A 72,089-nucleotide genomic window follows, 5' to 3' on the forward strand; every position below is an offset into this window, starting at 1 on the left:
TATATTTTCTATTCTTTATTTTTAGAAGCTTATAATAAATACGCGTAATAGCCTCTTTAGTAAGAGTAAATTCTAGCTCTATACGCTTCTACTTAATCTAGATTTCTTCCTACTCTTTCTTAGAAATAAATAAACTATACTTAGTGTTAACTAAGATATACTTAGTATAATAGCTAGAGAACGTTTTAATAAAGTAATATATCTTTTTCTTCTTATAGCGCTTATAATAAAAATTTATTTTAATACCTTTCTCTTTAGCTTATAAAGCATAAGCACGCTTCTATTTAGTTAAAGTTTAAGAATAAAAAGTATATTATTTTTAGACTTTAGGTATAGTTAAGAAGGCTAGAGTTAGAAAAAGAATAGATATAATAGCTTAGAGCCTACTAACTTTATATATAGCTAATAATTTAATATATAGTATAGTAAAATAATAATTTAAGATATTAAGATAATACGCCTAAGAGAGGAGATAATATTATAAGTAATAAGAAGGATTCTCTTCTTAATAAGGGGATAGAAGGTAAGAAGCCTATAGAATATCTATATTAGAAGGTAATAATTAATATAAGGTATAGATTACGTAACTTAGCATTTTACTAAGATAGAATATCTAAAGATACTAGGTCCTCTAGAGATACTAGGATATCTAAAAATACTAATAATATCTAAAATACTAGTAGCTTAGCTAGATACTAGAACTAAAGTAATAAAGATATAAGAATAGATATATTTTATTATTTACTCTTATAATAGTTAACTTAAATTATACTTTCTTACTAGTATCTTTACTTAATAAGATTATTACCTATTAGTCTATAGTAATATAGATTAAGTTATCTAACCTTTTATTACCTTTCTATCTAAGTATACTACTTTACTATTTTACTAGATAAACTTTATAGAATACTAATATAAGGCTTACTAGTTATAGTAGCGGACTTAACTAGAGTAGTATAGACCTAAACTCTATATAACACTCTACTAGTATTAGAGGCTTACTACTATTACTAGTAGCTCTTAGTTATAAGTATTATAGTTATACTTAGTAGTAATTAACTTATAAAAGTAGAAGTCTACTAGTCTTTAATAATTATTTAAGTATTAGTTAAGAATTTCTACTATTACTTCTCCTAAAGCGTCTACTTATACTTAGGTCTTCTAATTTAGATTAAAGTAGATAAGAATTAGAATATTTATAAAGGTATTCTTTAGTATAATAAAGGCTTCTTTACTCTTATCTTCTATATCTATAGGTACGCTTTCCTCTTTTTACTAAGCGTAACCTCCTTTAGCTAAACTAAAATTCTTTCTCTATTAATTCTATTAGTAGAAGTATAATTTTAGAGAATTTAAGTATAAAACGTCTATAGTAGTTTATAAAATCTAGGAATACTCTAATATTATAGATAGTATATAGTTCTAGCTATTCCTAGGCTGTTTTAGCCTAATTTAAGTTAATACTAATCTCTTTAAGAGAAATAATATAACCTAAGAACTTAGTGCGCTATATATACTATTTATATTTTAAAATCTATAAATATAACTTAGCTTTAAGTAACTTTACTAAAACTTTCTTTATATAGCGTATATATTTCTCTTTTATATTTAAAAAGATTAAGATATTATCTAAATATATAATATATGTTATATCTACTAATTTTATAAAAATATAGTAAATATATACTTAAAATTATACTAAAGTGTTTATTAAGCTAAAAGGTATTATAGTATACTTAAAATAGCTGTATCTTATATAGAATATAGTCTTCTACTCTTCTCTCTTTCTAATTTACACCTAATAATAGACTTCTTATATATTAAGCTTTATATAGTACTTAGCTTAGGCTAACCTATCTAGAGACTTAGTAATTAATAACAAAGAATAGTAGTTTTTAATAGTTATTTTATTAAGACCTCTATAGTCTATATATAACTTTATACTTCTATTTTTTTTTCTTAGTAAAGAGAATTAGTACGCCTACTAGCGACTTTAAGTATCTAATTTCTCTCTTTATAAGATATTCTTCTAAATACTCTTATAATAGTCTTAATTCTATCTTTAAAAGACTATATAGTAAACTATAGAGTAGTATAGTACCTTCTTATAAGGTTATTACTAAATTATATAAACTATATTTAGTAAAAAAGTATAACTCTACTTTTAAGTATAGCTCTATAAACTTAGTATACTATAGAGGTAACTAAAGTAGTATAGCCCTCTCTAGGCTAAACTAGGCTTTATTAGCCCCTTCTAAGTTAGCCTTATTCTTATTATTCTTACTAAAGTTAAATTTAGCTATAGTAGCTACTAAGAGTACGTAGATATTTATAGAGAGTATTCTAAGCGTCTTATTAAATTTCTTAGTATCTTTAATACTAATCTTCTAAAATTTTAGCCTTAATATATCTTTCTTACCTTTAAAGAGTACTTACCTTATTATATAGATAATCTTTAGCTAGTATATATTAATCTAAGAAAGACGTAAATAAATCTTAAAATATTTAATCTTTCTAATAATAAAAAGAACTACTTATAATCTAGTACGTTCTTATAAGTCTATTATCTTTATAGTAACTATTATTATATTATATAACTAAATCTCTAAGCCTTCTAAATATTCTACTAAAAAATCTAATATAAAAGTAATATATAAGTTCTATTTCTTTACTAAGAGAGCTAATAAGAAGTTTAACTACAATTATTTATTTATAATAACTTCTATTAGATTTAATAATCTAATTTAGGCTATTAATATTAATAGTAGAGAAGGTTCTCTCTATAGTAATTCTCTTAGAGACTTAGTATCTCTTATTTTAACTAGTTACTAGATATAAGTAGAAAGTGTAGCTATCATACTTTCTACCTTTTACCTTTCTTTACTTTATTCTCTATTATATTAGAGAGGTTCTTATTATTTTATTTATAGTTCTTCTACTTAGATTTAGGTTTCTTATACTTAAAATAAGTAAAAGTAAAATATTTACTCTTATTTTAGGCTAACTTAGGCTAATTTATACTCTTTTATTTTATTATACTTTACTTAAGCTTTTTCTAAGTTTTTTAAGTTTTCTCTTCTTCTTCTATAAAGAATTTCTCTTAGTTCTACTTCTTTTTAGACTATTTTATAAATATTAGTTTATCTTTATAGTTTTTATTCTAAATAAGACTAGTATAGCTATTAAAGTTACTTACTATACTATATAGGCTTAGATTAATAAGTAATAACTTCTTTTAGACTATAAGGACTAATACTTTTATAAAGTCTATAATTCTTTATTCTTCTAAGTTAGAAGGTCTTAGTTCTATTTATAGAGTATCTAACCTTAATAAAAAGTTATTTAGATTCTAAGTCTACTTTTACTTTATACTTTTTAAGTCTCTATAGGCTATAAGCTTATATTATTCTATAAGGCTAAGGGCCTTTAGTATATTTACTTTTAATTATAGCTAGAAGGGCTACTAATATAAGTTCTTTCTTTAGTAATTATAAATATATATATTCTAAGTTATCTTAAGAGAGTTTAAGATAAATTATAGTTTAAAATTAACTTTAATTATTTTTATTATAAAGATTTAAGAGTTTTCTCTAAAAGCTACTTTATATTCTCTTTCTTATTAGTTAAATTTAGCTTAATTATAGTTTATAAACTATATTAGCTTATTTAGTACTAGTATACTTATATTTAAGATAATATAATATTTAATAGATTAAAGAGGGGCTTAGAGGTCTTCTTATAGAGTAGTAAGGTCTCTTTATTCTATTCTTTACTTTAACTTCTAAAGACAAGCTAGTTCTTACTCTTTTAGTATTTTTTAGCGCTATTTATATAGTTCTAGAAATTAAAAGTATATTTCTACCTAAGAGGTCTTAAACTAAGCTTCTTTAGTATAACTTAGGCTAGATTAGGTTCTTCTAAGATTATTTAGTTCTTCTATAGCTACTTAAGTAGGTTCTATTATAGAAGGTTATAATTATACCTCTAAAGATCTAGTTATTACTAGTCTACTATAGTAGCGTATACTTCTATTATTAGTAGTACTTATTACTCCTCTTAGTTATACTTTAGAGGGAGCTATTTAAATATAAGACTATTAGGTTAGAATAGGTATAAGTAGAGAGTAGTATAAGTAGTTAAAGAGTAAATAGTCTATATTTACTTAGATAAATAGCTACTAAGCTAAGATAGTGTTGAGAGAGCTTATATAGGTAGCTCTAGATTAGAGCTTACTAAAAGAGGCTAGAGTAGACTAGCTTAAACTAAGATAGTAAAGAGGTCTATAAAATAGAACAGTTCCTAATAGTAATTATATATAATTAATAAAGTAATTATTAATAATCGCGCCTTAATTAGCTAGATATATCTAATTATATATAATTAGTTATATAACTATAGCGTAGTAAAAGAATTATAGCGTAGCCTTATTCTTTAGATCTTCTAAACTAGTTACTTATAAGTAGCTTACCTTAGCTTATAATATATACCTTTACTTTAATTTTCTAAAGAAAAATAGTTTTTAAAGTATTTAATAGTATATACGTGTAATAAAGCTTAACTTATATTACTTCTACCTATTATAAGCTAAATTAGCCTAAATAAGCCTTTATTAGCTTACTAAGAAGTACTCTTATTTCTAATTTTAAACTTAGAAAATTTTAAAAAATTATAAAGTTAAAAAAAAGAAAAAGGAAAGAGAACTAAGAACTCTATTTACTACTATTAGAGGGTATTAAAATAAATAAAATCTCCTTTAACTTAGAGAGGCTTAATCTAGCCTACTTTAAACTTAATTACTATAGAATAAACCTTTAATAAACTACTAGACTATAAACTAACTAAGAACTACTACTAATATTTTAAAAGTACTTATTAAGGCGTACCTAGAAACTATTTTACTCCTTCTACTTAGTATTTACTAACTTAGTAGTAGTACTCTTTATCTTACTACTAAGAGTAGTAGTATTAGTATAAATCTACGTAATCTCTATATTAAGGTTCTAAATCTTAGTATAGTACTTATTTCTAATAGTATTAATATTAACCTTCTATAATTAAGTTAGTAAGGTTTAATAAAGCTTAATTTAAGCTAATCTAGGCTATTAAAGGCTATAATATATTAAAAAAAAGAAAGAATCTACTTATATACTTATAAGGAGTGCTATTACTATTAAAGAATTACTTAAGAATCTTCTTAGTCTTAGTTTTTATAAGCTTAGCTTTAGTAGCTCTTTTAGCTATATAGTTACTATAACTACGTCTAAAAGCCTTCTTAAAGATACTAGTAGTAAGTTTCTTATTAGCTATAAGAGTACTAGTAAATAAGATTAACTTCTTATAATAGAGGGCGTATCTAAGTTAAATTAGCTAATAGGGCTCTAATCTAGACTAAAATAGTATACTTACGCCTTAAGTAATCTAATATATAGCTTAATAAGCTTCTAAAGTCTAAAATAAGTAGTATTAATTTAATCTTAGTTAGGTATAAGAGCCTTGCGAAGATCTATAATCTTTTAGAGCTACTTATTAATCTTCTTCTAATTAATATTTATATCTTATAAAAGCTACTTAAATTAGCTTAAAGTACTCTAATTTAAGCTAAATTAAGCTAACTTACTATATATATTATAAGTAATAAGAAGGATTCTCTCCTTAACGAAGAGATAAGAGGTAAGAAGCCTATAGTACGTCTACGTTAGAAGGTAATAATTAACGTAGGGCGTAGATTACGTAACTTAGTATCTTACTAAGATAAGATATCTAGAGATGCTAGGTCCTCTAGAGATACTAGAATATCTAGAGATACTAATAATATCTAAGATACTAGTAGCTTAGCTAGATACTAGGACTAAAGTAATAAGAATATAAGAATAGATAGATTTTATTATTTACTCTTATTATAGTTAACTTAAATTATACTTTCTTACTAGTATTTTTTACTTAATAAGATTATTACCTATTAGTCTATAGTAATATAGATTAAGTTATCTAACCTTTTATTATCTTTCTATCTAAGTATACTACTCTACTATCTTACTAGATAAACTTCATAGAACACTAACGTAAGGCTTATTAGCTATAGTAGCGGACCTAACTAGAGTAGTATAGACCTAAACCCTATATAATAATATAATAGTTATAACTAATAAATATATATATAGTATAAATACTTAAAAGTCTATATAGTAGTACTATTATTAGTAAGTTTAATCTTATATAAGGCGAAGATATAAGTAATATACTTCATTGTATAGTTAAGTAATATATAGCCTATCTTACTAAATATAATAAGCTCTCTATATAAATATACTATTAGATAGCATATATATAATTAAAATAATACCTTACTCTTCTTAGTAAAGAGGTTAGAAGCTATAATCTTATTAATTTTATTTAAATTATTTAATATTATAGTAAATTAGTTTAAATTAGCCTTATTTAGTTAATAATAATATAAGTATAGCTTATATATTCTTAAACGTATTAATTAAGGCCTCTATAGCTTAAAGTAGAGTAGCTTAAGTAGACTAGTATTTAAAGAAGTTAGCCTATACTTATACAGCTAGAATAGAGAAGAGGTAGACTAAAAGGAGCTAAACTAGTCTAAATAGGCCTAATCTAGGCCCCTCTAGCTTACTAGAGGGAAGAAGAAGAAAGAAAAAAGTAAAGATATAAAGAATAGTACTACTTATAATATTTAAAAATAGAAATATATATAGAGAAAATAAAAAACTTAGTAGAGCTAACTTAATATATAGCTATAGAGAGCTTATATAGCTAAGCTAGGCTAATCTAGGCTAATTAGCTATAGCGTAGCCCTAGTATAAGCTAGAATCTTCTAGCTAGCGCTAGCGTAGGTAGTAGTAAAAGTGAAGGTAAACGTAATATAGGTAAGAATACCCTAATCTAAGCTAGGTTACTTTAATCTAAGGCACTATAGCTAGGAAAAATACTTAACTTTACTTATAAAATTACCTAAGGTAAGAGAAACTTTACCTTAAGTAAGAAAATATTTACTATAACGCTAGATAGCTCTAATCTTACCTACTTTTAGCTAAATAACTCTATTAAACTATATTCTAATATCCTCTATATCTAGTTATACTAGCCTAACTTATTTTAATATAAATATCTCTATAGCGCTTTCTTTTAGCTCTCTTAAGACCTTTAAGCCTTAAGAAGAGGGATATTATTAGGAACTATTCTATTTCGTAGACCTCTTCACTACCTTAGTTTAGGCTAGTTAACTCTAGCCCCTCTTAGTAAGGTCTAATCTAAGGCTATCTATATAAGCTCTCTAAATACTATCTTAGCTTAGTAGCTGTTTGTCTAAGTGAATATAGACTATTTACTCTCTAACTACTTGTACTACTCTCTACCTGTGCCTATTCCAACCTAATAGTCTCACATTAACATCCCCTAAGAGAACTTACTAAAAGGAAGCCTAGCTACCCTATATCTCTCCCTATTACTAAACTGCTCTTAAGCACCAGGCGTCTAGAAAGCTAGTAATAGCTTAGCTAGATATAGGCTGAAGCACTACAGTTACGCAATACAGCACAAAGTATTAAAATGTAACTAGCTAGATAGAACGGCCTTCCGCTAAAGTCCTACATAGTTAACGGCTGATACAGGGCTATAATGGAATAATAATAATAATAATAATAATACAGCACAATCTTGGATATATTTTCGGTAACAATGGCTTAGCATGAGTTCGTTTTTTCTCTTTGAGAGTTCAATTTGTTTCAATTTGTAGGCAAAATAAAGAAAAAAAGAGTTCGCCGTTGCAAGGAAAGAAGGATGATGATCGGAGGTGGTCTGGACCTAGAATCACAATCTTGAACGTTGTGCCAAAGCAACAAAAGTCTTTATTCAACCGTCAATGCTAACCCTTACATGTTGTACGCATATGCATATTTTTATTTGAACTCTAGCGTAAGACTACTTTCTAATACATTTTACCTAATTAGAGATATTGTACTAGACTTAGGGAACGTAGTGCCTAATACGAGGGCAAATAGCGATTATGTGTTTACAAAGGCCATACTTGTCAAACACAGAAATACAATTTAACCCTAATGCGACATTGAATATTCTTAAGCGAATAGAAGCAATATTCAGTATATGTTTGTTGTAAAATGTACAGAAAGAATGAGAGGGTTAGTCAACCCTTTCTTCTATCAATAACACGGAAGATTAGTTCCAGCAAGACAGGAGTTGCAGGTCAAGAATGACTACTATATGCATTCCGAACCCAGATATATCCATGGTGTTGTCTAGTAAGTAGGAACGAAGCATACCTACTAGTACCTCACAACTATTCATTTTGCAAGCGGCATGTCTGCGGATACCATCATGTCATTTCCAACGGAGATAACTAAACACCGACTTAAAGAACGACCATTACCCCTCCCAATACACTACTACCCCTGCACATCAGTTCCTTATATCTTTCCCCTCTATTCTTTCCCGAAAATCCCAATTCCCCTCCAAAAAAAACATGTCCGTTTTTCGCCCCTCCGCCCATGCCCTCATAACCGGCGGCGCCTCCGGCATCGGCTATGCCGTCGCGCGCCTCTGCCTCTCGCACTCCATGCGCGTTACCATAACCGACACCAACCAAACCCTACTCGACCAAGCCTCCAAATCCCTCTCCGGAAACCTAACTTCCATAAAAGCAGACGTAACCTCTCGCTCCGACTGGACTTCCCTCAAACAACGCATCGGGTCCGACATCGATTTCCTCATGCTGAACGCTGGCATTGGGGGAAAAGGAACGTGGGGCGACGCCGAGTACTTTGACAGCATCCTCGGGACGAATCTGGGGGGCGTGGTGAATGGGCTGAATGCGTTTGTGCCGGTGATGCTGGAGAAAGAGAAGGAGGCGGAGAAGAAGGCGATTGTGATTACGGGGAGCAAACAAGGGATTACGAATCCGCCAGGGAACGCGGCATACAATGCTAGCAAAGCGGCAGTTAAGACTCTAGCAGAGCATTTGAATTTTGATCTTAAGGACACGAATGTTGGGGTACATTTATTGGTTCCTGGGTGGACGTTCACCGGGTTGGTAAGTTTTGCATTGAATTTCCTTGTGTGGGCGGAGGGGTCTTGTTTGGATGTGTTTGCTGATAGTTTGGTTATAGGCTGGAAAAGTGCCTGGCAGCGACACAGAAACGCCAGAGGGTGCGTGGTCTGCGGACCAAGTGGCAGAGTACATGTTTGAGAAGATGAAAGATGACAAGTTCTATATCATTGGTCCCGATGGCCAGGTCACTGAAGAGACGGATAAGAAGTGTATGTTGTGGATTGTGGGCGATATTATCAATGGACGGTCGCCGTTGACAAGACGGCGTCCAGAGTACAAGGAGGAAGCGGAAAAGTGGATGGCGGAGCAGAAAGTCTAAAAAAACTAGAAGCGTTCAGAAATTTGAAAATCTACTCGAGTGGTACAGAAAGTTGAACATTAGTATCGTCTTATGTATCAGCATTATGAATATCTCGCGATGGGGTATCTACATGTTACACTCTTAACCTTTTTACTCCAACCAACTTCGTTTACTACCTGCCATTACGGCTTCGTATCGCCTGCAGCAAGAGCACTGAGATCTTCTTTTGCGGTCTCAAACCTCTCTACAGGCGGGCGCTCTATCTTCTTCTCCTCGTCGGACTCTGGTTCATCAACTCCATTGCTAAATAGCCCTGCCCCCTTTCCGGTGCTTGAACTGTGCTTGCTTTCTTTTCCCTGCTCCTTCTGCACTTGATCGCTAATGGTTTCAGAAATTGACATAGAATTTCCAAGCTGTTTCTCAAACTCATTTGAATCGACGGCTGGGGGTGTAGTAATGTTTACACTGGCAAGTGTAACTGTGCTAGCGTTGACATCTCTTCCTTCTGCTCCATCGACTTTGAGGCGGAATGGATATGCAATGCCACCTGCTGTAGGGCGTGTTGTCAGGGTATCAGTACTGGGAATGATAGTACTGGGTAATGCGGGGTTGTCTGAGGCTATGACATTAGGCGTGGAGGTCTGATTGTCTTGTTCAACAGTGAGCGATGGCAAGCCCGAAGTAGCACGCTCAGGTGCTAGTCTTGTTGCGTCAGCAAGCCCGGGTTTTGGCAGGTCCATCTGGGACAAATCGTCCATAGCCAAATCAGCCTGGCCTCGATCAATAACAGCCGAAACGCGGGAGCGTGACCTTGCGCGTTTGAAATTCGGCATAGATAGTCCAGTTGCACGGCTTCGCTTGGACTTGCTTTCCGTTGCACCATCTGTATCTGAGGGCTGTGGAGCTTCCACAGTGTTTGTTGGCTCGGTAGCACCCTGCTCTGCCTTTCCTTCTCGTACAATCTGTATTCGTCAGCTAAGGGGACAGATCACGCCATTAAGTGATACACGGACTTACGGTAGCTTGGTCATGCGAACTGCCCCAGATAGACCACATCGACATACCCCAACTCTTCTTCTTAGTCTTTTCATTCTTCATACCCTTGACCCTTCTTCCAGCGAGGGCTGTAGGGGGTGGCGTTTCCCCATCAAAGCCCTCGAAACCTCTTCGCATGTCCTCAATTCTCTGCTTCTGGATCTTGATCTTTTGCTTTGCAAACTTTGAGTTCCACTGCGACTGTGCCTTCATCCACTTGCTCACAGGGCCCGTTTTTGGCACGCCAACATTAATGCTGGGAATATTGAGAGCAGGGAGGTCTTCCTTGGCGGCGAGTGGATGGATTCGCCCATGTCGGTCGACGCGTTGACGAATCATATGATTTTCGAAAGGCGGAATCGGGTCTCCAGCTCTGCCGATGCGAGGTTCTGCCTGTCCTTTCTTTTCAGTCGTCGAATCATTCTGTAGAAAATTCGCATTCGATGCATTTGCACTGTTGGATGAAACATTGGGGCCAGCTCTTTCTGATTCTGATGAAGAGCTCGAATCACTGCTCAGATAGGAAATCTCATCGTCGTCAAGGATATCAATAGACTTCTTTTGAGCACGCGCAAGTGCCCAAGCACCGAACTGAGCAATGCTGCGGTACATATGTTTGGCTGGCCGGGTAAAGCTGAGAGTAGGACACACATGGCACAAGTCATCCCAGACCTGGAGTAGGACATTGGTTGGTTTGTAGTTGGCTACTTGAGCCTGTATCTCCTGGGCAGTTTGGTTATTGGACGGCGGTGGTATATAGGCAAGCGGTTGTGCAGCTTTGTGGGCAAGGTAGATTTGCTCGTCTCTAAGCAATTCGCCACCTCCTGTCTGAATCAATAAAGGTGGTAAGCCCCCAAGCGTTGGCTGTAAAGCTGGTGAAACCAGAGGGTGTGTCAGCATGTGGTTGGGAGTGTATAACTGGATTTGATCCTTGATCTCAACTCGCACGTCTTCGAGTTGCACCGAGAGCTGACTCTTTGGCCCTACGCTGTATTTACCGTCGGGCGAGATCCAAATGTCGGCATCATGACCTGTACCAGAAGGCTTTGAGCCGTCATCGAAGACAGGACGATCATTGGAGGTGACGGAAAATCCGCGTACGCGGTCTGCTTTTTGCTCTTTGGTTTCTTCGTGGCTTTTTGCCTTCTGTTTCTCGTCGTCCTTCTCGGTTCCTGCTTTTGCCGATGTTTCGATTTCAAGCATGTCGTCTGCATTTGGAGGTGCTAGTACAGGGTCAGCCGCTCGATGTATATAGCTGAAGAAGGCGGCCTACGCCAACTAATGCTGGGTTTATGTAAGAACCCGTGAGGCGGGATATAATCCATTTTGCCATCACCACCTAGACTTGGAAAGCTATGAGTCAGATCCACCCAAGGGCTGATCAAGATCGCTCCCGCGGGTGGAGGTATGCCTTGGTCGCGAAGCGTTACCAGCATGCTCAAGACCATCCCTCCGCCCGCAGAGTCACCGGCAAGAATAATGGTAGTCGGATCATGCTTCTCTTCGAGGAGGTAGAGGTATACAGCCAAACCTACGATTGTCAACATGGCGCGCAGATGGCCGATTAATTACTCACAGTCATGCAAACCGCATGGAAACGGAAATTGTGGCGCAAGTCTGTATTTGGGAGCCAAAACCCTGGCTTTGAGCTTGCGCGCATGTCTCTGCATTTGATAGCGGTGCTCATCTACACTGCCAAAGAAGTAGGCGCCGCCATGGACGTAGAGCATGATGCGGTCGCCCTTGTGAATCGCCAATTGTTTTCTCGCCTCGTAGTCCTTGCGCATCTCAATCCATTCTGCTTTTAGTGTGGTTCCCTCGCGCCGCCACTGCCACCATTGTTCTCCTCCGACGGCCCTGATGCCCTTGGGGCCCAATTGCGCGGAAACGAGCTCAGCAGAGCGCTGTAACAGACGGCTTGAGATTTCCACCTCGTTCACATGTACCCAGCGTGGGACCGGAACCCATTGCGAGGTAAATGCCTGTAATTCATCGACAGTATGCAGTGAGGCGTAGTGGAGGAAACGGCGAATGAGCTCGAGGCCTTCGTGGTAGGATATGTGCGCTGTCGGCTTCTGCGAAAGGGGCCGGCGGTTGAGGTAATGTGAGAGATATGTCTGGATAATTGTGGGCGTAACAGCAGCGCCCACCGAAATGGTATTGACAGGCATCGCGGGTTTGATTCAGGGGTGCGGAGCTGGCGGGACAGGCCAGCAAGACGTTTCCAGGAACACGTCGAGTCACAACTGCGGACGAAAAAAGAAATACGCAACGCGTGACAAACAAAAGGAAAAGGAACAAGCAAAAGGGTGCACCAAGAATTATCTTGTGAAGATTAGGGGGCTATGGGAGCTTGGGGGCTAGAGGCTGGTGGAGATGGTCCCCGGATTTGCGATACATGCAGGTCCACTCCGCTACGTCATACAGACCCTTTTTTCCCTTTGTGCTGCCAAGCCTGTTATTCAACCCGCACAATCCTAATTGTGCCTGTCATTTCCCCCCTGCCAACTATTGGCCTTTCATTGCCCTTTTTCTGGGCAAATGAGCGAGTAGCTCCGAATCTTGTCGAGAATAATAAATACCTATCTTATCCTAGGACCATGGATTAAGGACGCTTCAAGTAATTTCAGTGTTCATATACTTATCTAGAACTTGCACATACCCCGTCATTGAAAAAAGTAACAGTGCTTAGCGCATGCTCGCTAACTCCCTAAGCACTGCCCACGCTAAGTACTGCTACTATTTTAATGAGGTTATGCGCACGTCGCTTGCGTAACACCTTTATCAAAAAAGAGAAATGTTCTGCAAAAACATACGGCAGCAGGGATTCGCTAGTAGTCACTAGTTTGCATTCTCGCGGCGCTTAGCTTCAGCATCAGTGATAATCTCGCCACAATACGTACTATTAATAAACTAGCCCTTACTATCGCTAATTTATACCTAAACTCGTATTCTTATACCTCTAAGTTTATACCTACCCCTAACTTATACCTAGACTTATACCTACTTGAAACTTATACTCTTATACCTCTAAGTTTATATCTATTTTTAACTTATATCTAGACTTATTTAGCTCCGGCCTTTCAGGAACGTTTTTGTGAAATAAAATTTTAGGATTTATTAGAAATAGTCATACAGGTATTCGAATCAGCAGCCGCGCGTAGGCGCCCATTCTCAGCTCTACCCATCGAAACCGTCACGCCCGCCCATCGATATCGTCACGCGTGTTACAAGTAACAAGAAGGATTCTCTCCTTAACAAAGGGACGGAGGCAAGGAGCCTATAGACGTCCACGTTAGAAGGTAATAATCAACGCAGGGCGTAGATTACGTGACTTAGCATCTCGCTAAGAGGTAATATCTCGCTAAGAGAGCAGATACTACAACATTAGAAGATACTAGTGACATCTTAAACATCTTAAGATGCTAGGGCATTTAAGAGATGCTATAGATATTAGGACTAGAAGCAATAAGAATATAAGAATAAATAGATTTTATTATCTACTCTTATTATAGTTAACTTAAATTATACTTTCTATTACACGGGGTCTGGGTCTATACTTCTCTTGCTAGGTCCCACACTAAGGCCGGTAAGCTTTATGCTAGTGTTCCGTGAGGTTGTCTAGCAAGATAGTAGATTAGGGTGCTTTAGCAGAAGGTAATAAAGGTTTAATAACTACTAATCTATATTAAATAGACTAATAGGTAACAATCTTATTAAGTAAAGTAACTAGTAAGAAAGTATAATTTAAGTTAACAATAATAAGAGTAATAATAAAATCTATTTATCCTTATATCCTTATTACCTCTAGTTCTACTATCCTATCTATCCTATCTTTCTATATCTTAGCGGGATGTCTAGGATAGTATACTATCCTAAAACCCTCTACTATCCTATTCTTAGCGGGATATTTAGTCTTAGCAGAATAGCATATTATATAACTCTAAGCCCTGTGATAGTTATTCTATTTATTAGAATTCTAAGTAGCTTCTTAACTACTCTTTATTAGACTGTTACGAACCTAAGGAAGGGACAGCTAGAAGATAAAGGAAGAATAAAGGAAGAAGCCTATATTAAGGCCTCACGAAGTAATAAGAATATATAGACTAATAACGCATAAGTGCCCCGCGTCCTATAGTCTTAGCAAAACGCTACTATAAGATAAGTTACGTATATTCTATAAATCCTATAATATCCTATAAAGTACTACGTATAGGACAATATAATATATATAGAATAATATAGAATATAAGATATTCTCTTAGTATATAGTATAGATATTAAGCTCTTATAGCTTAATATATTTAATTTAAGTTTTAAGTATAAGTATAATATAGAGAGTTATTCTACTTACACGTTACTATCTACTATATTACACTCTACTACTCTATCTATAAAAACTAACTAATAAGAAGCTTAATACTAGAAGTCTTATATTACTTCTACTTAAGCTATACTCTTAACACTTTAAACACCTTTATAATAAGCAATATTATAATAGATACCCTAGCTACTTTCTAAACTAGAGGAACTATAGCTAATACTTATAAGTTTAACCTTTACTATAGTAACTATAATAAACTTAAAGCCTAGCTCCTCTAGGTTAAATATTACTTCTACTTAGCTAGCGATAAGATTAATAAAAAAGATAAAGTTGTCTTAGCTACTAGTTACTACTAAGGTAATATAGAGAAATAATATAACTCTATTATTAGATAATATGTATATAGACGACTCTATCAATAATAATAAAATTACTAACTTAGTTAAGAACTAACATGCTTTTAAAGCTAAGATATAATAAAACTTTTTACCTTTTAAAGAATCCCTAATTATAAAATAAAAGATTTAGACTCTATACTAGACTAGGTTTACTACTAATTATATAATCTAATTCTAGTAATACGTAATAAATATTAAATAAGATAATAAAGCTCTTATATATATATACTAATAAGGCCTTAAGCTAATAGTGCGTAAAGAACTTATAAGAAGTAGAGCTAACGTTATTACTCTTAATACACTTATAGTAGAAGCTATTTAACCTAATAATAAGCTATATAAGCTTATATTAAAAGAATAACTATTAAACTAGAGAACGCGTAACTATAATAATAAGAATAAGTAGCTCTAATAATAGTATTACTAATATTTATAGCGTAAGTAAGGATAATAAAGAAGCTATTAGCTTAGAATACCTAATATATATATAACTAATAGATATAAACCTATATACCTTAATAATATAAATAAAGAAAAGAGACCTAGTAAGCCTTACTATAAGAAGAATAAGAATAATAAGAAAAGGATTAACTACTATATATATAGTAAGGAAGGCTATATAGTATATAACTATCTAAGTAAGAATAAGGTTAAATAATACCTTAACGTTCTACACTATGGATTAGAGCTAGATAATAATAAATTATAGAATATTATTACCTAACTAAAGATTATATACTACTTAGATAATATAAAAGTTATTAGTAAATTAGATAACCTAACTTTAACTATATCTAAGAATATATTTAAAGCTAAACTAGCTAGTAATAAGAAATATAAGATACTAAATAAAGAAAAATAACCTCTTTTATTTAAATATAAAAAGATAGTATAATTATAAGAAGAAAATAGACTAATAAGACTCTATATAAAGATGTAATATAGTATAATACTAAACTTACTTAAAACCTATTTAAAAAATAACTTAGTAGAAGTAAATAAATAGATTAATATACTATCTACACTACTTAGATAATCTAATAAGATCTATAATAATAATAAGATACTACTTAATAAATATAATACACTATAGTACCTATAATTAAATATTAACTTCTACTAGATTAAGATAACTTAAAAACTACTAATATATATATATATATATTATAGCTCATATTATAAGATTAAAATAGAGACTTATACTCTAAAAGATAATATATATATAGAAGATATAAAAATAGAATAACTTCTATAAACTTATATAGTACTAGTATAATATAAAAAATAGAAACTATATAAGTATATTATAGACTACGTATATATATAACTACTATCTAACTTACTACTTAAATAAGAGAGGAGCTAAATAAAGTCTATAGTATATTAAAGATATACTTAAGTATAAATAGCTATAGTATAAATATAAAAATAATAGCTACCTAAAGTACTTATAGAATAAGTAGGAAAAAATATACTTTTTAGAATAAGAAGACCTCTAAGATATTATATAAATATAGATAGTATATAAAGTATAGTACTTAAATAGCCTCTTAATAGAATATAGAGAAAACTAATAGTATATATACTTTAGTAATAAATATAAGAAGTATATAGTAGTAAAAAACTACTATAAATATTAATAAGAAGAGTTATTTTTAAGCTAATAATAGAGTAATAAGGCTACTCTAAAGAAATTAATATACTAAAACTTTTAAAATTAATAAAGCTTAAGATGAAACCTAATAAAATATAGATATAGATACTAGTAAATTTAAGATTATAAGTAAACTATATTTTAGCGTATATAGTAGCCTAAGCTAGACTTAAAGTATAATAAAAATAATAGTCTTACCTACTATATATAGCTAAGAGTAAGCTAATACTAAATAAAAATAAAATTATATATAAGGTTAGAAAAGTAATACTTTATATCTAAGAGTATATAGAGGAGATTAACCTAGATATTATTAGACTAGCTACTTATAATATTATTTTAAGACTTTTATAGCTTAAGAAATATAACTTATAAATTAACTAAAAGTTAAAAGTATTTTAATTTAAGTAATATAGAATAGATATAACTATAAGCTAGACTATATACTAATAGAGTTTAATAGTAAATAAGAGTAATATTACTAAGTAGTATAATTATGCTAAGAGAAAAGTGTACTTAAAAAGTAGTTTTTAAAATAGAAAGCTATACTCTATAGATACTAAAACTAGGCTAATAAATTATAAAGTAAAAGAAAGAGAAAATAGTATAACTCTAGAGTTCTCTAAATAATATAAGAAATATTAATATCTATTTTAGAAAGTAGTAGATAAAATAGTATTACTAGAGTATAAACTCTAAGACTATAAGATAGTTTTATAAGAAGAAAAGATACTAAATTTTTAACTAATATATTAACTATTAAAAAGAGAGCTTAAGGTACTAAGAGAGTATATTAATAAGAGTGTAGCTAAGAGATATATATAACTATTAAAGTTACTAGTAGAATATCTAATTATATTTATACTAAAGAAGAATAGTATAGATTAACTATATATTAATTATTAGTAACTTAATAATATTATAGTAAAGAATTAATACCTACTACTAAATATTATAGAGATTAAAGATTAATTATCTTATATAAAGATCTTTATAGCGCTAGATCTTTAAAATAAATACTACCTTATTAGAATAAAGAAAGGTAAAAAATAGAAAATAGTATTTAGAACTTAATATAGATATTATAAGTATTTAGTTATACTATTTAAGCTTCTAAACGCCTTAGTAACGTTTTAGAAACTTATTAATAATATACCTAGGCTATATCTATATACATTTATTATTACCTACCTAAATAATATTCTTATCTATTTAGAAGATAAGAAAAATTATAATAAGTATATAAAGATAGTACTTAAGGCGCTAAGTAAATATAGCCTTAAACTTAAGCTAAAGAAGTATAAATTTAATAAGACTAAGGTTAACTTTTTAGGCTATATAGTAGAAGTTAATAATATATAAATAAGTAAAGAGAAGATTTAAGTTATTAAGAACTAGCTAATACTAACTATAGTTATTAAGATCTAATTATTCTTAGAATTTATAAATTTTAACTAGTAATTTATTTTAAACTTCTTAAAAATTAGAATATTAATAATATAACTTACGCGTAAGAATATACTATTTATATATAGTAAAGAAGTAAATAAAGCCTTTAATAAGCTTAAGATAGTATATACTATACTACTATACTTTAGAATATTTACTCTAGGCGTACTAATAAAGATTAAAATAGATATATTAGACTTATCTCTAAGAGGCTATATATTATAAGTAATAAGTAGAAGGATTTACTTCTTAGGTATAATAACGGCTAGTTAAGAAACTACTTAAGATCTTAATAGGAAGGATAGATATTACAGAGCTAAGTTACGTAATATACTATTATACTAAGATAGTACTATTAGTAATAGTAGAACCTATATATAATGGCAGCTATTAGAAGTAGAGATAACTATTAGTGATAGTAGGTTAGTATTTTAATAGTAGAACTAGAAGTAATAAGGATATAAGAATAAATAGGTTTTATTATTAACTCTTATTATAGTTAACTTAAATTATACTTTCTTACTAGTTACTAAACTTTATAAGATTAATACTTATTAGTCTATTTAATATAGATTAGAAATTATTAAACTATTATTATTTTCTATCTAAGTACGCCTACACTACTATATTACTAGATAACTACCTTATAGCGCTCTTTATACTATCTTACTTACTCTAATCTAAATTAAGCTTAAAGAAGTATTCGTACTAAACTCTATATAATACTTTAACTACTTATAAATTTAGTAGACTTAGAAAGATTAATATTAAGACGCCTAATTAAGATTTAAAAATATCTTATAATTACTCTAAGTTATAAGCTAGCGCTAGTAGACTAGTTTAGAGTTCTAGATAAGAGCCTAATCTAATACTTATTAGTAAAATACTAACTCTAACTAATAATAAAGTAGATAATAATATATATAATTTATAAGAGTTATAGAATCTTAAGTACTAAGCTATAATTTATATATAGTAGATAGCTAAAATATAAGTAATAATTAATTAGCTTATAAGCTAGCTAATAGCTATACTAAATAAAAAGCCTATTAAGAAACTTAAAATAGCGACCCTAAATAAATATAATAGTAACTAAGAAGAGTTATAATCGTTTCTTACTTATATTAAGTTATACTATAGTTAAAATAATATACTAAATAATAAAGAAAAGATACTTAAAGCTAATATTTATATAAAGAAAAAAGTAGTAAGTAAGATATAACTTTATATAGAGAACTTTCTAATAAATATTAATAATAAAGAAATAGAGAATAAGATATATATCTTATTTAATAGTTAGGCTAACTTTAAAGAGGAATTAAGATATATTTTTAGAGAGGTAGACGTAGAAAGCTAGGTAGAGAAAGTAATATCTTACTTAAAGTAGACTAAAGCTATATTAGCTTATATAGTAAAGTTTAAGTAACTATAAATATAAATTAATTAAGATAATTTAGCACTTTAAATAGTATATAAAGTAAGTCTAAAGAAAAATATTAAGAATAAACTTATATATTATAATAAGCTAAAGAATTTATACTTATTAATTAAGTAAGTAATAGAAATTAATATATAATTATAGGAATAAAAAGAAGCCTAGAAAGGATATAGACTAGAACTACTCTTTACTAATATCTAAAGATATTAGAATAATAAGAATTATAATAAAGATATATATATAATTAGTAAAGTATAAGATAAGTTTAAGAATAAGAATAAAGTTTAAGAAAAGTTTAATAATAGTCTTTCTAAGAAAGAACGCTAGAAGCGTTATAATAGTAAGGTATACCTCTACTATAGTAAAGTAGGACACTTCTATAAGAGCTTTCTAAAAAATAAAGTTAAATAAGAAGTAGTTAAGATTAAGATACTATAGATAGTAATACTTTACCTAACTAAGAAGTTAAATAAAACTCTTAGTAACTTAAACTTATATAATAAGGTAAGATAGGCTAATTATAAGACTTTCCTTAATAAGATATATAAAGAAGTTATAGAGAAAGAATTTAAAATAGTAAAAGAGGTACTTAGACTTAAAGACTTTAAGTAAAATAAACTACTACTAATAGATTAGTAAGTTAAAGGGGTAAAGGTACTACGCTATCTAAGAAACTAATAGTACTAGATTTATAGAAATACTAAGCACTAAGCTAATAACTATAATATTTAAGAATAAATTATAGTTATAAAACTCTATATAGTGGAAATTACTTATAGAGCTACCTAAAAATAACCTATATTTAAAAAATTTAATAATAAGAAAACGCCTTAGGTATTTAAGAAATAAATAAAGTAATATAAGCACCTATATTAAGTTAACTACTTAAAATAGTATAATTATTACTTAAAGAAGTAAGAAAAACTAGAAATAATAAGGGTAATTACTACTATATTAACTTATAGTATAATAAGTATTAAGTATAGTATTATTAAATATACTAGCTAAGAGAAAAGAAAGCTTATAAGAAGCTATACTAGACTAATTATATAACTAATTACTAGTTTTATAAGGAATAATAATAGAAGACTTAAAATTTAAATAACTAAAACTATAGTATAATATCTACTAAGAAATATATAATAAAGAACTATAAGATATATAGAGCTATAAGACTAAAAGTTATAATAATTAGAGTACTTAAGTAAAGTTAAAAAAAGTTTAATAAAGAAAAGAGCTATAAATAACTCTTATAGACGTATTATAGAAAAAGATATACTTTTTATTAATAATAGTTTAAAAATACTTAAAGAGTAAATAATTATCTATATAGTACTTTAATAGTAAATATTTATAAAGTAGATAGATACCTAATTTATAAAATAATAAAGCTAAGTCTAAGAAGAGAGGTTATAAAGGAAGATATACTATATTAGAATATCTATTTAAGCTTTTATTATAATAACTAGTATATAATATACTATCTTACTAAGGAAGGTAAAGACTACTTTTCTAAAAAGGGGAAAAGTAAGTAAATAAAAAACTAAGATACTACTAAAGATAGAGTTACGCTAGTAAAGGTAGTTTTATAATAACCTTTAAAGAAGTATATAAACTAAGAGTATAGAATTTATAGCTATAAGCTATAGTACTTATAAATAGATATAAGATAATAGCGCCTATAGATAGTAAGACTATATAAACTATTATCTTACTATAAGTAGTAGAGAAGAATAATATACTCTATTAAACTAAGAAGGTATAAATAGAAGTATTATTAGCTAATAATAGTCTTATAATATATAAGAATAGCTAGATTTAACTTAAGACTAAAATAGTATTATTATACCTAGCTAGTTAAGAAAGCTAAATAAAGATTAATATTATACATCTTAGTAAGACTAAGATAATAATTAGTTATAACTAGTTATTAGAGTATAACTCTACTATTAACTAGTTAAAGAAATTAATATATAGCTAAGAACTTATATATAAAGTTACTATTATATAATAAGAAATATACTTAATAGATTAATATATTAACCTAAATAAGATATTTAGTATAAGTTTACTATATAAGATTATAAGAATTTATATAAAAGACTCTTAAAGAGTAGAAGTTATTTAAATATAGTAGATTATAACTATAAAGAAAGAACTAGTACTATAAGTTACGTCTATAAATAATAAACTATTACTAGTAGTTTTAGTAAAATACTAAATATTAGAGTTTAAGAAACTATTTAATAAAAATAAAGTAATAGACTTAGTAGAATACTAGAATTAGAATTATAAAATTATCTTAGAGAAAGGAGTAAAGTTAGACTAGTAAATGAGTTAGAGGTAGGTTATAGTTAGGTTACTAAGAGTTTAGGTTAAGGTTAGGTTAGAGTCTTATATAATTGTAACCTAAACCTAACCTTAACTTAAACTCTTAGTAACCTAACTACAACCTAACCTAAACTTTTAGTAACCTAACTATAACCTAACCTAAACTCTTAGCAACCTAACTATAACTTAACCTAACTCTTAGTAAAATTATTAAGTAGAGGTTATAGTTAGGTTACTTAGAGTTTAAGTTAAGCTATAGTTAGGTTACTAAAAGTTTAGATTAAGGTATAGTTAGGTTACTAAGAGTTTAGGTTAGATTATAGTTAGGTTATTAAGAGTAGTAGAGTTATTTATTATAGATACTTATTATAAAGCAGAGTCTATATATTATTATTAGAGCTATTTAAGTTACTAACTACTTTATAGCTAGTATATTACTATTTAAGTTACTAACTACTCTATAGCTAATATATTACTATTAAACCCTATTACTAGTAAACTTCTTTAGATAGTGCTTAGTAAGAATAGAGTCTTTTACTTAAATAGTAACTCTCTTAGTATAAATAGCGTTTAAGTTATAGTCTATTAAGGTTAGATTCTATAATAATATAATAAATATTTATAATAAATACTTTTAGAGTAACTAATAAGAAATACTTTACTTATTTCTTAAAGTATATTAAGAGTCTACTATTAAAAACGTAGTTCTAGTTTAAAGTTTTTAGTAATCTCTTATATAAGGGGTAAAAATAGTAGCTTTAGTAATAATAGGTTACCTCTTATCTACTACGTTTTAATTTTACGTAGTATAATAGCTACTATCTATTAGTTAAGTACTATAATAAGATACTATAATAACTTACTACTAGGTTTCTAGCGTCGCTTCTTACGCGCGGGTTCTACTAAATCTTTACTAGCTTTTATTAAGCGCTGCGCTGACGATATATACTATCCTGTGCAGAGTATTAGTAGAACGCTAATTATTCGTACCTTTTTAGTTGTAGTAGCGCAGTGGCACAGGGCTAGCTATCTAATAGCTTTTTTATTACTTAGTACTATCTTCCTTGTAGTACCTTTTATAGGTTAATATTTAGCTTATTTTTTAGTACGCGCTATAATATAATATAATAAAGTAGAGTAGTAGTAGTTAGCTAAGTTATTAGTTAGATAGATAGATAGTTAGTTAGGTTATTTATATATTTTAAAAAGGTTAAAGCTCTAGGCTATAGTATAGTAAAAATTAGAGTCTAGTAAGACCCTACTAATAAACACCTTAATAGCTAGCCTAATTTATAATAAAAAACTATAATACTCTATAGTTAAGTACTACTTAAATCGCTAATTTAAATAGTACTAGTCACTTCTATACCCTCTTAATAGAATAATAATTAAACTTAACTTTAAGTTTCTACGCTAGCCTTAGCGCTAGTAGCTTAGTAGGGTCTAGAGTTTAAAGCGAACTATAGAGATTTCTCTAATTACACTCCTAGTCTACTATAATAAAGCTATAATAAAAAGCTATAATAATCTACCTTAAGTTAGCCTTTAATAAGCGCTATTAGCTAATACTAAAATTATAAATTTTAGACTTTTTTTAAGACTAAAAATAAGAGTATAAGCTAATACGCTAGCTAGACGCTAGCTACTATACTAGTACACACTAAGTATAGAAAAATATTATAAAGTATCTAACTATAACCTACTCTATCTAACTATAGTACTAGTTTTAAATACTTCTTATAGACTATTATTATAGTAAGCTATAAAGTAGATTAAGCTAGAGCCTAATAATAATAAAATACTAGAAGAGTTAGTTACACTCTACTTTATTAAACTACCTAATAGCTTTACGTAAGAAGAGTAGAAGGTTCTTACTAAAGTATTTACTATATTCTATTATTATAGTAGCTACTAACTAGTATAGGGTTTTAACTATAAGTAAAATAAGATTAATAATATTATTATAAAACGCGGCTCTAGTAGCTTATAAAAAGAATACCTTACTAGTTTTAGCGCTCTATATAAGGGCTAGCTAAGTAGTAGTTTACGCGCTACTATATAAAGAGATTATATTACTATAAGAACTTAAGAGAAGATAGCTCTTAAGAAAGCTAAAGATTTAGACTATAGTATAAAATACTATTTATATAAGAAGGTTAAGGCGTCTAAAGACTATAATAAGCTCCTAGAAATAGCTAAAGCTTAGTATCTAGTTAATAAAGAAGAGTTTCTTTTTTAATAGCGCTTTAGTAATAAGTATAGTAGTTAATTATTATAAGAATTTATTATAAGTTTATACTAATAATACTTAGCTAAGTAGCTTAAATAAGCTCTTTAAGTAGTTTATAAGAAGTAGTCTAAGATTAAAAATAAGATTAATAAAAGATAGTATAAAGATATTCTTAGCTACGCTTAAGAGGCTAGTAAGAGCTCTTTAGCTAAACTATCTTAGTCTTATTTTTCTACTTACCTATTCTTATTAGGTAGTATTTTAGAGAAGCTTCTTTATAATAAATACTAGAGTAGGTTAAAAAAGTTTAAAAATAACTTATTTAAAAGTAAATAAGAGAAAGATAAGTAATATAAGTTTATTAAAGGTCTATCTCTAAATAAGCTAGCTCTTATTACTAATACTAAATAGAAGTAAGTTATAATAGATAATTATTATATTTTATTACTAATAGCGCTAGAAAACGCGAGCCTATACTAATGTATAACTAGTTTAACCTAGATATAATACTAAATAATAATAAGCCTTATATTAAGAGCTAGAATAGCAATAAGTATAAGAAGAAAGTAGATATTAAAGATAATAAGAATATTAATAATACTAGCAATTATATTACTAATAAGTAGTAAGAGGCTTCTAAAGTTTAAGAACTTAATAGAGAGGGTAGTAAAGATAATAATAATAGGTTTTAGGATTAAGACGACCTTAAGTCTAAGTTTAAGAGATTTACTAATAATAATAAGGTATAAGCTATAGTATAACTAGCTAATAAAGGATTAGTAGTTTATTAAGTTCTTATTATAGCTAATTATTATATAAAAGGCCTGTCTAGTCTATTTTATAATCTACTTAGTATACTAATCTAATCTTATTATAATAAAACTTTAAACTACTCTATCTAATAATATTAACTTAATTCTTTAAAGTATCTAGTTCTTTACTACTCTTTCTATTAATTATAGATATTTTAAGTTAATAAATATTAATAAAATAAGAATACTTTATTTAAAATAAATTCTATATTTTTTTTATATTTTAGATTTACTATAAATCTTTATTATATCTTATAATTTCTATATATATTATAATAGTTAAATAATAACCTAGTATCTTAGATATTATTTAGCTATTTTAGATAATTACTCTCTAAATAGTTAAAGATAGTAGCTATATAATAATAATACTTCTAAAGTATTTAGTTTTTACTAAGAGACTAAGTAACTAAGAGAAAGAGATTATCTTAGTATAGGAAGACTAGTAGAGGGGAATAGCCTAGGCTAAGTCTTTAGTAAGTAAATAGCTATAGTAGAGATCTACTTATTATACTAGCTAAATTTAGAATAGTTTTAGTAAGGCAGTAGTTATATCTAGTAGAGACCTAGATATTTTCTACCTTAACTATAGTCTAGTCCTCTAGTATCTAATATAAGATAATATTAGTACTACTTATCTCTATAACTATCTCTAAGCCTAGACTTATTAATCTATAATATCTCTATTATATAAATAAGACTCTTCTATACTAACTATACTACTCTAGTGTTAACTCTAAGCTTTAGATAGCTTAGTCTAATAGTACTTTACTTAGGCCTTTAAAGAGGAACTTATATATATAGTAATTAATAATAACTAGTTATTTTAAGTAATTAAGTAGCTATTATTTTAGTAATTTATATACTTTCTCTAGCCTAATACTATAATAACTAGCTATTATAAATTTAGGAAATTATTCTAAAAGTAATACTTTAAGGCTATAGAGAATCTATTATTAGATTTAGATAATAATACTAAGCTATCTATTACTCTTAATATATAGTTAGTAACTAACTACTTTTTCTTCCTTGCGATTAATAAATACTATATTAATACTTAATAGAAGCTCTAAGAGAAACTTCTAGATTTTATCTCTATTTATAGTAGCTATACTAGAAAATCTATAGTAAAAAAAGTACTTAGAGTTCTTTCTAAGACTAATACTATATAAAGGTTACTATATATTACTTATAATAATATAAGTAATAATAGTACTCTTACTTAGTTAATTAAAATAGAGCTACGCTAGAGATAGACTAGGTAGAGCTAAAATAAGAACTTAATCCCTTATTTAGCTTATATTATTAACCTTATTATCTAAGATATTATTTAATACCTTAAACTATAAAGTCTAGATAATAATAGTAATAAGAGGGTATTATAATAATACTATATCTAAGATATTACTTAGTAGACCTCTATGCTAAATTTACTATAAAAGTTATTATTAATTATTATAGATATTTATTACGTACTTACTCTATACTAGTTATAAGCTATTTATATTTCTTTTAATATATTACTATAGTGTTTTAAGTTATTTCTTACTATTTAATAATACTTTTTACTAGAGGAATGTCTATCTATAATCTAGAATATTAAAACTTAATAGAACTCTACCTTTAATATATATAAGCGTGCGATTAAGCTTTAATTATATATTAATAATTAGCTAAAATAAGAGATTACGCTCTAAGTACTAGTTAACTAAGAAAGTATCTTAAATAAGATAGAAGTATTATTTTAAGATTTTAAATAACTCTAACTTAGTTTAGCTAAATAGTATTATCTTAAGATACTTATATAAATATTATATTATTTTAAAACTACTATAAACTATCTAAGTAAAAAAAAGCTATAGATCTAATATATCTAGTTAATATATAATAGACTTTTTAATTTTCTAGATTAAATAACTAATAACTTTAGTAAGAATATAAATAATTAAGAGAATATTAACTAGCTAGTAATTATAAGAGATATAGTAAAGAAAGGTTAAGTAAAGTTAAATAAATACTACTCTAAGACTAATTATAAAAGAGAGTATATTTTTAACTATATAAGTATACTTAATCTTATATAAAAACTTATAGTCTATAAGGTACTTTTATTATAGTTATTTATTATAGTAAGATATTAACTAAATAACTAGGATAATATATAAGATTAGAATAATAAGTATATTTACTAAGAATAGTTTCTTAACTATATTAGCTACTATAATAGCTAAGAGTACTAATAGTTAAGTATAAGCTTCTATACCTAGAGGTTATAAGGCTCTAAGTAGTTTTATAAACTCTTTATACTTTAACTTTAATCTAGTAGCTTATTTAGCTCTAGTTAAAACTCTATTACTTAGGAAATAAATAAAGAGAAAGGTCTAACCTACAAAGAGAGTAAACTATACCTTAGTACTCTTTATATTAAAGAAGATAAAGGTTTTAATCGTTTAGACTAGTAGAGGGTAAACTTATTAACTTATTCTAATCTTACTAAGGTTACTTATAATATTCTTACTATATCTATTACTTAAGTTAGTATAGAGTAAGTTTTTAATATTATAAAGGATATTATTAAGGATTAAAAATATTATCTTAGTACTTAAATAATTTAGTAAATAATAGTTTTAAAGCTAGCTATTACTAAAGAACCTAATTAGTCTCTTAATATATCTAATTAGGATAAGGTACTACTAGATAAGGTTAGTAATCTTTTTACTCTTTTAGCTAATATAGAAGAGGTAGAAGGTAAGAATAAAGTAGTTATAAGTAATATTATAGAGGATTATATAGAGGATTCTAAGATAGTATAGCTAGCTTAGAAGTGTCTTCGCTTAGCGCGTAACTATAATTAATAAATATAATAAACTTTACCTCTTAGTATATTAAAATAACTATAATCTAGCTCTAACTCTAAGCCTATATAACTTAACTCTAACCTATACTTATAGCCTATATAACTTAACTCTAACCTATACTTATAGCCTATATAATTTAACTCTAACTTACACCTATAGCCTATATAATCTAACTCTAACTTATACTTATAATCTATACAACCTAACTCTAACCTATATCTATAGCCTATATAATCTAACTTTAATCTATACCTATAGCCTATACAACTATAACTTAACCTCTATCTAATACTATAGTAGAGTATACCTATTTACTAGTCTAAGTAAAGTTAAGCCTAAGAGGAATATACTTTATAGCACCTAAGTATAATACTAAGCTATAGGATTACCTCTAGAAGAACTTAAAAAAGAGATTTATTTAACTAAGATTAGGTTTAATAGTCTTACTTATATTATTTATAAAGAAGCTTAATAGAAAGTAGTAACTATATATTAACTTTAGAAGGTTAAATAGCATTACTTAAAAGAATTAATATTTCTTACTATTAATTATAGAGCTTAAAAATTAACTTTAATAAGCTAAGTAGTTTATAAAGTTTAATATTTAAAAAGAACTTTACTAAATTAGAATTTAAGAAAGTTATAAGTAGATAATAGATTTTAAAACGAAGTATATACTATTTAAGTATATAGTTATACTATTTAGATTAATAAATACGCTAGTAATCTTTTAATAAGTTATTAATAACGCGCTTTATAAATACCTTAGAATCTTTATTACTATGTATCTAGATATTATACTAGTATACTCTAGTAGTATATATAAAGAATATATTAAGTATATTAAGAAGGTTTTATAAAAGCTTAAGAAATATAAGCTATAGTTTTAACTAAAAAAGTACAAGTTTTATATATAAGAAATAGAATTCCTTAAATTTATTATTTTAACTAAAAGAGTAAAAATAAACTCTAAAAAGATATAGACTATATAAGAATAGCTAAAACCTAATATAGTTAAAAATATTTAATCTTTTTTAGAATTTATAAACTATTATTAAAAGTTTATTAAAGATTACTTAAAGATTATAGTACCTCTTATAGAGATAATAAAATAGAAATAGATTTTAAATAAGAATAGAAATGTTAGGAGGCTTTGAAATAAATTAAATAAATATTCTAAGAGGCGCTAGTATATAAGATATATAGCTCTTAGTAACCTACTAGAGTTAAGACTAACGCATTTAACTACGCACTTAGAGCTATATTATTATAGTAGTATATAGATAAGAAATAGAGACTAGTATTCTACTATTTATAAAAGTTCTTAAGAGTAGAACTTAACTATAATATTTATAATAAGAAACTACTTAGAGTAGTTAATACGTTAAAATAATAAGAGATATACTTATTAGGACTCCTAAATATAATTAAGGTTTATACTAATTACTAGAATCTAATAGGTTTTATAATAATAAAAAAACTTAATTAATAATAAGTATAATAAATAGAGATACTAGCCTAGTTTAACTTTAAGATTACCTATAAGGCTAGAACACTTAATAAAGTAGTAGATACTCTTAGTTAATAAAGTAACTTATTAGAAGAAGGTTATAAGAAATTCTATAAAGTAATATTAAAGTAGTTCTCTAATAGTAGCTTAAAATATAATTAGCTAGAACTAGCTAAAATAGTAACTATAGTAGTTTGTTAGGTTATAACGCTTTAATACTAGTAGTAAGAAAAAGCTAATAGCTAGTAGTTTAAGCCTAAGAGCTCTAATAGACTATTATAAGATAAATAAGAGTACTAATATATAGTTTTAAAGAATTAAATATATATACTTCTATATATAAGACTAGACTTTATTAAGAAACTATATAAGTTTTTTAAGTATAAATATATAGAAATTAAAGAGATAGTTAAATAATTATTAAAAGTATTTACTATACTATATATACGTATTAAGGTGTAAAAAATACTAAATAACTATTTAGTATATTACTAGAATAAGCTTAAGAGATATAAGCTCTATAGCCTATTATAACCTTTATAGCTACTATCTAAACTATAAATAAGTATAATAATAGACTTTATAGTAAAGCTTCTTAGATTATTAGAACTAAGATTAGCTTAATTTTATAATATAATACTAGTAATTATAGACTAATTAACTAAAGTAGTAAAGTTTATACTAATTAAAGAGACTATTATAGTAGAGGAATACGCGTATAAAGTCTAAAAGGTACTAATATTAAAGTATATAATACCTAAAGAATTTATTATAAATAGAGATAAGCTATTTATATTCTTATACTAGATAATATTCTTAGTAAAATTAAGTATAAAAAAGAAGCTTTTAATAAGCTTTTACTTAGAAATAGATAGTTAGATAGAATAAATAAATTAAATATTAGAGTAGTATCTATAGATATATATTAATAAGTTTTAAAATAACTAGGTTAAGTAGTTACTAGCAGTGTAACTAGCTTATAATAGTATAAAATCCGCAACGATAAGGTAGTTACTATACTATATTAACTATAGATATAAGCTAGTAGCTTATTAAAAACGAAAAAATATTAAAAGTATTACTAATAGTATAAATAAGAAAGCACGCCATTTATAAGAATTATATAAAGAACTAAGTAAATATATTACTTAGAGGAACCTTATAATATCTAAAGTACTAAATAAACTAGAAATTAAGAGACTAACCTTTAAGAAAGAGAATAAAGTTTTTCTATTAAAATAGAACTTAAAAACTAAAAGACTATATAATAAACTATATAATCTCTAAGTAAAACTATTTAAGATTTTAAAGAAAATAAAGCTAGTAAACTATAAACTATAGCTACTACTAAGTATAAAAGTATACTTTATATTTTATAAGAAGCTTTTAGAACTAGTACTCTAGAATACTAAACTAGTAAAAGATATTAAACTTAAGAATAATAAGTATATAGTGTTATATAGGGTTTAGGTCTATACTACTCTAGTTAGGTCCGCTACTATAGCTAATAAGCCTTACATTAGTATTTTATAAAGTTTATCTAGTAAGATAGTAAAGTAGTATACTTAAATTAAAAGGTAATAAAAGGTTAGATAACTTAATCTATATTTCTATAGACTAATAGGTAATAATCTTATTAAGTAAAAGATACTAGTAATAAAGTATAATTTAAGTTAACTATAATAAGAGTAAAAAATAAAATCTATTTATCCTTATATCTTTATTACTTTAGTCCTAGTATCTAGCTAAGCCACTAGTATCTTAGATATTATTAGTATCTCTAGATATCTTAGTATCTCTAGAGGACTTAGTATCTCTAGATATTCTATCTTAGTAAGATATTAAGTTACGTAATCTACGCCTTACGTTAATTATTACCTTCTAACGTAGACATTCTATAGGCTTCTTACCTCCTATCCCCTTATTAATAAGAGAATCCTTCTTATTACTTATAATACCTAATTAGTTAAAAACGATACTAAATAATTAAAATAATTAAAACTATTAAATTAATTAAATTAATTAAATTAATTAAATTAATTAAATAGAAAAAAACGATTAAATTAATTTATAATATTAACGTTTTAGCTATATTAGTAAAATAAGCTTAAATAAGCTTTATAATAACACTAATACTATAAAAATAAATATTGAAATAAGTAACTTATTTAGTAACTATAAGATCTACTTAAAAACTAAATTTATAAGTAAAATAATATTATAACTCGCCTTAGAATATAGAGAGTATCTTACTATTATATTTATTTTATAAGTAAACTATAAGAGAATAAGAATACTATATAAAAAGAAATTATATAATAAGTCTTATAAATCTTACTTAGGCTTAGCGTACTTTATACACTAGAACTTACTAGAACTATATAACTAGTTCTACTAATCTCTATAGTCCTCTAACTCTTTAATATTACTAGGACTACTAAGATACTAGGACTATATAAGTATATAGTATTAAGTATTAAGCCCTTATAGCTTAATATATTTAACTTAAGTTTTAAGTATAAGTATAATATAGAGAGTTATTCTACTTATACGTTATATTTAATATTATACCCTACTACTCTATTTATAAAAACTAACTAATAAGAAGCTTAATACTAGAAGTCTTATATTACTTCTACTTAAGCTATACTCTTAATACTTTAAATACTCTTATAATAAGCGATATTATAATAGATACTCTAGCTACTTCTTAGACTAGAGGAACTATAGTTAACGCCTATAAACCTAACTTTTACTATAGTAACTATAATAAACTTAAAGCCTAGCTCCTCTAAGTTAATTATTACTTCTACTTAGCTAGTAATAAGATTAATAAAAAAGATAAAGTCGTCTTAGCTACTAGTTACTATAGATATAATATAGAGAAATAATCTAACTTTATTATTAAATAATATATAGACGACTTTATTAACTATAATAAGAATACTAATCTAGTTAAAAACTAAGATACTTTTAAAACTAAGATATAATAAAACTTTTTACTCTTTAAGAAATCTTTAATTCTAAAATAAAAAACTTAAACCTTATGCTAAACTTAGTCTACTACTAATTATATAACTTAATTTTAGTAGTATATAATAAATATTAAATAGAATAATAACGCTTTTATACGTATATACTAATAAGGCTTTAAGCTAATAGTACGTAGAGAACTTATAAGAAGTAGAGCTAATATTACTAACCTTAATAAACTTATAGTAGAAGCTATTTAACTTAATAATAAGCTATATAAGGTTTTATTAGAAGAATAACTATTTAACTAGAGAATACGTAACTATAATAATAGAAATAATTAGCTAAAATAATAGCACTACTAATATTTATAGCCTAACTAGAGATAATAAAAGAGCTATTAGCCTAAGATACCTAGTATATACGCGACTAATAGATATAAACTTATATACTTTAATAATATAAATTAAGGAAAGGAACCTAGTAAGCCTTACTATAAGAAGAATAAAGATAATAAGAAAAAGATTAACTACTATATATATAGTAAGAAAGGCTATATAGTATATAACTACTTAAGTAAGAATAAGGTTAAATAATACTTTAACGTTCTATACTATAAATTAGAGCTAGATAATAATAAATTATAGAATATTATTACTTAACTAGAGATTATATACTATCTATATAATATAGAAGTTATTAATAAATTAAATAACCTAACTCTAACTATATCTAAAGATATAATTAAAGCTAAACTAGCTAGTAATAAGAAATATAAAACGCTAAATAAGAAAGAATAACTCTTTATATCTAAATATAAGAAGATAGTATAATTCTAAGAAGAGAATAGACTATTAACGCTTTATATAAAAAGGTAAGATAGTATAATACTAGACTTACTTAAGACTTATATAAGAGATAACTTAGTAGAAGTAGATAAATAGATTAATATACTATCTATACTACTTAGATAACCTAATAAGGCTTATAATAATAATAAAATACTACTTAATAAATATAACACGCTATAGTACCTATAATTAGATATTAACTTCTACTAGATTAAGATAACTTAATAACTACTAATATATATATATATTATAGCTAATATTATAAGGTTAGAATAGAGACTTACGCTTTAAAAGGTAATATAAGTATAAAAGATATAAAGATAAAATAACTTCTATAAACTTATATAGTACTAGTATAATATAAAGAATAGAAATTATATAAGTATATTATAGACTATATATATATATATAACTACTACCTAACTTACTACTTAGATAAGAGAGGAGCTAAATAGAGCCTATAGTAAGCTAAAGGTATACTTAAGTATAAATAGCTATAGTGTAAATATAAAGATAATAGCTACTTATTATATTTATAGGATAAGCGTAAGAAAATATACTTTTTTAGTAGAATAAACTACTAAAATATTATTTAGATATAAATAATATATAAAGTATAGTACTTAGATAGTCTTTTAATGGAATATAGAGAAGACTAATAGTATATATATCTTAGTAGCAAATATAAGAAGTATATAGTAGTAAAAGACTACTATAGATATTAATAAGAAGAGTCTTTATTAAGCTAATAATAGAGTAATAAGGCCTCTTTAAGGAAATTAATGTACTAGAACCTCTAGAATTAATAAAGCTTAAGACAAAGCTTAATAGAATATAAATATAAGTACTAGTAGATTTAAGATTATAAGTAAACTATATTTTAGCGTATGTAGTGGCCTAAGCTAGACTTAAGGTATAATAAAAATAATAGCTTTACCTACTATATGTAGCTAATAGTAAACTAATACTAAATAAAAATAAAATTATATATAAAGTTAGATAAGTAACACTTAGTATCTAAAAGTATATAGAAGAGATTAACTTAGATATTATTAAACTAGCTATATATAATATTATTTTAAAACTTTTATAGCTTAGAAAATATAACTTATAAATTAACTAGAAGTTAAAGATATTTTAATTTAAGTACTATAGAATAGACGTAACTATAAGCTAGCCTATATATTAGTAAAGTTTAATAGTAAATAAGAGTAATATTACTAAGTAGTATAATAACGCTAAAAAGAAAGTATATTTAAAAGGTAGTTTTTAAAATAAGAAGCTATACTTTATAAATACTAAAACTAAGCTAATAGATTATAAAGTAAGAGAAAGAGAGAATAGTATAACTTTAGAGTTCCTTAAATAATATAAGAAATATAAATATTTATTTTAGAAATTAGTAGATAATATAATATTACTAAAGTATAAACTTTAGAACTATAAAATAGTTCTATAAGAAGGAAAGATACTAACTTTTAAGCCTATATATTAACTATTAAAAAGAGAGCTTAAGATACTAAGAGAGTATATTAATAAGAGTCTAGCTAAGGGATATATACAACTATTAAAGTTACTAGTAGAATATCTAATTATATTTATATTAAAGAAGGATAGTATAAATTAACTATATATTAATTATTAGTAACTTAATAATATTATAGTAAAAAATTAATACTTACTACTAACTATTATAAATCTTAGAGATTAATTATCTTATATAAAGATCTTTATAGCGCTAAATCTTTAAAATAAATACTACCTTATTAGAATAAAGAAAGGTAAAGAATAGAAAATAGTATTTAGAAATTAATATAGATATTATAAGTATTTAATTATACTATTTAGGCTTATAAATACTCTAGTAACGTTCTAAGAACATATTAATAATATACTTAAGCTATACCTAGATATATTTACTATTACTTACTTAGATAATATCCTTATTTATTTAAAAGATAAAAAGAATTATATTAAATATATAAAAATAGTACTTAAGGCGCTAAGTAAATATAGTCTTAGACTTAAGCTAAAAAAGTATAAATTCTATAAAACTAAGATTAACTTCTTAAGCTATATAGTAAGAGTTAATAAAGTATAGATAAGTAAAAAAAAGATTTAAGTTATTAAGGACTAGCTATTACTAACTATAGTTATAAAAATCTAATTATTCTTAGAATTTATAAACTTTAACTAGTAATTTATTTAAAACTTCTTAAAGATTATAATACTAATAATATAACTTATATATAAAAATATACTATTTATATAAAGTAAAGAAGTAAACGAAGCCTTTAATAAGCTTAAGATAGTATATATTATACTACTATACTTTAGAATATTTACTCTAAGCGTACTAATAAAGATTAAAATAGACGTATTAGACCTAGCCTTAAAAGGCTATACTAGTATACTTATTAATAATAAATAGTACCTAGTCGTATACTATATAAGAAAGTTCTTAAGACTAGAAAAATAATATAACGTATATAATAAAGAACTACTAGCTATTATAGTATATTTATAGTACTAAAGAGTATATATAAAAAGCTACTTAGAATTTATAATCTATATAGATTATAAGAACCTAGTATACTTTATAATAATAAAAGTACTTAATTAAAAATAGACTAGATAGGCTAAATTACTAAGATAATATAAGTTTAAGATTATCTATATACTAGAAAAAGAAAATAAAAGAGTAAATACTCTTAGCTAATAATATAATATTATAAGAACTAAAATAATAGTTAATAAACTTATACTTAAGATTAATAAAGATAGAATATTAGAACTTATATAAGAACTTAATATTATTATAAAAATTAGGAATAATATACCTAAAGAAATATAGTAAACTATTATTAGAGAATATTATAATAATCCTATATATAAATATCTAAGAATTACTAGAATAATAAAACTTATTTAATAGAATTATTAATTTAAGACTATAAAAGATAAGGTTATAATATATATTACTAAATATATAGAATACTAAAGAAATAAGTATAGTATATATATACTATATAGAGAGATATAAGCTTTAGAACTACTATAAGAACTATAGGTAGATATCTTTATAAACTTTATTATAAGATTACTAACTTTAAAGAATCTAATAACTAAGGTTACCTATAATATAATACTTATTATAGTAGATTACTTTATAAAGTAAGTAGAGTATATACTATTTAAGAATAACTATATAGTAGTAGACCTAGTATATATTATCTATAACTAAACTATTTAATATTATAAAATACTAAAATTAATTATTAGTAATAGAGATAAACTATTTATATTTAACTTTTAGATAACGCTACTTATAGTAATTAGAACTAAGAGAAAGCTATTAATAGCCTACTACTTATAAACTAATAGATAAATAGAGTAAATAAATTAAATAATAAAGATATATCTTAGAATCTATGCTAATTATTAGTAAAATAATTAAGTATAACTATTACTTATAGTATAAATAGTATATAATAATAAAATATTAGAAGTAATAGGTAAAATACTATTTTTTACTAACTATAGATAATATTTAAATCTTTTTACTAAAATATATTTAAGTTTAAAGATAGAAGTAGCTATTATAATAGCTAAATAACTTAAGAAAATTTATAAACAACTATAAGAGTTACTTAAATAGGCTTAACGCTAACGTATTTCCTACTAGAATAAGAAAAGAAAAATAGTACCTTAGCTAAAAAAAGGGGATAAAATATACCTACTTATAAAGAACCTTCGCACTTAACGTCTAAGTAAGGGACTAGACTATATTAAAATTAGACTATTTTTAATTTTTAAATAAAATAGAATAGTTACTTATATACTTAACTTACTAGCTAATATAAAGATATACCTATAATTCTATATATAACTATTAGAACTAGTAAACTTTAAAACACTACTATAAAAAACATTCTATTATAAACCTAAAGAGAAAACTAAATTTAAAGTTAAAAGAATTATTATAAACTAAATTAGAAATAATAAAACTAAATACTTAGTTAAATAGTTAAGATACCTAAATAGTAAGAATATATAGAAATAAGAGACAAACCTTATAAACTACTACTAGCGCCTAGTATAGTATTACTAATATCCTATAAGAAGAACTAATCTATAGTAGCTGCGCCTAAAGGAGCCTCTAAATTTGCTAATATAACCTTAGAGTTAAACTCCTCTAACTTCTTAAGAGCCTTTAACTTTTCTACTATAGCTAAACTATAATTAAATATCTCTTACTTCTTCTAATATAATAATTTCTTTTATTTTTAAAACTATAAAAGCTTCTTCTATACCTACTTTACGCGCAATAAGGCTACTTTAGCTATATTCTCTTTAATATAAAGATAAGCTTTCTTTTTATCTTCTAACTACTCTAAATAAGATATTTTTTTATTAATTTTTAAAAAATTAAGTAATAGTTAATTCTCTAGTTTATAACTTATATAGTTTATATAAATATAGTTTATATACTTTTAGTTAAGAGAAAATATCTTATAAAGTAACTACTTCTTAGAATAGTAAGAATAAGAAACTATAGTAAGAACTCTAGTAGACTTAATATAGTTAGTAAGATAATAATAAAACTAAGTAGAATAAGAAAGTAGAAGAGAACTTAATAGGAATATAATACACACTTAGATAATATAGAGTAAGCCTAGTTATAGCGTGCTACTACGCTAAAAACCTAATAATATTAGTATAACTAATACTAGACCTCTAAAGACGCTATACTTACTATACTAAGCCTATTATAAATAAAAGTATCTATCTCTAAGTATTTCTAGAAACTAAGTATTCCTAGAAACTTAGTATTTTTAAAAATAAAATACTTATAGAAACCTTCTACTTTTAGGAATATAGCGCTTATATAAACGCTATAATAATAGTAACTCTTATTTATAATAAACCTACCTTTCCTAGTAATAATTTATTTCTATAAATACTCTATTTATAGTAAATATAAAATTAGAGTAATATACCTCTCTAACTCTAGACTATATATTTATTACACAGGGTTTAGTACTAATACTTCTCTAAGCTTAATCTAGGTTAGAGTAAGTAAGATAGTATAAAGAGCGCCATAAGGTAGTTGTCTAGTAATATAGTAGAGTGGGTGTACTTATATAGAAAGTAATAATAGGTTAATAATTCTTAATCTATATTAAATAGACTAATAAGTATTAATCTTATAAAGTTAAGTAACTAGTAAGAAAGTATAATTTAAGTTAACTATAATAAGAGTAAATAATAAAATCTATCTATCCTTATATCCTTATTACTTCTAGTCCTACTATTAGAACACTAACCTACTATTACTAATAGTTATCTCTACTTCTAATAGCTGCTATTATATATAGATCTTACTATTACTAATAGCACTATCTTAGCGTAATAGTATATTACGTAACCTAGCTCTGCGATGTCTATCCTTCCTATTAGGATCCTAAGTAGTTTTCTAACTAACTATTGTTATACCTAGGGAGTAAATCCTTCTACTTATTGCTTATAATATTACCTCCCCCTTTAGAGCTATTATCTTAATACTTTAAGTTAACGTTTTTCTATGCTGTGTATTAAAGCGCTAGCTATATATAAGGTCTTAGTACGCCTATTATATTATACGCTTGTTTTCCCTTATACCTTCCTAACTATACTGAAGGTCTTATCCTCTTACTATATTTGTGTCTAGAGTTTAACTTCTAAGCGCTACGCTTATACTAACTATATAAAAGAGTAAAAGAATAAAATAACTTTCTATTATAAGCGTTATAAGGAGAAGAATCTTTATTATTTTATAGATACTACTACTAGGCGTTATACTAATTATATTTCTATTACTACGTTATATAGTCTTTTTATATCTAAAGATAAGTAGGAGAAAGTTTAGGCTAAAAAGCGTATAAAGCGTCTAAAGGTTACGCGGTTAAAAGCTTAGCTAGCTTAAAGTAAGTTAGAACTTCTAGAGGCTAAGGCGTAAGAGTAAGAATTTACTAATTAAGATCTTACTATCTTAAATCTTTAAGATTACGCGAAAGAGTAGGCTAAGGGGAACTCCGCCCCTAGTACGGACCTTCCTATTACTATATTATTACTATCTAGACTAATAGCTAATCTAGGCTAGTTATAGGCTAAATCTTTTAATTCTTTATCTCTTAATTACTTCCTTTCCTTAGAGGACTTAGTCCTCTCTTCTCTAGGTACTACTAATAATACGCTTATATTAATTCCTTATAGTTTATTAAATTTCCTTCTAGTTCCTAAGTGTTCTAGCTATCTAGCTATCTTTACTACTTAACTAAGTATTTCTACTAATAATTAATTTTCTATAGGTCCTTAACTACTTTAACTATATACTTATTATTTTTAAGTTTAATATCTTCTACTAGTTTAGTATCTTAGAGTGCTAGTTCTAAAAGCTTCTTATAGAATATAAGGTGTACTTTTATATCTAGTAGTAGCTGTAGTTTATAGTTTATTAGCCCTATTTTCTCTAGAATCTTAAATAGTCCTACTTAAAGATTATCTAGTTTCTTATATAGTCTTTTAGTTTTTAGGTTCTATCTTAATAGAAAAACTTTATCCCCTTTTTTAAAGGTTAGTCTCTTAATTTTTAGCTTATTTACTACTTTAGACGTCGTAAGGTTCCTCTAAGTAATATACTTACTTAGTTCTTTATATAATCTTTATAAAAGGTATACTTTCTTATTTATACTATTAGTAATACTTTTAATATCCTTTAGATCTCTATAAGCTACTAGCTTATATTTATAGTTTATATAGTGTAGTAACTACCTTATTATTATAGATTTTATACTATTATAAGCTAGTTGCGCTACTAGTAGGTACTTAACCTAGTTATCTTATAACTTATTAACGTATATCTATAGATACTACTCTAATATTTAATTTATTTATTCTATCTAGCTATCTATTTCTAGGTAAAAGCTTATTAAAAGCTTCTTTTTTACACCTAATTTTACTAGAAATATTATCTAGTATAAGAACGTAAATAGCTTATCTCTATTTATAATAAATTCTTTAGGTATCCTATACTCTAATACTAGTGCCTTCTAGACTTTATACGCGTATTTCTCTACTATAGTAGTCTCTTCTATTAGCATAAACTTTACTACTTTAGTTAATTAGTCTATAATTACTAGTATTATATCGCAAAATTAAGCTAATCCTAGTTTTAACAATCTTAGAAGCTTTACTATAAAGTCTATTATTATATTTATCTATAGTCTAGATAGTAGCTATAAGAGTTATAATAGGTAGTAGGGCTTATATCTCTTAGGCTTATTCTAGTAATATACTAAATAGTTACTTAGTATTTCCTATACCTTTATATATATACGTAGTATAGCAAATACCTTTAATAGTTATCTAACTATTTCTTTAATTCCTATATATTTATACTTAAGAGACTTATATAGTTTCTTAATAAGATTTAGTCTTATATATAGGGGTATATATATTTAATCCTTTAAAACTATATATTAGTACTCCTATTCGTCTTATAATAGTCTATTAGAGCTCTTAGGCTTAAACTACTAGCTATTAGCTTTTTCTTACTACTACTATTAAAGCGTTATAACTTAATAAACTACTATAGCTACTATCTTAGCTAGTTCTAGCTAATTATATTTTAAGCTACTATTAGGTATCTACCTTAGTATTACTTTATAGAGTTCTTTATAATCTTCCTCTTATAAGTCGCTTTATTAACTAAGAGTGTCTACTACTCTATTAAGCGTTCTAGCTCTATAGGTAATCTTAAAGTTAAACTAGGCTAGCGTCTCTACCTATTATACTTATTATTAATTAAGTTTCTTTATTATTATAAAACTTATTAGATTCTAGTAATTAGTAAAAACCTTAATTGTATTAGGGAGTCCTAATAGGTACACTTCTTATTATTTAAAGGTATTAACTACTCTAAGTAGTTCCTTATTATAAATATTATAGTTAAGTTCTACTTCTAAGAACTTCTATAAATAGTAGAATACTAGTCTCTATTTCTTATTTATATACTACTATAATAGTATAGCTCTAAGTGCGTAGTTAGACGCGTTAGTTTTAACTTTAGTAGGTCGCTAAGAGCTATATATCTTAAGTACTAGCGCCTCTAGAAATATCTACTTAATTTAATTAAAAGCCTTCTAATATTCCTATTTCTATTTAAAACTTTTTTCCTTCTTTATTATCTCTATAAGAGGTGCTATAATCTTTAAGTAATCTTTAATAAACTTTTAATAATAGTTAATAAATTCTAAAAAGAACTAAATATCCTTAACTATATTAGGTTTTAGCTATTCCTATATAGTCTATATCTTCTTAGGGTTTATTTTTACTCCTTTAGTTAAGATAATAAATCTAAGAAATTCTATTTCTTATATATAAAACTTACACTTTCTTAGTTAAAGGTATAGCTTATATTCCTTAAGCTTTTATAAAACCTTCTTAATATACTTAATATATTCTTCGCGTATACTACTAGAGTATACTAGTATATTATTTAGATACGTAGTAATAAAGATTCTAAGGTATTTATAGAGCGCGTTATTAATAACTAATTAAAAGGTTGCTAGCGTATTTATTAATCTTAATAGTATAACTATATACTTAAATAGTCTATACTTCGTCTTAAACGCTATTATTTACTTATAACTTTCTTTAATTCTAATTTAGTAAAATCCTTCCTATACGTTAAACTTTATAAACTACTTAGCTCTCTAAAGTTAATTTATAAGCTCTATAATTAGTAGTAAAAAATATTAATTTTTCTAAGTAACGCTATTTAACCTTCTAAAGTTAATATATAGTTGCTACTTTTTATTAGGCTTCTTTATAAATAATATAGGCGAGGCTATTAAGCCTAATCCTAGTTAGATAAATCCTTTTTTTAAGTTCTTCTAGAGATAATCCTATAGCTTAGTATTATACTTAGGCGCTATAAGGTATATTCCTCTTAGGCTTAACTTTACTCCTTTCTTTAAGATAATTTTATAATTTTAATCCTAGTATTCTACTAAGTCTATTACTTTATTTTCCTTAAATAGTTCCTTAAACTCTAACATTTAGTATTCTACTAGAATTACTAGTAGTAGTTTGTTATTTATAGATATAACCTATAGTACTAGTCCTTTCTTTATAGTCGTAACCTACTATATCTAAATAACTCTTATTCTCTAAGAGTCCTTCGTATAAATTCTCGTAATCTTATATAGTAAAATTATACTAAATCTCTTATCTAGGTTTATATATTAATCTATTAGGCGTATTTCTCTTTATATACTAGTAACCTTATATATAGGTTCTTAGCTATATATTAATTTTTTTTACTAATTAATAGTAGAGTTATATTCTAATAACTAGTTATAGCTAATTATTATCTTAGTTTTACTAAGATCTATAATACTAATCTTCGTTTAGCTTTCTTAACTAGCTAGGCGTAATAGTACTACTTTAGTCTTAAGTTAAATTTAGCTATTCCTATATATTATAGGACTATTATTAGCTAATACTACTCGTATTAGCACCTTCCTAGTCTAATAGAGTATATTATTCTTCTTTACTACTTAGGGTAAGATAATAGTTTATGCGGCCCTACTATCTATAAGCGCTATTACCTTATATTTATTTATAAGTACTATAGCCTATAGCTATAATTCTTACGCTCTTAGTTTATATACTTCCTTAAGAGTTATTTTAAGACTGCCTTTACTAGCGTAACCTTATCTCTAGTAGTATCCTAGTTTTTTATCTACTTACCTTTCCTCTTTTTAGGAAAGTAGCCTTTACTATCCTTAATAGAATAGTATATTATATACTAATTATTATAATAAGAGCTCTAATAGGTATTTTAGTATAGTATATCTTTCTTTATAACTTCTCTTATTAGACTTAGCTTCTTTATCCTATAAATTAGGCATCTATCTACTTTATAAATATTTACTAATAAAGTACTATAGAGGTAATTATTTACTCTATAAGTATCTTCTAACTATTATTAGTAGAAGGTATATCCCTTCTTATAATGCGTCTATAAGAGTCGTTTATAGCTCTTTTCCTTCTTAGACTTTTCCTAATTCTATCTAAGTACCCTAGTTATTATAACTCTTAGTCTTATAGCTCTATATATCCTATAGTTCTTTATATTATATTTCTTAGTAGATATTATACTATAGTAGTAGTTGTCTATATTTTAAGCATTCTATTATTATTCCCTATAGAACTAATAATTAGTTATATAATTAATCTAGTATAGCTTCTTATAAGCTTCCTTTTTTCCTAGCTAGTATATCTAATAATACTATACTTAACACTTATTATACTATAAGTTAATATAGTAGTAATCGTCCTCGTTATTCCTAGTTTCTTCTCACTTCCTTAAGTAATAATTATACTATCTTAAGTAGTTTACTTAATATAGGCGCTTATATTACTCTATTTATTCTTTAAATATTTAAGGTGTCTCTTTATTATTAGATTTCTTAAACCTAGGTTATTCTTAAGTAGCCCTATAGGTAATTTCCTCTATATAGGGTTCTATAACTATAATTTATTCTTTAATATTATAATTATTAGTTTAGTGCTTAGTATTTCTATAAATCTAGTACTATTAGTATCTTAGGTAGTGTAGTACTTCTCCCCCTTTAACCTACTAATTTATTAGTAGTAGTTTATTCTACTTAAAGTCTTAGAGTTTTATTACTTTCTATACTAGCTTAAAGGCCTTATTAGTAGCTTATCTTACTTTATTATATAGGTCTAGGTCGCTAAGGGTCTTATCTAGTTCCTTAGTTAGGTATAGTATTACTATCTATAGCATCCTAATCTTAACTACTCCTTACTTAACTTTATTCTTTAGGTAGTTTCTATAGAAGTGTTCTACTTTACTATAGTAGAGGTATGCCTTACTATTATAACGCTTCTAGCGTTCTTCCTTAGAAAGACTATTATTAAACTTTCTTTAGGCTTTATACTTATCCTTAGACTTATCTTATATTTTACTAGTTATATACGTATCTCTATTATAATCTTTATTATTTTAATACTTTTAGGTATTAGTAAAGAGTAGCTTTAGTCTATATCCTTTCTAAGCTTTTTTCTATTTCTATAATCTTATATTAATTCTTATTACTAACTTAATTAATAAGTATAAGTTCTTTAGCTTATTATAGTATATAAGTTTATCTTTAATATTTTTCTTTAGACCTACTTCGTATACTATCTAGAGTGCTAAATTATCCTAATTAATTCGTACTTATAACTACTTAAACTCTACTATATAAACTAATATAGCTTTAGTCTACCTTAGGTGAGATATAGCCTTCTTTGCCTAACTTTCTATATCTACCTTTCTAAAGATACGTCTTAATTCCTCTTTAAAGTTAGCCTAACTACTAAATAAGGCACGTATCTCGTCCTTTATTCTTTTATTATTAATGTCTATTAAAAAGTCCTCTATATAAGGTTATATCTAACTTACTATCTTTCTCTTTATATAAGTATTAGCTATAAGTATCTTTTCTTTATTATTTAGTATATTATTATAGCTATAGTATAACTTAATATTAGTAAGGAACGTTTATAACCCTTCTTAGTTACTATTATATTTATCTAGAGTTGCTATCTTAGGTTTCTTAATAGGCTTTTTATTTAGTATAGCTATTAACTAACTTATAAGCTAATTAATTATTACTTATATCTTAGCTATCTACTATATATAGATCGTGGCCTAGTACCTAAGATTCTGCAACTCTTGTAAGTTATACGCGTTATTATCCTTCTTATTATTACTTAGAGTTAGTATTTCGTCGTTAATTACTAAATTAGGCTCTTATCTAGAACTCTAAACTAGCCTACTAGCGCTAGCCTATAACTAAGAGTAATTATAAGACATCCTTAAATCTTAATTAGGCGTCCTAATATTAATCTTCCTAAGTTTACTAAATTTATAGGTAGTTAAAGTATTATATAGAGTTTGGTGCTAATACTTCTCTAAGCTTAATCTAGGTTAGGGCGAGTAAGATAGTGTAAAGAGCGCTATAAGGTAGTTATCTAGCGATATAGTAGAGTAGGTGTACTTATATAGAAAGTAATAATAGGTTAATAATTCCTAATCTATATTAAATAGACTAATAAGTATTAATCTTATAAAGTTAAGTAACTAGTAAGAAAGTATAATTTAAGTTAACTATAACGAGAGTAAATAATAAAATCTATCTATCCTTATATCCTTATTACTTCCAGTCCTACTATTAGAATACTAACTTACTATTACTAATAGTCGTCTCTACTTCTAATAGCTACTATTATATATAGATCCTACTATTACTAATAGCACTATCTTAGCGTAATAGTATATTACGTAACCTAGCCCCGCGATGTCTATCCTTTCTGTTAGGATCCTAAGTGGTTTCCTAACTAACCGTCGTTATACCTAGGGAGTGAATCCTTCTACTTATTACTTATAATAATATTACCTTAAGAATAAGTTATAAAAGGAGGAGAATAGTATTATAACTAGCCTTAGAATATAGAGGGTATCTTACTATTATATTTATTTAATAAGTAAACTATAAGAGAATAAGAATACTATCTAAAAAGGAATTACGTAATAAGTCCTGTAGATTCTACTTAGGCTTAGTATACTTTATATACTAGAACTTACTAAGACTACGTAACTAGTTCTACTAATCTCTATAGTCCCCTAACTCTTTAATATTACTAGAACTACTAAGACACTAGAACTATATAAGTATATAGTATTAGGTATTAAGCCCTTATAGCTTAATATATTTAACTTAAGTTTTAAGTATAAGTATAATATAGAGAGTTATTCTACTTATACGTTACGTCTAATATTACACTCTACTACTCTATCTATAAAAACTAACTAATAAGAAGCTTAACACTAGAAGTCTTATATTACTTCCACTTAAGCTATACTCTTAATAAATAAGTAGAAATCTACCTATAACGTAAGTTAATAAGTTTAGCAATCTAATATACTATAATCTAGAAGAACCTATTAAGCTAAGAATAAATAAGAGCTATAGGTATTATATTACCTTCCTAGACTACTATATAAAATATCTAGAAGTAGACCTTCTTATATTAAGATTAGAGCTTATAACGCTCGTTAAAGCTTTTATTAAAAGAGCTAAAGTTTAGAATTTAAAGCTAATTAAGCTTATTTAATTAGATAATTAGCTAAATACTAAAGAATTACAAAAGCTATTAAATTAAAGAAGGTTTAAGTTATATTTTACTTCCCCCTTTAATTCTAAAGCTAAAGGTAGCGTAGGTTAAATTAATTAAACTCTATTTAATAAAATTAGAGCTCTATTAATTAAAGTAAAAATGCTAAATAAAATTTAGGTAGAAGGCTTACTTATAGTAGTATATCTATATAATAGAATACTATATAGTTCTATTAATTTTTAAACGCCTTTTAAAGCAAAATATAGAATAAAATTAAATATTAGTAATATTGAAATTTTGAGATTACTAGCCTATTAAAAAGAACTAAAGGAATTTATAGAAAAGCTTGATTCTTAAGTCTAACTATACTACCTTACTAGTTATTTAAGTAATAATTTATATTAACTAATTAATCTAAAGTTAAGTAAGATTATAACTATAAGAGATATTTAAATACTTAAAGAAGTATTTAACAATTAAGCTTATAATCTTAAATTATAACTAGTAATTAATTAATCTAATAATTAATCTAATAATTAATCTAATAATTAATCTAATAATTAATCTAATAATTAATCTAATAATTAACTAAATACTAATCTAAATACTAACTAAAACCTTAATCTAATAGTAGATTAGATAAAACTAATAGATTAAAATAATTAGAAACCCACTAATTAAATGAAAATAGTTAGACGAAATCTAATTATACTTATTAAAAATAGAGCTAGAATAATATAATTAGCCCTATCTACTAAAGTTATAATAGAGAATATTATTCTTAAAGAAATCCTATTTACCTCTAAGAATATTACTAATCTAAAAAACTACTCTTAAGTTCTTAAGTATACTAATAAGGATTAATATCTATTAGTAATATAAAAAGAGCTAGATTAGCTATAAAAGAATAATACTTAGACGCTTATACTAAGGCCTTCTAACTAACTAGTATTAGAATACTACTACTTAGGTAGCGAAAGTTACTACTTGTTCTATCAGTAGCTTAGAGGTAGAGGTCTCTACCTTCTACTTATCTAGTAATAGACTTAGAGGTAGCTTATTAAAGGTTCTAATAAAGAGAGATAAATAAGAGATAAAGAGATTACTAGGGGAAAGAGAATAGTTAAATTGTCTTCCTAAGGTAGTACTGTAGGATTCGCTCTACTCTTCTCTACTTTCTATCTACTAACTCTTCTACTACTTATATATTCGTTAGCTTAGATTCTAAAAGAGTCTTCTTAGTAGTAGCTTACGTAATCTATAGCGTAATAGATAGATATTACTAGATAATAGTATAATAGCTTCTAATAATAGATTAATTAACGTGTCTTAGTTAAAGGTTAAGTACTTAGTTCTATTAGAGATTAGCTAGTAAGCTTATATCTCTAACACTTCTAACTAACTAGTACTTAAAGGACGCTAGGTACTTAATAGAAAATATTAATAAAATAACGATTTCATCTTTAAAGCTTATTAGGTAGCTAAAGGTTTTTAATAAGAGTTTAGTATTAACTATTAAGAAATATTTACTAATACTATAAGGCCTAATATTATCTATCTATTACTTACAATTATAATAGCCTAAGACTAGGCTATATAGAGCTAGGATATAAAATAAGCTTTTCTAAATACACTAATTAATACTATAATATATATCGAACAACTAGAGGGATTTCTAAATTCTTAATACTCTTACTACGTTTACTTACTTAATAAAGCTCTTTATAGACTAAAATAGGCTAGTTATTAATAGTAGAAATTACTATTAAGCTTACTCTATTTACTAGGTTTCTAATCTCTACTAATTAACACAGCTACCTATATCTATTAAAAATAGAAAATAATAATCGCAACCTATATAGACGATTTACTTATATTTAAACTAGATAAATAAAGAATTAAATAGCTATTTTATAAGCTATTAGAGATATTAGAGCTTAAAATTAAAGATCTTAGCGATATTATAGAATTTCTTAGTATCTAAATTAATTAATCTAATTAATTAATATATATTAGCTAAGAAAGCTATCTTTAACAGCTGCTTACTTATTTTAATAAGTAAAATATGAAGCTAAGAAAAATACCTTTACTATAAGGTACTAAGCTTATAAAAAATAAATACACCGCGATGCTAAGAGATATTAATCTATTTTAATAATAAATTAGCGCACTAATCTATCTATCTATCTTTACTTAGCTAGATATTACTTACGTAGTTAATCTTCTATTATAATTTATAGCTAATCTAAGCCTTAAACATTTTAGTAACCTTGATTACCTATAAAGATACCTATTATAATTAAGCTAAATTAAACTATTATATTAACTTAGCTCTAATATTTAACAAGGCTTTATTAAAACTAATTAATCTATATTAATAGAATTAGATTAGATTAAGCTAATTAGATTTACTAATGTAGATTAGGGGGGTAATTTTAATACCTATAGATCTACTATAGGATATATTTTTTTACTCTAGTTAAATAAGAGTTATTATATAATTTTATAGCTATTAAAGCTCTAACTAACTATCACGTTATTAAGCGTAGAAGCTAAATTTATAGCCTACTACGAAGCTATAAAACAGAGTATCTATTTAAACTAGATTATTAAAAGTATTAAACTACTGTTTAATATATTATTAGATAGAACTATTACTATATACTTTAATAGCTAAAGCGTAATTTAACTATTTTAAAATTCTACCTACTACGCGAGAACAAAATATATTAATATTTAATACTACTTTATTCGCGAAAGGTAGAGAATAAATAGATCTAAATATAATACTAAAGTACTAACTAGCTACTAGCTAATTATCTTACTAAAGCTATTAACGCTAATAAGATTTAAGATTTTTAATCGCAATCGAATTTAGTTAATCTATTAGATCTATTAGCTTAATCTAGCCTATTATATTAAACTAATCTATTAAACTAATCTATTAAACTAATCTATTAAACTAATCTATTAATCTAATCTATTAAAACAATCTAACTTATTAGATTAATTAAATGTATTAGCCTAAGCTTATTAGAATAAATAAGCTAATTAAAACTAGTAGATTAATTAGATCTTAGCTATCTAGCTTAAGGGGGTGTGTTAGAGATATAAGCTTACTAGCTAATCTTTAATAGAATAAGTACTTAATCTTTAACTAAAACTTATTAATTAATCTATTACTAGAAGCTATTATACTATTATCTAGTAATATCTATCTATTACGCTATAGATTACGTAAGCTACTACTAAGAAGACTTTTTTAAAATCTAAGATAATAAATATATAAGTAGTAGAAGGGTTAGTAGATAGAAAGTATAGAATAGTAGAGTAAATCCTATAGTACTACCTTAGGAAGGTAATTTAACTATTCTCTCTCCCCTAGTAATATCTTTTTATCTCTTATTTATCTCTCTTTACTAGAACCTTTAATAAGCTACCTCTAAGTTTATTACTAGATAAGTAAAAGGTAGAGACCTCTACCTCTAAGCTACTAGTAGAATAAGTAGCAACTTCCGCTACCTAAGTAGTAGTATTCTAAGATAGTATACGCCTTATACTTATATAGCTTAAAAGTAAATTATTATAATATTTCTTAAGTACCTTTGCTTTATCTTATAATAATATAGCCTTTTCTTAGTACTTTAAGCTTATTTTAGGCTAATCTAAAGTAATATTATCTCTACTTCCCTCTTTTATAGTAGATATATCTATTAATTATACTTTTATCTTAGTTTTATTCTTATAAGATATAGAGTCTCTATTATTTATAGTATTTTATCTTAAGAACTTTTCGCGTACTAGCTTTAGTTTCTCTTCTTTAGTTACTTTAGTTTTACTTCTAGTTATAGATTTAATTATAAGAAATCTAACTTAAGTAGATTTCTTATAGCTTCTATAAACTCTTAATTCTATTTTTAAGTTAGAGATTTAGCTAACTCTATATAGTTAAGTTAGTAAGAAGAGCTATAGAGGGGTAATATAGAAAAAATATGTTACTAAAAGTTACTATTTTTAAACTAGTATAACTTAGCGAATATAGGGACTATTCCTAATCGGGTTAGTGATTTAAAAAGCTGAAAAGCTCTACTTTTACCTAGATAGGACTAGCGCCTGCTTAGTTAGCATAAGGAAGGAGATAAATTGCCTTTAACTAAGCAGTTAAAAAAAACACAAAGTTAAAGTTATTATATCTTTTTAGTAGACCTATTAAATTTTTTAAAAAAAATATATCTTATAGTACTATATATAGAGATTACGTAACTAAACATTTAGGTAATATTCCTTACTTAAGTAATTAAATAAAAAATAAAGAAAAAAGTAGCTATTGCTTATATAAGCTATATTACTAATCTAGCTTAGTAATCTTTTAGTATATATTATTATCTTTTAGAAAAAAAATTTTAAATCTATAATCTCTTAAAATAGACCTAAAATTATTAAGTTTTAAAGCTAAAATCTAACAACTTTTAAACTCTAATATTTTAACTAAAGATATTATAAATATATTAAATAAGCCTTCTACTTCTATTTATTCAGCTATAACAATGAAAAAAATCAAGCTATAATAACGAAAAAAAGCAAAGCTTTAAAGGTAACTTCTAGAGTTAAAAGAGCTATTAATAGAGACTTAACTAGAAGCCCTAAGAAGTAAAATAAAAGATTATTAGAAGAAAATAATCTAGATATATTAACTAGAAGCTTATAAAGAATTTTAAAAGAAGAAGGTTATTATTATAACGTTACAACTAAAAAGTAAATATTAAACAAGTTTAAAGCTAAAAATTAACATAAATTTACTAAAAAAAGAGTAAAAGAGCTAGGAAATATTAATTTTAGTAAAATTATATTTTCTAATAAGTTAGCAATATAAAGAGGGTATAGTTCTAGAAATAAATTTGTAAGAACAAGGCAAAATTTTAATATTAGAAAGTGATTCATTTCTAAAGGGAATAAAAGTAAGTTTAAAAAAAATTCTAATAAGCTATTTTATTCTATTTTATATATAGTTTTTTTCTACAATTTTAGTTTTTTAATAGCGTGCTTACTAATCAAGTAATAGGCCGCGATATTACTATTCAAGTTTGGGGAGCTATTCAGGTAGGTAGTAGATCTAATTTAATAGTTATTAAAACGCTAGAAATATCCATTAATTAGAATAATCGCTATTATATTCGTAGAGCTCTAATACCTTAAGTAAAACCAAATATAAAACGCGGTTAGTTAATTTAATATTTTTTTACTCTTTATCAATTTTTTATTAAATAACTTTTATAGTTATTAAGATTCTAATTAATAGATATAAATAAATATACTAATAGCTATCTAGGTTGGCAGTTTTAGCAAGGTAACTTGAAAATTCATAAAACTACGAACGTTTTAAGCTAGTTTTCAAGAAATAAAATTAAGCTTTATTCACACCCTCCTTACAGCCCAGATTTAAATCCAATTAAAAACATTTAGAGTATACTTAAAGACCAGTTAAATAATAGAAAAATAAGTTCTTTAGGTATTAGAAATAATAGCGAAAGTATTAAAACGTTTAAAAGGGCTATTTTCAAAGAATGGCAAGCTATTCCACAAAAGGCAATAGATAACTATATTTTATCTTTACCTAACCGTTATAGGAAGGTAGAAGAAGCTAGGGGCTGGTATACTAAGTATTAAATATAATAATAACTTAGTTATAAAAAGACTTTTTTTTTTAATTTTATTTTTTAACTTTTAACAATGAAATATGTTACTCCTTATATATAGAAATAATAGATATAATTTTTTAAGAAAATTTTATACTCTTATTAAAAAGATATTTAATCTTTAAATACGTATATTTTAAACTCCTAAGTTAAAGGTAGTTTATCTCCTTCCTTATGCTAACTAAGCAGGCGCTAGTCCTATCTAAGTAAAAGTAGAGCTCTTTAGCTTTTGAAATCACTAACCCGATTAGGAATAGTCCCTATATTCGCTAAGTTATACTAGTTGAAAAATAGCAACTTTTAGTAATATATTTTTTCTATATCACCCCTCTATATCTACTAAATTTATACTAGAGCGTTTATTAAGCTAAAAGATATTATAGTATACTTAAAATAGCTATATCCTATATAAAAAGTAGTTTTCTACTCTTCTCTCTTTCTAATTTATACTTAATAATACGCTTTTTATATATTAAGCTTTATATAGTACTTATCTTAGGCTAACCTATTAAAAGACTTAATAATTAATAGTAAAGAGTAGTAGTTTTTTATAGTTATTTTATTAAGACCTCTATAGTCTATATATAACCTTATACTTCTATTATTCTTTTTAGTAAAGAGAATTAGTATATCTATTAGTAACTTTAAGTATCTAATTTACCTTTTTATAAAATATTCTTCTAAATACTCTTATAATAGTCTTAATTCTATCTTTAAAAGACTATATAGTAAACTAAAAAGTAGTATAGTATTTTCTTATAAGGTTATTACTAAATTATATAAACTATATTTAATAAGAGAGTATAACTCTACTTCTAAGTATAGCTCTATAAACTTAATATACTATAAGAGTAAAAAAAGTAATATAGCTTTATTTAAGCTAAACTAGGCTTTATTAGACCCTTCTAAGTTAGCCTTATCTTTATTATCTTTACTAGAGTTAAATCTAGCTATAGTAGCTACTAAGAGCGCGTAAATATCTATAGAGAGTATTCTAAGCGTCTTATTAAATTTCTTAGTATCTTTAATACTAATCTTCTAGAATTTTAGCTTTAATATATCTTTCTTCCTCTTAAAGAGTATTTACTTTATTATATAAGTAATTTTTATCTAATATCTATTAATCTAAGAAAGATCTAAATAAATCTTAAAATATTTAATATTCTTAATAATAAAAGAGATAACTTATAATTAAGTATATTTTTATAAGTTTATTATCTTTATAGTAATAATTATTATACTATATAACTAGATCTTTAAGCCTTCTAAATCCTCTACTAAAAGATTTAATATAGAAGTAATATATAAGTTTTATTTCTTTATTAAGAGAGCTAATAAAAAGTTTAACTATAATTCTTTATCTATAAAGACTTCTATTAAATCTAATAATCTAAATTAGGCTATTACTATTAGTAGTAGAGAAGGTTCTCTCTATAGTAATTCTCTTAGGGACTTAGTATCTCTTATTTTAGCTAGTAAGTAGATATAGGTAGAAAGTATAGCTATTATACTTTCTACTTCTTACCTTTTCTTATATTATTCTCTATTATATTAGAGAGGTTCTTATTATTTTATTTATAGTTCTTCTACTTATATATCTTCTTAAGGTAGTCTATAGGTTTTACTCTACTCTTCTCTACTTTCTATCTACTAACTCTTCTACTACTATTTATATTTATTATCTTAGATTCTAGAAGAGTCTTCTTAGTAGTAGCTTATATAATCTATAGCGTAATAGATAAGTATTACTAGATAATAGTATAATAGCTTCTAGTAATAGATTGATTAACGTATCTTAGTTAAAGGTTAAGTACTTAGTTCTATTAGAGATTAGTTAGTAAGCTTATATCTCTAATATAAAGTAGTAAATAAGCTAAAGATTAAGAGACTAACTTTTAAGGAAGAGAATAAAGTTTTTTTATTAAAATAGACCTTAAAAACTAAAAGACTATATAAGAAACTAGATAATCTCTAAGTAGAACTATTTAAGATCTTAGAGAAAATAGGGCTAGTAAACTATAAACTATAGCTACTACTAAGTATAAAAGTATATTCTATATTTTATAAGAAGCTTTTAGAATTAGCACTCTAAAACGCTAAACTAGTAGAAAAATTTAAACTTAAAAATAATAAGTATATAGTTAAAGTAGTTAAGAACTTATAGAAAATTACTTATTAGTAGATATACTTAGTTAAATAGTAAGAATAGCTAGATAGCTAAAATACTTAGGAACTAGAAGGAAATTTAATAAACTATAAAGAATTAATATAAGTATATTATTAGTAGTACTTAGAGAGGAGAGAACTAGGTTCTTAAGAGAAAGAAAGTAATTTAAGAATAAAGAATTAAAAGAGTTAGCTTATAACTAGCTTAAATTAGTTATTAGTTTAGATAGTAATAATATAGTAATAGAAAAGTCTATACTAGAGGTAGAGTTTATCTTAGTTTACTCTTTTACGCGATCTTAAAGATTTAAGATAGTAAGATCTTAATTAATAAATTTCTACTCTAACGCTTTAGCCTTTAGAAGTTCTAACTTACTTTAAGCTAGCTAAGCTTTTAACTATATAACTTCTAGACGCTTTATGCGTTTTTTAACTTAAACTTTCTTCTACTTATCTTAAAATATAAAAAGACTATATAACGTAATAATAGAAATATAACTAGTATAATACTTAGTAGTAGTATTTATAAAATAATAAAAATTCTTCTTCTTATAACGCTTATAATAGAAAGTTATTTTATTCTCTTACTCTTTTATATAGTTAGTATAAGCGTAGCGCTTAGAAGTTAAACTCTAAGTATAAATATAATAAGAGAATAGAACTTTAAATATAGTTAAGAAGGTATAAAAGAAAATAAGTATATAATATAATAGGCGTACTAAGACCTTATATATAGCTAGCGCTTTAATATATAGTATAAGAAAACGTTAATTTAGAGTATTAAAATAATAGCTTTAAAGAGGGAGGTAATATTATAAGTAATAAGTAGAAGAATTCCCTCTCTAGGTATAATAATAGTTAGTTAGGAAACTACTTAGGATCCTAATAAGAAGGATAGATACTATAGGGCTAGGTTACGTAATATACTATTACGCTAAGATAGTACTATTAGTAATAGTAGAACCTATATATAATAGTAGCTATTAGAAATAGAGACGACTATTAGTAATAGTAAGTTAATATTTTAATAGTAGGACTAAAAGTAATAAGGATATAAAGATAGATAGATTTAATTATTTACTCTTATTATAGTTAACTTAAATTATACTTTCTTACTAGTTACCTAACTTTATAAGATTAATACTTATTAGTCTATTTAATATAGATTAGAAATTATTAACCTATTATTAATTTCTATTTAAGTACGCCTACTCCACTATATTACTAGATAACTACCTTATAGCGCTCTTTACACTATCTTACTTACTCTAACCTAGATTAAGCTTAGAGAAGTATTAGCACTAAACTCTATATAATATAATAGTAGCTTCACTTCTTATAAGTTCTCTACGTACTATTAGCTTAAGGCCTTATTAGTATATATATATAAGAGTGTTATTGTTCTATTTAATATTTATTATATACTACTAGAATTAAGTTATATAATTAGTAGTAGACCTAGTTTAGCGTAGGGTCTAAATTTTTTACTCTACAATTAGAGATTTCTTAAAAAGTAAAAAGTTTTATTATATCTTAGTTTTGAAAGTATCTTAGTTCTTAACTAGATTAGTATTCTTATTATTATTAACGAAGTTGTCTATATATTATTTAATAATAGAGTTAAACTATTTCTTTACGTTACCTTAGAAGTAATATTATAAGTAATAAGAAGGATTCTCTCCTTAACGTAGGATAATAAGGTTAAAGGCTAACTATATCTACGTTAAAAGGTAATAGATATCGCGGGGCTTATAGTTACGTAATAAGGTGCTCTTACTAAGAGCTATACTCCTACTAAGGAAGGGAGCATAGGTAGCCTTAGAAGAATTATACTTCTATTACTCCTATAGTAATATACTTCTAAGAGAGAATAGAGAGCACTAGAATAAAGGTAATAAGAATATAAAGATAGATAGATTTTATTATTTACTCTTATTATAGTTAACTTAATTAGCTCTAGTCTTTCGAGAACGTTTTAATAAAATAAAATTTTAACATTTATTAGAACTAGTTATATAGGTATTTAAATTAGTAACTACGTGCGCCTATTCTTAGCTCTACCTATTGAAACCGTCACGCGCTAGCAGCGTCCACACAAGCAAATCGCGACATAGTCTATAACACTATTCTATCTCTAGCCTATTAAATACCTAGTACTTTACTATAAAACTAAAGTACTAAACCTATCTACGCTTTACTCTTACTTAACTAAAATCTCTCTAAAAACTCCTTCTACTAATTAGTTAGATATTTAGCTTTTAACGCCTTTTTAATATAAATAGCGTTCTTATATAGCTACTCTATAGTATCTATATTTACTTCTTCTAGATTAATATCTATAATACTTAAATCTACTAAGTAAATTTTATACGCGTCTAAGTTACTTATAAGTATATACTTACTAATCTACTAGATCTTTTATAGCTTAACTATACTAGTAGAGTCTACGCTAGCTTCTAATCTATAAAATCTCTTCTTTATCTACCTATATATCTCTTTATAGATACTATTAAATAGATAGTTATAAAAGGCTATTATAAGTTTAATAGACGTAGAGGACTTAATTAGCACTAAATAGCTTAAAAATAATAGGAGCTGCGAGAGGAAGTTTAATATAGTAGTAATAGGAGATTAGGTTTAGATAGGCTTATACTATTAATAAGATATTAAGTTCTAATAGATTCGTGCCTTTAATAAGATGTAGGAGGTGGTATAGCGAATATATAAGTATAGGAGCGCTTTACGCAATATATTCTTATTATAACTATAGTTTAATATCTTATTAAAACTATAGTTCGCTGTTCTGCTACCTTCGTTATAACTATAGTTCGCTAGGCTACTACCTTCGTTATAACCGCATTTTAGTTATCGTACCTAATAAAGATTTATCTATTTAATATATACCTATTAAAAGGCGTATTTTAGTAGTAATACTAACCTATATTTTAGAGTTTAATAGGGTCTTATAAAGGTCTACCTAAATCCTTTTATTACATACTTTAACTATAAAGTTAATTTTTTTAATACTTAATTCTAGTAGGTTAGGGTATAGCCTACTATTCTTTTCTAAGATAATTAATCTAATACGCTATATAGTAAACAAAGTGAAAAATGTTAAGTAAAGCGATAGTTAACTTAGATTATACTTTCTTACTAGTATCTTTACTTAATAAGATTATTAATTATTAGTCTATAGTAATATAGATTAAGTTATCTAATCTTTTATTACCTTTCTATCTAAGTACTCTACTCTACTATCTTACTAGATAAACTTTATAGAATACTAATATAAAGCTTACTAGCTATAGTATAGAACCTAGTAAGAGAAGTATAGATCTAAACCTTATATAATAAGTAAGTAGTAGCTAAGATAACTTTATCTATTTTATTAATCTTATTACTAGCTAAGTAGAAGTAATAAGTTTATTATAGTGGCTATAGTAAAGGTTAGGCTTATAGAAGTAAGCTATAGTTTCTTTAGTCTAGGAAGTTATTATAAGTAATAGTAGGAAGGATCTTTTCCCTAGGTATAACGACAAGTAGTTAAGAAGCCACTTAGGATCCTAATAAATAGGATAACTATCGCGGGGCTTAAGGTCACGTAATATTCTATCCCGCTAAGGCTAGCTATCTAGAATAGTAGTGTATAATAGGATAGCAGCGCTATTATAACCATCCCGCTAAGATAGGATAGATAAGATAGTAGGACTAAAAGTAATAAGGATATAAAGATAGATAGATTTTATTATTTACTCTCGTTATAGTAAACTTAAATTATACTTTCTTACTAGTTACTTAACTTTATAAGATTAATACTTATTAGTCTATTTTATATAGATTAGGAATTATTAACCTATTATTACTTTCTATCTAAGCACGCCTACTCTACTATATTACTAGATAACTACCTTATAGCGCTCTTTATACTATCTCACTCGCCCTAACCTAGATTAAGCTTAGAGAAGTATTAGCACTAAACCCTGTGTAATAGAAGTATAATAGCTAAGCTACTAATATAACTAATATCTAAATAAAGTCTAAACTAGTTTCTCTTAGAGATTAGTAGAAACTATAAAGATATAAAAGCCCGCCGTCTATAATAGCTTATTTAGTAGTTTTTTAATATTCTTTTATATAAGGCCTATAGGTATTAAATTAAATTTTAGATTACTTATATTCTACGTACTTTTATATACGTCTAAAGTAACTCTACGTCTAAAATAGATCTAATTTATCTTACCTACACTATTATATTATATTAAAAAACTTACTACTACTAGTAATAGTATTTTAAATAATATTATAATAGTCTATTTAGACTACGTTAAGACCTAAGAACTATTAGAGTAAACTTATAGTTCCTTCTACTATAATATTAAATATTTATATAAATAAGATCTCTAAGATCTTTTATTAACTAAAGCTTTTAAGATTAGAACTTCTATACTCTCTATAAAATAGATTAACTTTAGAAAAGTTATATAAAGTATACTAAGATAGAAATATAAAAACTATTAAAACCTATTAGCTTAGAAGATAACTACTATAGCTAACTAAAACTTATTAGATTTAGTAAAACCTTTAAAGTAAGTTACTTACTAAACTCTACATTCTTAAGAGAAAGTAACTAGAAAGAAGCTAGTTATATAGATTAATAAAGAAGATTTAGAAGATAATTAGATAAGAGCTATATAAGCTAAGATCGCTAGACTAAATTTATAAGTTAAATAGTTAATATATAAAAATACTCTAGCTAGAGATATCTCTATCTACTTAACTAAAATCCCTCTTATAATAACTAAATAATCTATTTTTAAATTAGAAAGGTTTCTTTTAGTTATACTAGACTCTTCTAGCGTTAAACTAAGTAAATGTACTCTACCTATTAAAAACTTTAGTAATAGAAGTAATTTAATATTCTACTAATAGTAAGTATTAATTTAAGACTAACTTAATATTAACATAGATTACTATTAGAGTAAGCGTACTAAAATAGCTTTAGTATAGAGTTATACTATAAGTATAGCTAAAGGTTACCTAGAACTATAGTATCTTACTAAACTAGATATAGATTAGTTTAAAACTACTAAAGATATAATTTCTCTTCTTAATATATATTTTATATTTAGTAATAAATAAGTAAAAAGTTAAGTAGCTTTCTACTAACTATTAATAGAGAAGAAAGAGACCTTTCTAAAATTTAAAGTCTAATTTATTAGCGTAGCTATAAAAGAGTCTATATCTAAGTTAGAATTGTTCTTCTACTTCTAGAAAAAGATTATACTAGTATTAAAAATACTTAATTTAGAATTTAAATATTTATAAGTAAGTTTATTTAAAAAGATAATATAATACTTAACTACTTTTAATATAGAATAAAGAAATACCTCTTTAAGGCTACTACTAGACTATTAACCTAATTTAAGTTTAACTCTCTTAATAAAATAAGATTCTTAACTAAATTAGAATTATTATTTACGTTCTTATAATACTAGACCTAATTTATTTCTAATACTTTCTTATACTATTTCTTCTACTCTAAGACTACCTTCTAAGACCTCTAACTTTAAAAAAGTTTACTATAGTAACTACTATAACTATAGTAAGCCTAAATACTATACTAGCGATTGTTTAATTTCTAGAGTAAGAGAAATTAAAGCTAAAAAGAAAGAATTTATAGACGCCTAAGAATACTACTTAAACTTAAGCTAAATAGAAAATAATAAAGCTTAAAAAAGCTCTCTAGTTTAAATATAAATAAGTATAACTTTACTAAGATTAAACTTTTAAACTTATTTAGAGGAAAGTATTTCTATATTCTTACTATTTTATACTTAAAGAGCTATAGCGTTCGTTTATAATTATTAATTAATACTAGAGCTTAAAGTTTTCTTTTTTTTAAATTCTATAATTACTAATTTAATTTCTAAGTCTCTTAAGGTTCCTATCTAAAAGCTACTTTTTAAAATTATAGTAAAAGGATTTTAGAACTTAGTCTAAACTTAGGTAGATAAGTATATTTAACTATATATTTATATTAATAGCTATAAGGTTCCTAACTATCTCTTTATTATTATAAATTTAGGTTTATAAGATTATATTATAAAAATAAAGTAGTTATAATATTTTTAACTTTAGCTAAATATAGCTTAGAGTAGAATTATATAGCTAGCTAAGTATTCTTTTATATATAATTCTAGCTTTTCTCTTCTAGTATAATTAAAATAACCTATATATAATATAGATATAGTATTAAATATTTAGCGCTAAAATACTCTTTAGAAGAAGAATAACTATTAGAGATATACTAGCTCTTATTAGAAAAGAGTTTAATAAATCTATAGTTATTTTAAACTCCTTAAGGTACGCCTACTTTTACTAGTAATTAAACCTTCTCTAGACCCTATTTAGACTTCCCCTATTATAACCTTATCTTCTTATATTATAGTTATTTCTACTAACGCTTTCTACTATACTATAAAATAGAAGGAAAATACGTTCTTTACTACTAGTATTTATAAAATTAATTAAATCTTATAAGAATAATTAAATAAAGATAATTTTAAAAAGGTAAAGCTTATTTAGAACTAGCTTTGACCTAAATATAATTCTTGCTATAATATATTTAGTAAATCTACTATAGATTAACTACTAGAATATTATTTATATAACTATAAGATTATACTTACTAAACCTTTTTTAAATTAGTTTAGCTCTTTATATAAGTAAAGTACTAAGAAGCTAAAAGCTATAAAAGCCTTTATATTAAAGAACTTATAAAAAGAATATATTAACTCTAGTAGTAGCTTCTTTACCTTCTCTATTCTATATATTTAGAAGCCTAATAGTATCCTCTCTATTTTTATTAACTACTATAGGCTTAACTTAATTATATAGAAAGATTTCTAATTCTTTATATTAATAAATTATTAGCTTATACTTATAAAGCTAAAATCTTTATAAAACTAGATATTTATATAGCTATGGATAGGATTTAGATAAATTCTAACTTTAAGAAATATACTATATTCTAAACTTATTATAGAACTTATAAATTTAGAGTTTTACTATTAAAACTATATAATAGTCTAGCTACGTATTAGCGCTATATAAATAATATATTAATTAAATTCTTAGACTTATTTTATATTATTTATTTAGATAATATCTTAATATACTCTAAGTTACCTAGAGACTATACTTAATATATATAGTAGGTACTAAAAAGGTTATAAGTAGCTAGACTTTAAGTAAATATTAAGAAAAGTAAATTCTATATTACTTAGACTAAATACCTAAGTTATATATTAATAAACTAAGAATTAGAAGTAAATTCTAAAAAGGTAGAAGCTCTAAAGAACTAGAAACTACTTATAACTATTATAGGTATAAAGTAATTCTTAGGCTTTACTAAGTTTTACTATTAATTTATACTTAAATACTTATAAGTTACTAAACTACTTCTAGCTCTCTAGAGTCCCTTTTATCTATTTATATAAAGTTTAGATTATTAAGCTACTTTTAATAAATTAAAATTTACTCTTCTCCTAATACTAACCTTATATTACTAGTAACTAAAGTATAATATAAATATAGAAATAGATATCTTTAATAGTATTATAGCTAGCGTTCTCTCTTAACTTTAGCTTAATAATAAATAGTGCTTAGTAGTGTTCTTTAGTAAGGTTCTAGCTAGATTAAAACTAAATTAGGAGATCTATAATAAAGAACTATTTACTATAATTACTATTTTTAGTAAATAGTAACCTAAACTACTTTCTACTAAATCTTAAGTTAATATAAATTTAAATTACTATTTTTTAAAATACTTTATAAGTACTAAGGTTTTAAATACTAGATAAGTAAAGTGTTATAAACTTAAAGAAGGGATAGCTAGAAGATAAAGAAAGAATAAAGAAAGAAGCCTATATTAAGGCCTTATAAAGTAATAAAAATATATAGACTAATAATATATAAGCGCCCTATATCCTATAGTCTTAGTAGAACACTACTATAAGATAAGTTACGTGTATCTTATAGATTCTACAATATTCTATAAAGTACTACGCATAGAATAATATAATATATATAGAATAATATAGAATATAGAATATTCTCTTAGTATATAGTATAGATATTAAGCTCTTATAGCTTAATATATTTAACTTAAGTTTTAAGTATAAGTAGAATATAGAGAGTTATTCTACTTATACGTTACTATCTACTATATTACACTCTACTACTCTATCTATAAAAACTAACTAATAAGAAGCTTAAAACTAGAAGTCTTATATTACTTTTACTTAAGCTATACTCTTAATACTTTAAATACTCTTATAATAAGTAATATTATAATAGATACTCTAGCTACTTTTTAAACTAAAGAAACTATAGCTAATGCCTATAAGCCTAACCTTTACTATAGCAACTATAATAAACTTAAAGCCTAGCTCCTCTAGGTTAACTATTACTTCTACTTAGCTAGTAATAAGATTAATAAAAAAGATAAAGTTATCTTAGCTACTAGTTACTACTAAAGTAACATAGAGATATAGTTTAACTCTATTATTAAATAATATATAGATAACTCTATTAATAATAATAAGAATACTAACTTAGTTAAAGACTAGAATACCTTTAAAACTAAGATATAATAAAACTTTTTACCCTTTAAGAAATCTTTAATTATATAATAAAAGATTTAGACCTTATACTAAACTAGGTTTATTACTAATTATATAACTTAATTTTAGTAGTACGTAATAAATATTAAATAGAATAATAACGCTTTTATATATATATACTAATAAGGCCTTAAGCTAATAGTACGTAGAGAACTTATAAGAAGTAGAGCTAACGTTACTAACTTTAATAAACTTATAGTAAAAGCTATTTAACTTAATAATAAGCTATATAAGCTTATATTAAAAGAATAACTATTAAACTAGAGAACGCGTAACTATAATAATAAGAATAAGTAGCTCTAATAATAGTATTACTAATATTTATAGCGTAACTAAGAATAATAAAGAAGCTATTAGCTTAGAATACCTAATATATATATAACTAATAGATATAAACCTATATACCTTAATAATATAAATAAAGAAAAGAGACCTAGTAAGCCTTACTATAGGAAGAATAAGAATAATAAGAAAAAGATTAACTACTATATATATAGTAAGAAAGGCTATATAATATATAACTATCTAAGTAAGAATAAAGTTAAATAATACCTTAACGTTCTATACTATAAATTAGAGCTAGATAATACTAAATTATAGAATATTATTACCTAACTAAAGATTATATACTATCTAGATAATATAGAAGTTATTAGTAGATTAAATAACTTAACTCTAACTATATCTAAGAATATATCTAAAGTTAAAGTAGTTAGTAATAAGAAATATAAGACGCTAGATAAGAAAGAATAACCTCTTATATCTAAATATAAGAAGATAGTATAATTCTAAGAAGAGAATAGACTATTAATACTCTATATAAAGAGGTAAGATAGTATAATACTAGACTTACTTAAGACCTATCTAAGAGATAACTTAGTAGAAGTAGATAAACAGATTAATATACTATCTATACTACTTAGATAACTTAATAAGGTCTATAATAATAATAAGATACTACTTAATAAATATAACACGCTATAGTATTTATAATTAGATATTAACTTCTATAAAGTTATAATAACTTAATAATTACTAATATATATATATATTATAACTAATATTAAGAGGTTAGAATTAAGACTTATATCTTAAAGAGTAATATAAGTATAAAAGATATAAGAATAGAATAACTCTTATAAACCTATATAGTATTAGTATAATATAAAAAAAAAAAACTATATAAGTATATTATAGACTACGTATATATATAACTACTACTTAACTTACTACTTAGGTAAGAGAGGAGCTAAATAGAGTCTATAGTATACTAAAGGTATACTTAAGTATAAATAGCTATAGTATAAATATAAGGATAATAGCTACTTAAGATACTTATAGAATAAGTAAGAAAGAATATACTTTTTAGAATAAGAAGACTCTTAGAATATTATATAAATATAGATAGTATATAAAGTATAGTACTTAGATAGACTCTTAATAAAATATAAAGAAGACTAATAGTATATATACTTTAGTAATAAATATAAGAAGTATATAGTAGTAATAGACTACTATAGATATTAATAAGAAGAGTCTTTTTTAGGCTAATAATAGAGTAATAAAACCCCTCTAGAGAAATTAATATACTAGAACCTCTAAGATTAATAAAGCTTAAAATAAAGCTTAATAGAATATAGATATAGATACTAGTAAATTTAAGATTATAAGTAAACTATATTTTAGCTTATATAGTAGCCTAAGCTAGACTTAAAGTATAATAGAAATAATAGCCTTACTTACTATATATAGCTTATAGTAAGCTAATACTAAATAAAAATAAGATTATATATAAGATTAGAAAAGTAATACTTAGTATCTAAGAGTATATAAAGAAGATTAATCTAGATATTATTAGACTAGCTACTTATAATATTATTTTAGAACTTTTATAGCTTAGAAAATATAACTTATAGATTAACTAGAAGTTAAAAGTATTTTAATTTAAGTACTATAGAATAGATATAACTATAAGCTAGCTTATATATTAGTAAAGTTTAATAGTAAATAAAAGTAATATTACTAAGTAGTATAATAACACTAAGAGAAAAGCGTACTTAAAAGGTAGTTCTTAAAATAAGAAGCTATACTTTATATATACTAAAACTAAGTTAATAGATTATAAAGTAATAGAAAGAAAGAATAGTATAACTTTAGAGTTCTCTAAATAGTATAAAGAATATAAACTTTTATTTTAGAAAGTAGTAGATAAAATAGTATTATTAGAGTATAAACTCTAGAACTATAAGATAGTCTTATAAAAAAGAAAGATACTAACTTTTAGGCCTATATATTAACTATTAAAAAGAGAGCTTAAGATACTAAGAGAGTATATTAATAAGAGTCTAGCTAAAGAATATATATAACTATTAAAGTTACTAATAGAATATCTAATTATATTTATACTAAAGAAGAATAGTATAAATTAACTATATATTAATTATTAGTAACTTAATAATATTATAGTAAAGAATTAATACTTACTACTAAATATTATAGAGCTTAAAGATTAATTATCTTATATAAAGATTTTTATAGCGCTAGATCTCTAAAATAAATACTACTTTATTAGAATTAAAAAAGGTAAAAAATAAAAAATAGTATTTAGAACTTAAAATAAATATTATAAGTATTTAGTTATACTATTTAGGCTTATAAACGTCTTAGTAATATTTTAAGAACTTATTAATAATATACTTAAGCTATATTTAAATATATTTATTATTATCTACTAAAATAATATTCTTATCTATTTAGAAGATAAGAAGAATTATATTAAATTTATAAAGATAGTACTTAAGGCGCTAAGTAAATATAGTCTTAGACTTAAGCTAAAGAAGTATAAATTCTATAAGACTAAGATTAACTTCTTAAGCTATATAGTAGGAGTTAATAAAGTATAAATAAGTAAAGAGAAGATTTAAGTTATTAAGAACTAGCTAATACTAACTATAGTTATAGAGATCTAATTATTCTTAGAATTTATAAACTTTAACTAGTAATTTATTTAAGACTTCTTAAAGATTATAATACTAATAATATAACTTATATTTAAAGATATACTATTTATATAAAGTAAGAAAGTAAAAAAAGTCTTTAATAAGCTTAAGATAGTATAAATTATACTACTATACTTTAGAATATTTACCCTAAGCGTACTAATAAAGATTAAAATAGATATATTAGACCTAGCCCTAGAAGGCTATACTAGTATATTTATTAATAATAAATAATACTTAGTAGTATACTACTTAAGAAAGTTCTTAGAACTAGAAGAATAATATAACGTATATAATAAAGAACTACTAGCTATTATAATATATTTATAGTACTAGAAAGTATATATAAAAAGCTACTTAGAACTTATAATCTATATAGATTATAAGAACCTAGTATACTTTATAATAATAAAGGTACTTAACTAAAAATAGACTAGATAGTCTAAACTACTAGAATAATATAAGTTTAAAATTATTTCTATACTAGGAAAAGAAAATAAAAGAGCTAATACTTTTAGCTAATAGTATAATATTATAAGAACTAAAATAATAGTTAATAGACCTATACTTAGATCTAATTAAGATAAGACACTAGAACTTATATATAAACTTAATATTATTATAAAAATTAAGTATAATATACTTAAAGAAGTATAATAAACTATTATTAAAGAATATTTTAATAATCCTATATATAGATACTAAGAAATTACTAAAATAATAGAACTTATTTAATAAAATTACTAATTTAAAAGTATAAAAGATAAGGTTATAGTATATATTACTAAATACGTAGAATACTAAAGAAATAAGTATAGTATATATATACTATATAAAAAGATATAAGCTTTAAAACTACTATAAGAACTATAGGTAGATATCTCTATAGACTTTATTATAGGATTACTAGCTTTAAAAGATCTAATAACTAAAGTTACTTATAATATAATACTTATTATAGTAGATTACTTTATAAAGTAAGTAGAGTATATACTATTTAAAAATAACTATATAGTAGTAGACTTAGTATATATTATCTATAACTAAATTATTTTATATTATAAAATACTAAAGTTTATTATTAGTAATAGAGATAAACTATTTATATCTAACTTTTAGATAATACTACTTATAGTAATTAAAACTATAAGAAAGCTATTAATAGCTTACTACCTATCAACAAATATATAAATAGAATAAATAAATTAAATAATAAAGATATATCTTAGGATATATATTAATTATTAGTAAAATAATTAAGTATAACTATTACTTATAGTATAAATAGTATATAATAATAAATTATTAGAAGTAATAAATAAAATACTATTTTTCACTAACTATAGATAATATCTATATCTCTTTACTAAGATATATCTAAGTTTAAAGATAAAAGTAGCTATTATAATAGCTAAATAAGTTAAGAAAATCTATAAAGAACTATAAGAGTTACTTAAATAAGCTTAATACTAAAGTATTTCTTATTAAAATAAGAAAAGAAAAATAGTACTATAGCTAAAAAAGAGGGATAGAGTATATCTACTTATAAAGAACCTTTATACCTAACGTCTAAGTAAGAGACTAGACTATATTAAAGTTAGACTATTTTTAATTTTAAAGTAAAATAGACTAGTTACTTATATACTTAACTTACTAGCTAATATAAAAATATATCTATAATTCTATATATAACTATTAGAACTAGTAAACTCTAAAATACTACTATAGAAAATATTCTATTATAAACCTAAAGAAGAAAATAAATTTAAAGTTAAAAGAATTATATTCTACTAAATTAAAAATAATAAAACTAAATACTTAGTTAAATAGTTAAGATACTTAAATAGTAAAAATATATAGGAACTAACAACTAACCTTATAAACTACTACTAGCGCCTAGTATAGTATTACTAATTACCTTAATAAACCCTAGATTACTCTCTAAGAAAGTAAGTATAAAGATACTATAATCTAAGGCAAAAGTACCTAGTATTAGGCCACCCTCTAAGGTAAATACTTTTTAATTTACCTACTCTATAGCCTCTAACGCCTTAATATCCTTAATATATTTTCCTAACTTATTAACCTACTATTATTTATAATATTTTAGAATTTTCCTTTATTTATAAAGATAATCTTTCTTTATATATACTACTATTACTACTTCTAGAGCTATAGACTTTACTATATTAACTTTAGCCTCTTATTATTTAAGACGCGCTAACTCTTAATCTAACTTTTTAAAATTTAGAACGAGAACCTTTACTAAAATATATAATTTATACTATTCTAATAATAATTCTTATACTTCTTCTTTAATAATAATATTTAACACTCTAGACCTCACTTTATATAATATTAATAAGAAACTATTATAAGTTCTCTAGTATAGTTATTCTAATTACTAATAATATAATAATATATAGTACTTCTAGAGATTATAATAAGTTAACTTATAAAAATATAAAGCTAGAAAGAGAAGGATAGTATTATAAACTTAAGAAAGAGATAGCTAGAAGATAAAGGAAGAATAAAGGAAGAAGCCTATATTAAGGCCTTATAAAGTAATAAGAATATATAGACTAATAACGTGTAAGCGCCCTATATTCTATAGTCTTAGTAAAAAACTACTATAAGATAAGTTATATATATCTTATAAATTCTATAATATTCTATAAAGTACTATATATAGAATAATACAATATATATAGAATAATATAGAATATAGAATATTCTCTTAGTATATAGTATAGGTATTAAGCCTTTATAGCTTAATATATTTAACTTAAGTTTTAAGTATAAGTATAATATAGAGAGTTATTCTACTTACACGTTACTATCTACTATATTATACTCTACCGCTCTATCTATAAAAACTAACTAATAAGAAGCTTAATACTAGAAGTCTTATATTACTTCTACTTAAGCTATACTCTTAATATAAAGTAGGCTAAGAAGCTAGCCCTTTTTAATTTTCTTATCTATTACACGCCTAGTAAGAGTAATACTTATATTAATATTCTCTTATAGTAAGAATAAAATATAGAAAATATTAAGTTAGCCTAAACTAATAATAAGTTATAGATTCTACTAGGACTATACTAATGTTATATAGGGTTTTAGGTCTATACTACTTTAGTTAGGTCTACTACTATAGCTAATAAGCCTTATATTAGTGTTTTATAAAGTTTATTTAGCGAAATAGTAGAGTAGTGTACTTAAGATAGAAAGATAATAAAAGGTTAGATAACTTAATCTATATTACTATAGACTAATAGGTAATAATCTTATTAAGTAAAGATACTAGTAAGAAAGTATAATTTAAGTTAACTACAACGTAAGTAAATAATAAAATCTATCTATCCTTATATCCTTATTACTTTAGTCCTAGTATCTAGCTAAGCCGCTAGTATCTTAGATATTATTAGTATCTTTAGATATCTTAGTATCTCTAGAGGACCTAGTATCTCTAGAGGACCTAGTATCTCTAGATATTCTATCTTAGTAAGATACTAAGTTATATAATCTATACTCTACGTTAATTATTACCTTCTAATATAGACGCTCTATAAGCTCCTTACCTTCTATCTCTTTATTAAGAAGAGAATCCTTCTTATTATTTATAATATTATCCTCTCTCTTAGGCGTATTATCTTAATATTTTAAATTATTATTTTACTATACTATATATTAAATTATTAGCTATATATAAGGTTAGTAGGCCCTAAGCTATTATATCTATTCTTTTCTTAACTCTAGCCTTTCTAACTATACCTAAGGTCTAAAAATAATATACTCTCTATACTTAAACTTTAACTAAATAAAAGTATACTTATACTTCGCGAGCTAAAGAGAAGAGTATTAAAATAGATTTTTATTATAAGCGCTATAAGAAGAAGAAGATATATTACTTTATTAAAACGTTCTTTAGCTATTATACTAAGTATATCTTAATTAGCGCTAAGTATAATTTATTTATTTGTAAGAAAAAGTAAGAAGAAATCTAAGTTAAGTAGAAGCGTATAGAACTAGAACTTACTCTTATTAAAGAGGCTACTATACGTACTTATTATAAGCTTCTAGAAGTAAAGAATAAAAAATATACTTTTACGCGTTATAATCTTATAATAATCGCTATCTAAGATTATATAAAGAAGTAAGCTAAGAGAAACTTAGCCTCTAGAGGTATAAGCCCTTCTATTATTAAACTACTACTATCTAAACTATTAGCTAATTTAGGCTAGTTATAGGCTAATCCTCTTAATTCTTTTTTTAACTATTCTTTTTCTCTTTCTCTCTCTATAAAGTCTAATTACTCTACTCTAGAGTTAACTTTTATTTTTCTAGTTATTTCTAGTAGAAATTACGTACTAATAACTTATAGTTTATTAGATTTTTTTTAAGTTCTTAAGTGTTATAGCTCTTAGGCTATTCTTACTACTTAACTAAGTACTTTTACTAACTACTAATTTTCTATAGGTTCTTAACTTCTTTAACTTTATACTTATTATCTTTAAACTCTAAGTCTATTACTAGCTTAGTATCTAGAGGTACTAGCTCTAGGAGTTTTTTATAAAAGATAGGGTAGATTTATATACTTTATAAGAGTTTTAACTTATAGTTTACTTTTTTTATTTTCTCTAAAATCTTAAATAGTTCTACTTAGAGGTTATCTAATTTTCTATATAGTTATTTAGTTTTTAGGTTTTATTATAATAGGAAAACTTTATCCCTCTTCTTAAAAGTTAGTCTCTTAATCCTTTATTTATTTACTACTTTAGACGTTATAAGGTTCTATTAAGCTATATTCTTACTTAATTCTTTATATAAATTTTATATAAGCTTTACTTTATTATCTACCTCTAATATAATACTCTTAATATTCTTTAGATCTTAATAAGCTACTAGCTTATATCTATAGTTCGCGTAGTATAGTAAATACTTTATTATTATAGATCTTATACTATTATAGGCTAATTACACTATTAGTAGTAACTTTACTTAGTTATCTTATAATTTATTAGTATAAATCTATAAGTACTATTCTAATATTTAGTTTATTTATTCTATCTAGCTATTTATTTCTAAGTAAAAGCTTATTAAAAGCTTCTTCTTAATACCTAACTTTACTAGTAATATATTCTAGTATTTAGACGTAAATAGTTTATTATAATTAGTAATAAACTCTTTAAGTATTCTATACTTTAATACTAATACTTTAGTAACTTTATACGCGTATTCTTCTACTATAATAGTCTCTTCTATAAGTATAAACTTTACTATCTTAGTTAATTAGTTTATAATTACTAATATTATATTATAAAATTAAGCTAATTCTAGTTTTAATAATCTTAGGAGCTTTACTATAAAGTCTATTATTATACTTATTTATAGTCTAGATAGTAGCTATAAGAGTTATAATAGGCTATAGAGCTTATATCTCTTAGGCTTATTCTAGTAATATACTAAATAGTTACCTAGTATTTTCTATACCTTTATACGTATACGTAGTATTATAAATACCTTAGATAGTTATCTAATCATTTCTTTAATTTCTATATATTTATATTCTATAGACGTATATAGTTCTTATATAAGACTTAATCTTATATATAGAGATATATATATTTAATCTTTTAAAACTATATTTTAGTACTTTTATTTATTATTTAATAGTTTATTAGAGCCTACTTTGTTAGGCTTAAACTACTAGCTAGGTACTTTCTACTACTATTATTACTATAGCGTTTCTACCTACTTAGCTACTTTAGCTATCTTAGCTAGTTCTAGCTAGTTATACTTTAGACTACTATTAGGTATTATCTTAAGTAACGCGTTATATAGTTCCTTATAACTCTTATTATATAAATTAAATCTTTTACTTAAAGCGTTTACTACTTTATTAAGTATTTCTATATAGTATATAATCTTAAAGTTAAACTAAGTAAGTATCTTAGCCTATTAAACTTATTATTAGTTAAATTTCTTTATAGTTATAAAACTTATTAAATTTTAGTAATTAGTAAAGACCTTAATTATATTAAGAAGTTCTAATAGGT

General features: G+C 25.0%; 2 protein-coding genes across 2 annotated transcripts; one reads left to right on the top strand and one right to left on the bottom strand.

The window, feature by feature from the left end:
• Nucleotides 1–8,503: 8,503 nt before the first annotated feature.
• Nucleotides 8,504–9,537, top strand: PSV08DRAFT_387645 (uncharacterized protein; the record flags this gene model as incomplete). The annotated part of the gene is made up of 2 exons (XM_014217003.2): nucleotides 8,504–9,070; nucleotides 9,147–9,537. 2 exons carry the CDS (start codon nucleotides 8,504–8,506, stop codon nucleotides 9,405–9,407), a joined length of 828 nt encoding a protein of 275 aa, XP_014072478.1. The 3' UTR covers nucleotides 9,408–9,537.
• PSV08DRAFT_199080 (uncharacterized protein) lies at nucleotides 9,219–12,595 on the bottom strand (the record flags this gene model as incomplete). Its single annotated transcript, XM_014217004.2, has 4 exons — nucleotides 9,219–10,351; nucleotides 10,407–11,647; nucleotides 11,698–11,955; nucleotides 12,001–12,595. The coding sequence occupies 4 exons, from the start codon at nucleotides 12,593–12,595 to the stop codon at nucleotides 9,572–9,574; spliced, it is 2,874 nt and encodes a 957-aa protein (XP_014072479.1). The 3' UTR covers nucleotides 9,219–9,571.
• Nucleotides 12,596–72,089: the final 59,494 nt, after the last annotated feature.

This window comes from Bipolaris maydis (assembly GCF_028858645.1).
Source record: "Bipolaris maydis strain C4 unplaced genomic scaffold PSV08scaffold_4, whole genome shotgun sequence".
Classification (NCBI taxonomy): domain Eukaryota; kingdom Fungi; phylum Ascomycota; class Dothideomycetes; order Pleosporales; family Pleosporaceae; genus Bipolaris; species Bipolaris maydis.